Genomic DNA, 72,089 nt, shown 5'->3' on the forward strand with positions numbered 1-72,089 from the left:
TTATCCAATGATAATGTTTCTATTTCTTTGTGCAAACAAGCATTTCTATATCTGAGTGCTGTTACGTAGGCGAAATCAGGTAAAATAGGTAAGAGTGGTCCGCTTAAAGATGGCTAACGAGTCTGCCATCTCATTTGGATAAATCCCACAGTGGCCAGGTATCCATAGCAAGTGAAATTTTTTCAGGTTTGCTGGAAATAAACTTCTAATCATACTCAATATTGTCAAATTTTTTGATGTAGATAGTGCAGTGCATACTGAGAGAGAATCGGTAAGTATGACGCTTCTGATTCGCTTGCAGGAAGTTTACGAAGCGCTAGAATTATAGCAAATAATTTAGCGATGAATATAGGCGCGTAATCTGGTAATCTAACTGAGAAAGACCAGTCGAGAGAAGTACAGAAGATGCCTACTCCAGCCTTTTCGTTCAATACGGATGCATCCGTCGCAATAATGTTGTTTATGGACATATGAGTCAAGTAATCTTTTAACCGAATATTTAAATATTGAAGGGGCAGTTGTTTCGCATTAGAGGGGAAAATATCATCAAATTTAATTTCAAGTTTTGAATTAGGCGTCTTCGTTATGGCAATCTGATCAATATTTACAGTGAGAGGCTTTAGCAGCGCTTGGACGAACCTAATCTGAGGGGAGTGTAGTCTAGACCATTGTGTTCCCAAGAATGCGGTTGGTTCTTGAATAAAAACGTAAGAAGCTTGTCGCAGAGGCGAATTGTATATTAAGAAAGTTTGAGCTGTAAGTATTCTAAACCGAGTTAACAAAGGTGGAAGGCGCGCTTCCACATACAAAACATTATTTGCCACAAATTTGGGGAGTCCAAGACACAAGCGCAAAGCTTCTCTTTCTAATAATATTAATTGTCTCATCTTGTAAGCCGCGCTGCCTGAAACTAATACGCACCCGAATTCCATAATAGGCCGCACATACATCTTGTAAATCATTATCAATGAACTCCTACGCAATCCTATTTTTCTGTTTCCCAATTTGCGTAACCACCCCAAGGCACGTGACGCATTACAGCCAACCTCGTCTATATGGCTTTTCCAATTTAGCGTCCTATTATATACGATGCCTAGGTATTTCAGGAAATCGACCTGAGGAATGAGCTCGGTACGATACATCAGGGAAATGTTGACAAGATCCTTAAAAGAAAATGGCAGAAGCGCACTTTTTTTGACGTTCTATGACATATGGATATTGTCAAGCCATCCTTCTAGCATGTTCATGTAATTCTGTAATGCCTGATACAATGAGTGCAGATCACTGTTTGTTGCGAAGAAAGTAATATCATCTGCAAATACGTAAATTTGGATATCCTGATGAGTTGGAATGGAACTTAGTAATAAGTTGAATAACACCGGGGATAATACTGAGCCCTGAGGTACACCTCGTGTTTGCTTATATGGTTTAGAAGAGCAACCATCCAAGAAGCAATAAAATTCTCCGTCTTTCACAAACTCTGTAATCCATGCTGTTATATATTTCGGAAAGCGATAGTCTTGCATCTGCTGGATTAGGATAGGATACTCCACTTTGTCGTAGGCTTTAGCTAAGTCTAGACTGACTAGTGCACATTATTCGCGGCGATGCCGAGCCAGCTGTATGCAACTTTCCGAATCCACATGTGCACACCAAATGGAGTGTCCCGATCTAAAGCCAATTTGTCTGGGATTTAGTATTGTATGTTCATTGATGTAGTTTATTATACGGACATTTAAGACTCTCTCTACAAGCTTGACAAGGTTAGATGTCAATGAAATAGGCCTTATGTTATCAAGAGTAAACTCCATTCCCTGTTTCTTAAGTATCGGAATTATTTTGGAAAGCTTCCAATCTGCCGGAATCCAAGAATTTTTCAGTGAATAATTAACTATATTACGGATTTCATGTGGGGATATTTCGTATAGCACTTTAATCATTGTAGAGGTCACCCCATCAGGTCCAGGAGCAGCGGGCGGTAAGCTCTTCATCACATCCGCCAGTTCAGCTAAAGATACGTCCTGGAAATCACAATCCACCCTTAATTTCACCATGGACTTTGACATAATTGTCGTAAACCTGGTTTGCAAGCCTTTAGCAATATTTTCCAAGAAGTCAGAGAGTTCGCGAGGAGACATAATGGTGGAATGACTGCTTTCTGCCTGTGGAATCATTTTTCTGGCACGTAAAAACCTGAAAAGCATTTTCCTATTTTTTGACTTAGATAGATAATTAAATTTATTTATATTATAGCCTTCTTTTGCTTTGCGCACTAGACGCTTAAAACCAGCGGCCATGAATTTATAATCACTCAAATTTTGGGGGCATTGGTTAATTAACAGCTTTTTCCAAGCCGCTTTTCGCATTCTCTATCCCCTGATACATTCTAGATTCCACCACGGGCTAAAAGATCCCGCTGTGTTCGAGTTTACAGTAAACGTTGAATTTTTTAATGATCGTTTCAACACCGCACATAGACTCATAGCCCTAAGGTCTTCCTGCATTTCCTCGCAAAACGTTAACGTAGATTTTAAGTCTTTTTGTAATTTAGCATAATTTACGAATGAGCCAACTTTCCCTGCCAAACTAAACCTCGGGAACTTAATTTCAAAAGTAATGGGAATGTGGTCACTGTTTGTAGCACAATCTATTATATTCCACGAGGATATGCTTAAAGTAGAGCTGGAAAATGTTACATCAGTAGTCGATTTAGAGTTACCTCTTACGAATGCAGCACCGTGTGAGTTCAAGCAGAAAAAGTTATTATCAAGCATCCATTCCCACAAACGTCTTCCACATACATCACATCTAAAGCCCCAAGACACATGGTGTGAATTGAAATCACCACAAAGTACTATTTCTTTTCTGCATGAAGAGAACATAATATCAAGGCATCTCGTGTCTTTAACTCCTGCAGGAAAGTATACATTTGCAAAAGAGAAAGGCAAACAGTCTGGTAGTGTTATGTCTAACACCAGAATTTAGTTATTCGTATCCATACACTGATACGATATTTTGACTCTGTGACTAAATTTAGTTGATATCAAGAAAGCCAGACCGCCACCTCTACTCGGCCGATCCAGTCGGATTAATCGATAATTTCTTATGTAAAATTTTTTACCGTTAGCAAGCCAGGTTTCCTAAATGGCAATTATGTCGGGAGAAATTTGCGAAGAAATATGTTGTAAATCTGTAGTTGCCGACCAAATAGACCGGCAGTTCCACTTCAGAATTTTTAGGGAACCTATTTTGATGCTATACCGGCAAAAGAAGCTGCCTGATCCAGAATATCTTTTTTCAAGAAATCATTTTTTGAAAGGTTCTCAAAGAAGTTTTTCTTTGACAAGTATTTCTTGGATTTTGGGTTCTGAGAAGACTTTTTAGAAGGGGGAGATCTGTTACGTTTCAAAGTTCTTAGAGATTCTGTGTTCATATCTGTAAAGTCTCCTGAATCATCTGTCACAGGTTCTGACTCAGCCTGAACTCTATTTTTTGAAGGTCCTGCTTTCGGAGAGATAGATCTATGATTAACTGTCTGATTCTCCTCCTCTGTACCCCTTGAAATCAACAGAGCGTGCGAATCCTGATTTTGCACAGAAACTGTGCCAATGATTTGTGTCAGCTGTTGTGTTAACATATCAGCCAAGGCTTCAAAAAGAGTAGCTGCCAGACGCTGCATTGCCTTTTCAGTAGACTTTTCAATAACCTCAGTAATCGACTTTGCGAGCGATGCATTCATTGCCACCGTGTGCCGGGATGTTATGCCTGCGTAACCTTTCGATCTTTCATGCATTTCTGCTACCGCTTCCCTCCTGGAGCAATGCCTGCGTTCTATGATTTCTAGAACATTAATTTCTCTTTCTTTTGTGCCCCATTCAGCAGAGTCTGCAGGGTGCGCTCCATTACACAAGCAGCAATTCTGGTCATCAGATTTGTTGTCGCAGCTGTCATGACTCTCTCCGCACAGACGACATCTAGCCTGTGATCTGCATCCTTTCATGCTGTGGCCGAATCGCCAACATTTTGAGCATTGCAAAGGTTTCGGGGAAAGTGGTTCCACTTTGTAGATTAGTGACCATGCCTTAATTTTTGTTGGTCTGACTCTTCCTGCAAAAGTTACTATAACTGATTCAGTAGGCGATTTTGTTTTATCAGTTGTTCGGGTGCATCGAGAGACTGAAACTGCCCCAGCTACTGCAAATAAGTCAAGAATTTCTTGAGGTGCCAGACTCGTATCCACCCCACGGACTATGCCACTCGTACATGCAAGATGAGCTGGAATAAACGGGCTCACCAGCTGTGCAGCAAACTCAGAGCAATTCAGAAGCTCTCGCACGCAATCCTGATCTGCAGAGCAGCACAGGATACCCCCTCGGCCGAACTGGCGGACCTCAGTAATCTTCTGGAAAAGCGACGAGGCTTTCTGAAGCTCCACTTGTATTACCTTCGGATTCTTCATTGGAATGGAATCCCCATTTGTAGGAACCAGAGCCACAGGGACGTAGCTATCTCCACGGCGTAGCAAGGTATCGAGCGGCCAATCCTTGACCGGTAGTGAGGCCAGCCAAGGGGAGTGCCCTAGGCCAGGTGATGAGAAAGACATCAGAATATTCTGACTTGCCTGACCTCCAAAGGGCTGCCACAACGTTTCAGTTGAGAGAAACTAACAAGAAATACGAGGAATGAAAAGCAAACCAAGTTTTAGCTGAAAGGATCCTGCTGCTCGACGATGAGCCGATCTCCGATGAGCCACGTAGCAGCCTACGCTCGTGCAATCCTGGAACATCAACGAATTCGCACATTTATTTTTGCACCCTAGCCGCTACACCACCACAATGGACCACTACGGTATAAATAATGAAAGCATGAACGAGTTCCATTGGTTGAGGCCATCACTGACCGCCTCAACATTGCGAAGAAGTCCTGCTCATCCGCTCAGCTTTCTCAATTTGTTAACACTAATAATAATAATAATAATAATAATAATAATAATAATAATAATAATAATAATAATAATAATAATAATAATAATAATAATAATAATAATAATAATAATGGTATTATTATTATTATTATTATTATTATTATTATTATTATTACTATTATTATTATTATTATTATTATTATTATTATTATTATTATTATTATTATTATTATTATTATTATTATTATTATTATTATTATTATTATTATTAATATTATTATTATTATTATTATTATTATTATCTTACGCTATATACCGCTAGAGTGCCTGGATCGCTGAGTGGTTAAAACACTTCCGTTTGGATTGTGGGTGCGCAGGTTCAAATCTCGTCTCACGAAAATATTTCCCCTATAAAAATTCTCTTTATATATATATATCGCCGCTTCTCTTTACTTGTTTGCAACTTACTATGCTTGTCTCAATCTACATAGTTATCACATCCTGCGCCGCAGAAATCGACGTACGTGTTATGACAACGAAGCAGAAGATGAGTGAGACAATAAAGAAGAGTGCGAAGATCAAGGCGAAGAGAGCGCGTGCTCCCCCAATCTGGGTATGAGCCGCAGTTCCTAGAGTCTACGCTACTCTACTCTGGGAGCGGCAGGTGCGGATCAGCTGTGGCATCAGCGGTTGCTAGGCAACAACAATATAATTTGAAGATCATCCCTGCCAGCGGCAAGTCTTCGTCCGCTTTATTCTTTTCAAATCTATATCACAGTTATTACAATCCGCTTGAAAGAGTACAATTAATGCTCCCTTTACTTTCCTTCGCTTCGTTAAAGTTGTGCCTCACGAAAAAACGAGCCGTCGGAAATTCCATTCCTTTATTCGTTCCTTGCTGTTCTAGTGTTTCATTCCTGTCGAGTTTTTGTCGCGGTGCTGACTGTTAAAAAAAATTCGGCAGATCTCACATACCTGAGAATCAACGTTATACGAACCATGCGGTGGGAAGGTGACTGTGCTGCAACTTTTTTATTCAGCGACATGTCGTAAAACGACGCTAAATATATGTACAAATGTTGCACACACATACATATGTTGAAGAGTTGCAGATGTGTATATAACCGGTTGTTTGCACTTGCGCAACGATGTCAACTGGAACATGCGTATTAGGAATACCAGACGCTGTTATGATGCGCTGATGCTCGCGAAGATACTGTTCTTGTAAACTTCAGCGTATTGCACCTAACCACAATTGACGTTACCCTGACGTCACGGCTGTGTCAAAGTAGTAAATATGTAATGTTTATAAAATTAGGTAGGCAGCACTGCAACCACTATTGACATTTCACGAAGATTAACGTGTATTTAAAAAAAAAACTAGTTCCGAGACCTGGTGTCCGAGACTCTGGTAGAATGCCTGACTGCCACGCAGAATGCTTGGGTTTGATTCCAGCTGGGACCCTGAAATTTATTATTTGCATTCGTCAGAAGGGTCAACGCTGCCTATGTCAGGTTTTTCTTAACACTGAAATTTCTTTTATGCTTCGTTGGCTCGACGCCAGCGATGTCAGGTATTGCTTGACGCTCACGTGTTAAAATTGTCCATGTGTGTTCTCGTCGTTCCTCGGCAGAGACTAAGTGTCAATCACCTGTGGCATATACCCGCAAACCAGCCGCACATACCCACCCTGCCACTGTCTGGCGGGAAGTGTTTGACGACGTACGTGACGGGATTGTGACATTATTCATGTCTTGACCAGCGCGTCATATCTGTAAAACCATCTTACCCTTCCATGCTAATTTTAATTTTGGTTCACGCCAAAGTTGAGGGGTGACCACCAAACCCAAACGTACGCAGATAGATAGATAGATAGATAGATAGATAGATAGATAGATAGATAGATAGATAGATAGATAGATAGATAGATAGATAGATAGATAGATAGATAGATAGATAGATAGATAGATAGATAGATAGATAGATACTAGACTTCTATTAATCTAACACTTTCTTCAGAACAACTTTTTATTGGAGAGGTAAGCGTTTCTTGAAGAATCATGTTCATTTTAAGATAACAAATCAGAGAAATTAGACTATATCACTTTTTCATCAAACAACCTACGTAACTGATAATGTAGGAGAACTGGATATTCGCAATCTGAAGAGCTGGTGCGCTGATAAGCAGAACGATGACACTGCAATGTTCTTGTTCTTTTTTTTTCATTTGAAGGGTGCGGTAATTTTTATCGAATATCGCGCAGAACAGCGAAAAGGTACCTCTGGGCGAGAGTTCTTAGATGGGCTAGTTGACTCATTGACAGTGCGGCGAAACAGCGCAGACAACGGGATGAAGAAGATTCAGGACGTGGCGCTGTCCTGCGCTGTCACCTCAATGTTCGTCGTCCAGTCGTCTGCGCTGCTTTTGTGACAAGTAACTTCTGCGAAACACAGCTGTCACGTTATTGACGGTTGGTGCCTTAAATGACACTAATGATTGAAGTTGCTTGTAATGGCTCATCATCAGGCGAACATGACAGGAGCTACCTCGTTTACACTCGGCATCTCTAATATCTTCTTTCTAGTGCTGTAGACATAAAAAAAAAGTCTCAGCGTTGCCACATAGGTGAAACAATGAATGCGATAGCAACAAATTGGAAGGTCACGGGCAGAAAGGCAAGCGCATTGAAACGTGACCCACGTTTCTTACGCATAAATGACGCATGAAACGTACTCAAAGTACAGATGAACGCGAAGAAGCGTTTCAGTTGTTACTTCGCTGTGCCTGAAAAGCGCACTCTTTTCGAAAACGGAGGCTGTGCAACTATTGCAGTGACCTTTATGCGCTCTGTAACTACAACAGAATCGTTCCAGTGCAAGCCTTACGCCAGCCAAGACGTATGATCCCCCCCCCACGGGGGGTAAGGGTGCGCGAAAGATCGTCCACCCCCCTCGTCACAGCGGGTCAAAGTGCGCGCGATGGTTGAGAGCTGCCACGCGCTCATTGCCCCATCTTGCTGATAATGCTGAAACCACGATAGTTCCGCCCCCTCCAGGATTCCCGCAAACAGCGGTAAGTGGTAGATATAAATAGCTTGCCGTTTGAGCTTTCTAGGAGGTACCCTTCGGTAGCTCAGTGGTTAATGCCTCGCATTCACGACGCGGAGGTCCTACATTCGATTCCTTGCGCCGGAGTCCTTTCTTTCTGGATTTTTTTCTTGCGTTTTCTTATATATAGATACGTATACATATACGGTGCATGACATCGACGCCGGTGGCGAAATCCAGCCGAGAGTGTCCATATAGATTGCTATCACAATAAAAGACAGAGATAAAAAAAGACCACAAAAATTATGTTTCAATTTCTCGTTGTCTTTTTAGGCACATAACGGAAGACAGAGTATAAACAAAGAGCTACTGATAGTTCATTCTTTGCAGATTCCCTTAATTGGTTGTGGCATATTGTAGGGTAGAACCTTGAACAGAGACACACACCTCCGCTGGGGGACTGGCCAAAAAACAGAGCACTTTTAAAACGTGTGTATCAGCCGTGTTTGAGGCGTCATCATCTTGATCAGCCACTAGCCACAACAAACCTCTCTTTTGAGCGGAGCGCCAGCTCTGTGTGAGAAAGTCGTCTATGTGAGTAGGGTTGGCGAGCCTTTCTTACAATGTGGGACAAAAACAATTCAGCAAGAAATTTCAAAAGGCTTAGTTATTTCATTTTGTAGCTCCGTTATATGTTTTGTAAAAACGCGTTAAAGCTTTGATACTACAAGCTTCATTGACGTATTTTATTCTTATCCAACCCATTTGCAACCATTTTTCCTCGTTCACTCCACTTGGGACTGTAAAAAGGACTGCGACAAAACAAGGTGAAAATCCCCAAGTTCCTATATTCAATTTTTTTTCTATATCCACCTGATTTATGGGCAGTCAGCTGGAGTGGGTGTGAGCCACGGTTGTTCGCACAAGTAACGACAATAGTTGTGGCGGCCCCGAGAATGACCGAGCCCACCAGCGGCACCATCGAGCCGGGCGACGTCGTACATGCCGGCTACGCCGGGCGCGAGTCTGCCGACGAGCTTCGTTCGACCGGCGCGTCTTGTCGGGCGAGCAGCGATGCGGCGTCTGAACGCCACGAAGGGCACGACGAAGTGGTCGCCGTCGCTGATAAGTCGCACCACAACGAGCTCGGACAAAGCGGCGAGGCTCTTGTGCAGGTCACCCTCTGCCACGGGGGAGTGCGTACGTTCAACTTACTGCATCTGTTTTTCTAAGCCGGTTGTTCTTACATGCGCGAGTCTTCCCATTATTCATGGGTACAGTTGGGGGTTGGCCGTATATCCTAGAAATACTCGATAATGTCATGTACAAAGGCAAACACATTGGGCTTAGACGCTACCTACTGCTTTTGACGTGACAGCTTCGTGTTTGCCTGTGCAATTCAACGGCGAGGTATTTGCGCCTTAAACCGAGCGGCACGACTTAGACAAAAGTGTAGGAAGACGAAACCACAGCCAGAGGCGAAGTAGAATGTGCAAGAAATAAGTGCAGTGAAAATACCCGTTTCGTGTATTTTGAGCATTAAACGAACACCACATCACAAGTTGAATAAAATAGTAATAGAAAGGAACATCGTTTATGTTTTTTTTAAGGGACGAGCTCGTTTATTGGATAGAGAAAAGAAGTACCCGCGCAAAGAGACATCCACGAGCGAAACGTGTGTTCTCTCGTGAGTGTCTGTTCACGCTGGTACTTGCTTGCGACAGGAAGGAGCCGTTACTGCCTTTTTACATCAACAAATTCGCACATTTAATTTTGCACCCTATAGCCGCTGCACCACCACAGTGGACCACTACGGTATAAATAATGAAAGCATGAACGAGTTCCGTTGGTTGAGGCCATCACTGACAGCCTCAACATTGCAAAGCAGTACTGCTCATCCGCTCAGCTTTCTCAATTTGTTAACACTAATAGTTTGCCTTACTAAAGATTACCGCAGAAATAGACACTCCACCGAGTCTAGAGGCATACTTTTGTAGGGTCCTGTCTGTCAGCACGGGGCCTTGTATTTGAATTGAGAGGGAGAAATTCATCTCTTGTCACTTCGATGAAGGGCTCGTAGGGGACTACGCCTGATTTCGTGGTGTTATTGGTCGCACGCGTAAGTGGTCATTGCGAAAGGGCTTCATTTCACTTCCGCAGCACATTACCCCGATGCTTTACACCCAGTCACAATCACTTTCTAACAGCGAAGCTGTTCTTGCATAACATTTCGCTGGCGCCTGGCAGGAATGAGGCCTGGTGGAAACGCTGTGCTGTGCTGAGATAGGCGTGACAAAAACTGAAAGGTGGTGCCTCGATAAAAGAGGTGAGGGTGAGGCTCAGTGTAAAAGGGTGAACCAGAAAGAGGCTCGCAAATAGAGACAGCTTAGGGCTCGTTAAAAAGGGCTAACCAAAATAAGGCTCGCTAATAAAAGGATGTAGAGGTTCGGTGGAAAGCGCTAACCAAAAGGTCGCTCGCAAATACTGGGGGCTTGACGCTCGATCAAAAGGTCGAACTAAAAAGTAACTCGCAGATAGAGGGAGCCTAGGGCTCGGTGAAAACAGGCTAACTAAAATAAGGCCCGCTAATAGAGGAAGGTTGAAGCTCGGTGGAAAAGGACTAATGAAAGGTGCGTCCGTAAGGCGATGGTAAGGTTCGGCGGAAAGCGCGAAGAACCTGGCTATTTGTCAGACAGACAGACAGACAGACAGACAGACAGACAGACAGACAGACAGACAGACAGACAGACAGACAGACAGACAGACAGACAGACAGACAGACATAGATAGACAGATAGGTAGATAGATAGATAGAGAGATAGATAGATAGATAGATAGATAGATAGATAGATAGATAGATAACAGACAGACAGACAGACAGACAGACAGACAGACAGACAGAGGGACGCTTCGCCCCACTCATCATTCACTCCTTGGATATGAGTGAGTGAGTGAGTGAGTGAGTGAGTGAGTGAGTGAGTGAACAACTGGGCTAGCTTCCCGCCTAAGAGTCAGCCAAGTGATCATGTCTCTCAGCAGCTTGCTTGGCCTGCTGCATCACCCAGAGTTGATTATCTAGTCCTGAGCTGAGCAGCGCGGTGTGTCAACACTCACGAAGGTCCTCATAGGAGTCCGCGTCTCTCATATTGTCAATTAGTGCTGGACACTCCCAGAGAATAGGCGCTAGTGTGGCCCTATTACTACAATACTGGCACAAATCGGTCATATACAAGTCGGCGCAAATGTGTTTCATAGATATACGATTAGTGTAGGTGTCTGTTTGTAATTGCCGTCATTGAACGGGCTGGGCCCGGTTGAGCTTGGGGTGAGGCGGGGAGTATTCCCGTCGATGAAGTCTATATTGTTCGGATGCCGGCTGCGGCGGCTGCATTTCTGATGGAGGCGGAAATGTTGTAGGCCCGTGTACTCAGATTTGGGTGCACGTTAAAGAACGCAAGGTGGCCGAAATTTTCGCAGCCCTCCCCTACGGCGTCTCTCATAATCATATGGTGGTTTTGGGACTTTAAACCCCACATATCAATCAATCAAGTCTATATTGTTGGGTAATGTCGTTAAATTTGGTAAGTTCACGATAGGGTGCGTACGGGTGGTGTCAACGACGGACGTGGCCCGGAACGTGAGACCTCGAGCCACGTCGTGTGCCTCCTCGTTAAGATTGACCTCCGTGGGTCGACGGGTGTGTGGACGGGAAACCAGAGAGTGCCCGCATTTCTGCCGTTAGAGTGGATTTTGCCTTTAGTAAAGACTAAAGACTTAAAAGTGCGATAGTGACCTCCTCTGCGTATTTGCGTGATTTGTAATAATTGAAGCGCTGGTTATGCATTTGCGCGTATGGTGTACAACCGCAGAAGCAAAACGGCAATAGTTTCGATCGCGTGCTGCATCGACGACGACCGCCTCCTTATTGCGTCCATAAGTTCGGAGCATAACTTTGGCTTTACTGATTCTTCTACCTTTGTTGTGCTTAGGGTGCATGTTCTTTGAGAATGGTAATATCATGAGTTCAGTGCGGATTTCGCGTGGTGTGTCGTATTTGATCCCATGCTGTGCGTGGTAAGAAATGTCAAGACTCTTGAGAATTTGGCGACCTGCTTTCGTATCGCTCAAACGCTCGTACTGCGAGATCTGTTCCGCTTCAATTATTTTTGAAGTGTATTATGAAGGCCTAGTTTAAGAAGGAGTTCCGTGCTGGTACTGTGCACGGAAGCCCTAGACTTCTTCCTGTTTACAAACTCGTCTCATGAGCCCATTGAGTTTAGTTTTTTCTGCCGCGAACCAAAAATAGTAGGCAGTGACATAAGTAATGTGGCTGAGCACGAAGGAGTAGATAAGCTGAAAAACACTACATTCCTTCATGCCCTGCTGTTTGTTACTTATTTTTTTAATGAGTCGCATCGTTTGCTCAACCCAGGCTTTCAATTTGCCGACTGTCTCACCATTTGTGCCTTTGCTTTCAACCAGAAGTTCTAAAACCCGTAGTTTATCGACTGTCGGTATGACGCGTCCATCGGACGTCTTCAGGGTAATGCCTGTGTATACTGTTACAGTTGCCTGCCTCTGTGTGTGCGGAGGTATGAAAGCAGTTCAGACTTTTCCGCATAACAAGAAGGCCCTGTTCCGCGTAGGTATTGTTCCACTATGTTTACCGCTTCTTGCAACCGTTCTTCTATAAAGCCGTCGCTACCATCACATATCCAGAGTGTAGTAGTGTCTTTGTGATTTTTAAAAAGTTTTTTTTTACATGAGACTAGAAGAGCTCTCAGAATATAAGTGTACATTGCTAGGCTTTTGGGATGGTTGCAGGGCGCGCCACAGTGGGTAGGAATGAGTGCGTGACGACACGTGCGTGCAAGAGTTTGTTTATGGCCTGTTTAGTTTTATTACGCACAGATTATGCACCAGGCACGGATCTGGAACATGCTATGAACTTAACACATTGTGTGCACTGACAGCGCAGTCGAAAAGTACACGACTCTAACTTTTAGTCGATCGATAGTTGGACACAGAGGTAGCCGGACACATGCAGTGCCCGTTTTCGCTAGCCGTCCACGAACTGTCACTCATAATAGTAACGTGAATAGAAGTTCATCTGCAATACACATGGTGGAACCCACTCCATCATGGGCATCGCAGATGAACGCAACTAAAACACAAGTAGTAAACAATTAGTAACTGATTCAGTATTGTGGATTCAATTTCCTGCAAACATGGAATGCAAAAAATGCAATCGTAGAAGGAATGTACCGATTTGAACGACCCAATAAAATAGGGCTGGAAATGTGTAATGTTACTACAAATAAAATACAAAAAGCATTCTAACTAGCCAATTGTCGTGCTCGTCAGAGTTATCGACAGACTCTCGCTACATCGTGACCAAGAAAAAAGCCCTTTTTAATGTTTCGTCGTGAAATATACACAGTCAGAAGGGCCACATGATTTTTTGTAATATCTAGATGACTGAAACAAGGATATCACTTGCTTCGACCCTTGTCTCTTGAACAGGCGGCCGCAGAATGCAGCAGGATTACGTCAACACGTCCCCCACACAGTTCACAAAACAACTACTTTAATGAGCTTAGCCGTTCGTCAAGATGTGTCGACACAGAATTAAGGCTGCGCCTTCGGCACAGCGATCCTTACTGGCCGACTTATTTTGACTATATTATCTAATCTGGAGCAGCTCCTCTTTATTATATTCATTTTTATTACTTCCATTAGCTTTGAAATTACCGAGTGGTAGTTGACGGCTCTAACTACACCCCCCCCTTCCCAGAGTTGTTATATTCTTGCATATTCATATGTACTGTACATACCTACATAAAGAATGGAAGGGTCAGACGCCCCGTCTCCATCCTACTGCCCTACCACAAAGGAAATAAAAATTTAGCGCTTACACCCCTGTTCCATATAGGTTCCCTAGAGAAGGTGATTTGCTTTCTGGCGAGGATTCATCTACTATCTGATATTCCTCAGTTTACATTTAGGCTGAAGCTTACATAGGCCAAATCGAAGGAATCTGACGATATTTCATTTACATTGCTTGTAGGATGCAGCCAGGGTGGCGTCCACGGCTGTGAAAGCAGCAGGGAGCCTCCAGGGGTCGTCTTTCGTACCAGGAACGCCGACAGTAGAACAAGCGAATGCGGCGACGAGGTGAATGCAGTGCCCTCAAATCACGTCTCACAGCATGTTCGAGCTACCTCACGCTGTTCATCCGACAAGTCATTGCCTACTGAGCAGTCAAACGCAGAGAGGACATCTTCAAACTCGAGCACAGTCGACGCTCGCTGTCATGGTCAGCTCAGCAAAGACTGGCATAGTAAACTAAACCCTTGTAAGAGCACTCGGACTTCGAGTGACAACCATGCGTCTTTCTCCAGAGACAAGAAGAGTGCGCTTAAATTGCGAGACCCCACCATAATGCGAAACAGGATTAATGTGCTCAGGAATAGCGCCAGTGAGAGCCGTTGCGAATGCCCTGCTCGGGAGAATTCGAACTCGCCAAATCTGCGACTGATCCAGGGTGCCTTTCCGGCCTCGCACCTGTGTACGGAGGCAGAAAGGCGGCGACCTAAATATGTTCTGTCCGCAGAAGAATGCCGTGAGGCCAGGGGAATGTTCGAAAAGGACTCGACTAGGAGAAAGCGAAAACTCTCCTCCCAGGCTATCCCATTGGAAGTCAAGGAAACATTGACGGCTAGCTTAGCGTTGGAGACTCCCCGTCACGTCACGAGAGACACGGTCGCATCAAAGCCGAAGGGTGTGCTGTCCATCATTCTAGACACGGAAGATACGAAGAAGGCAAGCGCGTCGTTTGACGATGCCGGCAAGGCCATACTAGCTGAAAGTCCACCGGACAAAAGTTGTTCAGAAATGAAAAGTGAACGTGCTGCCGGTGTATCTGCTATATACCAAGGCAATGTGTCTTTCGAGCCAGTGGGAGAAAGCGATGCCAGAAATGATGTTAACGCAAAGCATGACCAGGCTGTTCACGTTGACTTTCCTAAAGCAAACGCTGGTATTCCTAGCACATGCGCTGTTAAGAGTGGTAAGTCTGCTAAAGGACTCATCTTGAGGATCCATAGCATCCCGAGCACAACACAAAACAGCGCAACTGTCTCTCAGTTCTTAAGATCTCCCGAACAGAGCAAGAGCCTGCTGCTAGACTTCGACGCTGAACGACGAAGCGCCTCGACCCAACTCGCAGCTACAGCCAGCCGTCAGATGTGTGACAAAATGGCAGTGAGCGTAATTGACGCTTCATCAAGCGACAGCGCTCAGCTATCGCCGCAGCCCGAGCTCTCCTTCCTCTTGTCAGACGTTTTATGCGGATCGGCTGATAATACGAACATGTCCTGGAGCGCTGTCAACACGCTATTTCGCGACAAGACGGCGCTGAGCCTATGGGGCTCAGCGCTGGCTGCCAAAGATGCCATAACCGTGGCTACTGGCACGGAAAGAGCGAAAGGCGCCAGTGTAGCAGGCAGGCCGACGTCTCCCGAGACGTGTGACACCCGGACGCCGAGTCCTTTCGGTCGTGCAAAGAGAACGGTCAGCTGCCCACTGTCGTTTGAGGCCGAGTCCGTGTGCTACGAGACGGGTGACCAGGAGGCATTCGAACCTCGCCAAAGCGGCTCCAACTGTTGGTGCTGCGAGAAGAACGAACGTGCTTTAGAGCACAAGCAGTCATCGGCCCACATGCCTGTCGATGAGTACCTCAGACTCAAAGAGCGCCTCGATCAGCGTCCTCACACGCCCGCTCTCTGGGAGAGCTCCAAGAGCGACCAGAGCAATTTGGAGCGGGACATGGACATGGCCACGCTGGACTGCTCGGTCGCAGGATTCCGGCAGTACAGCCGCGTCGAGCTGTTTCATCACGAGAGCTCTTCATCGGCGAAGTCTCGAGCTGTCGACTCATCGGAACAATGGCTGAACGAGAATGTATCAAAAGGTGATGACAAGCGCGCAGACGAATGCTGTGGCACGTCGACGACACTGTCGTTCATGGAAGACTACATTGTCTTATCTCTAGGAGGCGATGACAGCGAGATTGTGATAGATGATGCGAGCTATAGGGAGTCGATAACGGGAGAAACAACCCAAGAAATAGATACTCTTAACGAAGAAGCTGGAAACGCTGACGACGCTACGCCAGGACCAATTCCAACTTCTATGGATTGTTGGGAGCCCGAAGCTCCGGATCTGTCCACAAAGTGGCCAAGTCCAAGAAATACAGAAAAAGCAACATTCCAACTGAGAGAAATGGAAACCCTGTCTGTTGAAGGAGAAAACGCTACGACTGCTGTTAACGGAGACTTGAGCCTTGAGAAGGATGTGTTGGCGGAAAGTTATGTGAACACAAGATACAGCGGCATTGAACTCGCTGAGGTGATAAATGAATTCGCGACAGGTTTGAGCCTGAAGGACGTGGTGTTAATACCACGTAGACAGCCGTGTATCGGTGTGATGCCGGTGCCTCGACTTGATGACGTAGATTTCTCGGAGTTTGTCCCTGATGACGCATTGTCCGTGCAAGAATCTCTAGCCAAGATGCCTAAGATAATCTGCAAAGGCACCTTAAGGAAGTAGAAGGTGTCTCAAGGAATGCTCACTTGGGTCTCGGCAATCTGCTGCGACTAGCTCTATAATGCTCTGTTTTTGGGCTGCGAACTTCGCTTTAAATATGCAATTTCTCTCCGCTTTTATTACGCAGGCGATCGTTAGAATTTACGCCACTTCTAAATACTTTATGAGCACATCGGCGGCGCTTACCACCTCTTAGAGCAACTTCAGTAAGGCGACAAGGAACGTTTTCTCACTAGCTATGTGGGTGTGACCTAGACAACCTATGATTTCACACTTTTAGCAAACTTCAATCTTTCTAAATGCGCGTGTTAGCGAAGACTAAATTTTCGGTATACTTTCATATGCTTCGCGGTTTTACGCCACATCTATAATGCCCTGATGCACCAGCTGAAGAGCCCTAATAAGTTTGTCAGTCGATCAACACGACAGAAGTAAATAAACAAGCATATGCTGGACATCGTTGTCCAGCATATGCTGGACAACGATGTCCAGCATATGCCTCAAAATATAGCTAGAACACGTAATTCCAGCGGCCTCCCTTTGAAATGCACCTCTTGTTTTTCATATAAGGAAATAATATCCATACTTTAATGGGCACGTTGGAATGTTATGTGAGGTGTCCCAGGTAATATCACCGAAGCTTAAAGAAAAGACAAGCAAAAACTCGTAGGAAATCCGGTCATCAGGCCAATAGCCCTGTAGGGTGACCAACAACCAAGAAGCTTATTGGCAGTGTGTCTTTTTACATCGAAATACAATGTGCGTGCATCAGTGGCTTCACTATAGTCAGAAAAGCATAACCAAAATATCAATCATTACCTTGGCTGAAGTCAACTGAGATACCTTACGTGCAACTGTACGACAACCACATTAAATGCGATGGACCTACTCTACAGCTACCGCTTAAACTTTTTGCTGTCTATACAAGGTACTTTTTTTTAATATAAAAGCTTTTGGCCTATAAAAGCCCTATGAAAGTTACGCTCCTGCCGTTCTCGCACACTGGTGCTGCATTGAGGCTGATTTAGGTGTACGTTACAAAACAGCAGGCGGTCGAACGGAATCCGTAGTCCACCGCCACCCGTGCCTCTTAATCAATCGTGGTTTTGGCAAAAGAAACGCCAGTAACTATTTTTGACTAACGTACCTGACACTTCTTGGTTAATTGATGAGCACCAGTGTTTTCGAAGCACATCACAAGTTGAGATTAATTAATGTGCTGGTGAATTAGGATTTCGCTATTGTTGGGCGTAGGGCTCGGTGTTTTCAGATGAATGCGAAAATTTTCGATAAGCACTCACTGGTAAAATTCTTCACAATTGAGGTTTATCCAATAATCTCCGATTTCGAACAGGCATTTCCAAAGCTAACAAAGATCAATAAAAAAACGCACCTTCATCAGTAGCAGCAACCTCATAAAGTGCGATCGCGTCTATCAAAACAAGCTTTAATGTTGCAATACGTATGAACGTGGGTGTTTTGTATTCAGATATGTGTGCATGTATGTATATGTGTTTGCGCGTTCAGTCCTTGCAGATTTCTAAATACATTTAGTGTGTTCAAAATTTTGTCTTCAGATGTAACTTCATCTAAGATCTGGAAGCAATAATAATAATAATAATAATAATAATAATAATAATAATAATAATAATAATAATAATAAAAGGCACTTGATTTTTCATCAAGATGATAAGGGAGGCTTCGAAAAAGCGCTGGTACGCAGCTTGACGGTATCTCCTGCTTCCCGCAAAACGTACACTTGGACGAGTTTAAAGCAGTGCACATCAACAACCGAACTTGATTAAACAGGAAGTGAGAAAAAAATTAAGGGTGAAAAAGAAAGATAATCCACAACAATAAAACGTTTTCACTAGACATTGCAACAACTTATGGTGCCACATTAAACACCAAATTTCGGAAAATTTGATATTTACGAGAAATAGACACCGATAAACGCGGATATTCTGTCCTGAAATAAACTCCGAAAAACACGCTCCGAAATTCTTGAACTTTGAAAACACAGAGCCGAAGATATCACACAGCAGTGACGCCTGTTCAGAATGTGTTTAAGTACATGTAAAGGCTAAAGGCACATCTACGACATTTTGAACAGGATGGAAGCGGCGGTAGCTCGATGTTCCTCCGAATATATGGCTTATTACAGCAGTTTCGACATATATACCACCCTATACAACTGTAATCAGGAGTCTGCCTACAGATGTGTATAAAAAAGTTCCATAATGGCGTAAACAGCGCCCCCCCCCCCTTTTCTTTTTACAGCGAAAGCTGTTATTATATCACAGCAATGGTCGCGTGCACCGTATTCTCCGCCGCCGCCGATGTCCGTAATCATTATCGCACGAAATAGGAAAAAAAACTTCGTAAATGAAAACACCAGGAACGCAGCAGGATTCGAACCCGGGCTTCCTGCGTGCCGGCCCAGTATTAACCATGTCGGTGCTTGAAACTCCGTTCCAAACTTGTCTTACAGGCAGGCTTGATGTCGGAAAAGCAATAGCGTTATTATAAAGCGTTTTTAGAGCAGCAGAGGAACAACCAGGCGTCACAGAATGCGAATAGCGTAACGAGCGGGTCGTCCAATGCTCCAACCCGTTATAAAAGCTTGTCCTTGTTCATCAGCTAGCTGCGGCGCATGTCCACTTTAGGCATAATTCTTCATCGTCGTCAGCCACTGCATAAAAAAATCATCGCAAGTTTTCAGCGGACACCACGCTTCTCCTAAAAAGTAATGACGAAGAATATCATAGTGAATCCCGGCCTACTCACAAAAATATGATTATTTATGGCGTAGTAGGTTGGAGCAGCGGACGCTTGCTACGTATTGGGAGTGACCTCGGAAGCAACTTGCGGTTGTGCGAGGAATTCGGCCGTGCCGGCACGGTTTCATGTAAAGTGGTGAACAAGAGGAGAATTTTCGTTTTGCCGAGGATGAACAGGCGTTTAAGTGGCTGGTGACATTGTTTAAGGAGGGGAAGCCCGAACGCCGACAAAGGGGACCCCTCATCAGCGCGCATCTATGGCTTCAAAATGACAAAAGTGACGACAAATTTGGCTTTGACTTTGTGTGGGGCGAAGGGCAAGCTAACTTGCTTGGGGTTGGCGACATCCAAGCTAGCTGAGGGACTTACGAGTAATGTCACCGCGCCAGGCTGACTACACGGAAACAGAAGCAAGTTGTAAACAAAGGGCCTTGGAACATTGCTGTATAGTTGTCGTACAGTGTTGCTCCAAAGATGCACTGTAATGGGTGGGCTCGAAAGTGGGCGGCTACGATAGAGACTGGAATAGCCTCGCCTTTTTTTTTCGGTATAAGGATCTGATGTGCTCATTGGTCGAAATGGGGTGAGAGATTCGAACAATGGTTCCACCCCATATCACGACTGTTTATAGACGAGTTGTATGTTTGAATGTGAGGAGCACGATCCGGGAATCGGTGGCCACTGGGCAATAATTTGTATTGACCTGATCTGATTTTGCCTTTGACTTTTGCTTTCAATAAGCAGTTTTGTACTGTAAGTTCACCTGCCTTCTTGCAAGGTGTGTGCAGACGATCAGGAAGAGGCATCCCAAGGAGTGGGAAACGCCGAGCTTGCTGCTAGCCTGGCATTGATCATTTAACTAGGCTGCTTATAATAAACTAGTAGGCCTAATTAAGGACTCTATATCTTCATCTACAGCGGTGGTTAAGTGCAGCAAACATTTCGCTTCTCCCTGAAATCCCTGGATAACAACAGGATTATTGAAAAACATGCGTAAGGAAGCAAACCAATACCGCAAATCAAAAGATCGGCCATTTAACCGATTGCTTCATGTTCAATACAAGAAGCATTGTACTTTGCTAACACATCCTAAAACACCGAAGAAAACTTATGAAATTTTTATGCGTAAAACTGGGCATGATTCGCTAAAACAATCGCAGGTACTTAATACGCTTCACAATAAAAAATTCCATTAGGAAAAGCATAACACATATTGAAGGAAAAGGCCGTGTAGTAACTTATCCTACAGATATTGCATGTGCGTTAAGCAACGTTTTTGCTCCTATTCTTGATATCGCAAACGTTAACGATACTCTCACATGTCACCTGACGCCACAATAATTTTACCTTTTCCCAAGTGATCCAAGCGAAGTTGTAGAGAAGATCATGAATATGTGGAACTTTAGTCCTGGTTTAGATTATATTTGCTGTCATCATATCATACCTTGTTGACAATATAAGCGAAGCATTCTGGCACATTAGCAATTTAATTTTCAAAACATCATTGTTCTCTATCGACTTGAAGGGATCGAAAATATTCCCAGTGTATAAAAAAGGAGAGGCCACCTCATAAGCAAGCCCATATCTATTTTGCCAGTGCTTTAGTAAAGTTGTTGAAAAACTATTTGAGAAACGACCTTCTAACTATTCGGATAAATGTAAACTGTTAACACCAAGACAATTTGGCTTTCGTCGCGGATATTCGACTGGCTTAGCTTTAATTATACTGACTGACAATATCAAGTCAGAAATTAACCGGGGCAGGTACGTCGCATATGTTTTTATCGATTACTAAAAAGCGTTTGACTCTTTTAATGACACATTCTCTTTTCTAAACTCGACGCTTATGGCATAACAGGTACATCTTTGGAGCTTCTGCGCAGTTACCTTCACGAAAGTATTGACGGACTTTGCTTACGAAATCGAAAGCAAGAGGTTTGCATTTCAGGATTATTGTCTGATACAAAGATAATTATTACTAGAGTTCCACGAGGGTCTATATTCGAGCCGCTCTTATTCCTCATATACATAAATGAATTTCCGAACTGCCCGACTTACACATCATCTCTTCAGTACGCGGATGATACCACTGCTACTACGTTTGATAATGACATAAACGCACTGACAGATAAATTGAATAATGAACTAAATAGTATCAGTTGTTGATTTGAAACAATAAGTTGCTAATGAACCCACAGAAAACAAAATACATGGTTTTTAGTTCGCAAAATAAACCTCGACGTAATATAGCTCCATTGTACATAGGATGCCACTCCAAACCAGCATCTAACGAATGTCGATGCTTAGATACTAAGTCAACTTGATCCACTTATGAAAATCAACATTCCCCTCAACTTCTTAAAAAATCCCAGCATGTCCACGGAGTGAATGATGACGAGTGGGGTGAAGCGTCCGTCCGTCTATCCGTCCGTGTGTCCATCCGGCCGTGGATGCGTCCATGCGTCCGATCGCGTTCAAGAATGCAGACGGCGCGCGGGTAGCACCGACGAGGCGCGAGCCAAGGAAGCCGTGCGCAAGCGTCTTCAACGCGGCCGCCATTCTACATCGTCCATGTCCCACCAACGATCGGCCACGTACGGTGACTCTCCAGGAGACTGAGAGAGGCACTCGTTCTCCGCGTACTCAGGCACAGCGCGCGTAGCAGTCATTTGAAGCGTAGCGGTACAGCGCCATCTAGAATATTCTCACTCACCTGCAGTTTGTATGTACTTCTATGAGACAGAGCCGTCTATTACTCTGTTCAGGAGGTACTGCCTTCTTTTTTTTTCTCGTTTATTTTTCTTTAGGTTACGTGTGACGCATGACAAGGTTAGACTAAAAGTAGCTTCGCACCTAAAAATAGAATAGCATACGGCGTCAGGATGCTTTCAATGTCAAGATACTACTTTCAAAAGCACATTTTTTTGACATTATGCTATGCCTTCATCTTCAGTCCCATAAATTACTGTATAGGCTCATGGGGGCTCACATACCACTGTCATATAGACCCTTTGCAACACATCAAAATAATGCTGTTTGCATTATCACTTCAGCTCCTTCTAACGCTCATGTTACATCCATTTTCAATAAGTTAAATCTTCTCACAATAAATAAGCTTATCTCCTACAATCACGGCATCATTATTTATCGCATTTTGAAAAAAAAAACACAATTACTTTATGTCATTCAATGGGTCGAAACAGTCTTGCTTATCCAAACATTACTAGGTTGTGCTCCCAGAACAACATTTTACTTACGAAGTCTAGAAGCAACTACAGAAAAATACCTATTGGTTTTGCTAGTGTAAAAGTAGGGAATGATCTACCAGTTCATTTAAAATCTTCACCTACAGTGTCATCACACCAGCGATTATTAAAAGCTCATGTGGTTTCTTTGTGAACTTTACCGAGTCTTTGTTTTTTTGCTTGTTTTTTGGTTGAACTTTTTGGTTGTTTTTTATCATTTTTGTGAATTCAACCCTTCAGTGATTTTTTTTCACTTTCTCGTTCGTGTTATGCAATGAATTGTTGTGCTACTACGCGCTTCTTCATAACTGTGCAAAATGTGTTGCTCTTGTGTACGTTTGTTTTCTACCGACAAATGTTTAGTTTTGTTGTGTAATTAATAACCGGAGGTCCCGCTGCGGTTTCCTAAATGTGGGACCTTTTTCTGCACACGTTTTTTGTTGTGTCATACCTTGAGAAATAACAGACTTGAACTTGAAACGTAAAATTGAAGGGATCCTTATATATATATATATATATATATATATATATATATATATATATATATATATATATATATATATATATATATAAAGGGACCTACCCGCATGGGGTGGGGGGTTCTTGTAAGAGAGAGAGAGAGAGAATGCGAAAGTAAAGCAAACTTTATTTTGTAGGGGGTTGACAAAGAAGCGCCAAATGGAAGCGATATTCACGCTTGGGCACGAGTTTACATGAAGCCGGGTTTTAGGGACGACAATGGAAAGTTGAACACGCACACAATAAAAATGAGTAGAAGACGGTTAGAATATTGGTGGCAGAAAACAAGAGAGAAAAGACTAAAGTAAGCAGTCGGAAAAACAAGGACATTCTGCCGTAAAGGGCGGAGAACTTGGTTGGCTATGAATTAGTGTCGCTTTTTTCTAAAATAAAATAGATTTAATCGAAATAGACAATTACGTACTGTATTAGGCCAACTTAAAAAGAGAGGGAAAAGCGAAAAAGTTCTTTTTTTTGTGTACATATATCAAGCCTGGTGGCACACCTGTCATCACACCGTCATAAAGGGGACGCTCATGACATCCATTCATCAACCCAAGCCTACGCACCACGACGTCGCTACAAGAGCGTCAGTGCCTCGACGGCGCCTATGCCCCTGTTTACAAACATGAAACAGGTCTATGGAGTCGCTGTATATGTTCTAAAGTAGTGTACACGACAACTCTAATGCTCCCTAAGGCTGACATCGTGGAATGGCAGGCGTTGATGTGAAGGGTAAGCGACCTGCCCCCATTCTTATAATTTTTTTTTGAAATTGAGATTGAGCGAGCACCTTGCGCCCAGCTGCCTAATAGCTGGCGACATCGCCATATGCCACGCAGCGAATAACGGCACTCAATAACGGCAGCGTTGGCGGGGGCACCGGATAGGACGTCCATTTATTTTTCTGGATAATTGTTTCCCATGGATAAACTTTGACTACCGTGGCTCCTTCTGGGCCGCAACTTTTTAAACGGCTCCCATGACGAACAAAATGCGAAGACTAAACTGAGAATCCTGAACTCCATGAAACGTGCAGCGGTATCGATTCTGTGCAAACGGGAAGCCCACACCTAATGTTGAAAGGAAAGTTTTTTTTTTTCTTTTTGTAGTCTGGGTAAAAGTTTCTCGTCTCTGCAGGCTGCACCGCTTGCGAAACGTGCGAAGAGTGGCGACCCTAATTAGTCGCTAATTAAGGTCGTAGCTACCTTTTAAACTCGGGTACACCCTCGTTAATGGCGCGTGCGGCCGCGTGAGCAGATTACGCGGGCGGCCGCCTCCGACGTGCATATCTCTCTGAAATGTTCTCGCTGATATTTTTGCAAAGAGGATTCTTTTTTTTTTCCTTTATGCTTCGAGGGACCGCGCTTTACATGTTAACGACTGTGTGTTCCGTGGGTGTCTGTGTTCCGGCGACGTAAAAATTTAAGCAGACACTGGCGTTTCCCTTTTCGTAGTAGGCAAGTATTTAAGCACTAGTAACATGTGAGAGAGCCTGAAAGCGTGCATTTGCGAAAGCAACGACATTCTAAGCCATGTTCCATCTAGACACGAATGCTGGTCCTGTCTGAATGATGCTTCAGTTTCACTATTGAAACGTGCCCTGATTTGAATAGTCAAGTACTTAGTAAGTAGCTTTAATGAGCCTAATTTGACTGCAAAAACCACAGTACGAACCTATATGCTTCTTTTAAGTAAGGTAGCTCCCATTTAGAAAAAATAACCGGGTAGTGTAAGATGAAGCAAGATAACCGCATAATGAAAAACCTATTACAAAGAAATTACACCCGTTTCGCCCAATGAAAGTGACACCAGCTCTTTGAAAATTTCACTGCAAGTTAATAAACAGCGTGTTTGTTGTACATTGCTTTGCCAATCTTTTTTTTTTTTTTACTAAGCGTGGCCGCTGATCGTCCTGGAAGTTATCTTCAAAAGTTTGCGAAGCTATGCGAGGTGAGTGACTTTCCCGCGACCTGGCGGCTTTAATTAAAAGCCGTAATTTCGTGAGCCCCCTCACCCACGTGACCCTCATCAGATCCTCGAACAATTATAAGCCGCGGAGCCTTGGCGCGCAGCCGCGCCCATGTGACGACCAGTCATCACAACGCCTGCTTGTCAGCCCCCGTTTCTTCGCACTCGAAGCGTCGCGTCCGCACCCTATACGGATCACACCGTGGCTGACTGCGTGTATGCAGGAATTCAACCCCGTGATGGCATCGTTGCTCAGTGGCAGCAGCGCAATGTCATCGGTTAAAGAGAGCGACAGTCGAAGGGGCAAGCGATGGAGCAAAGGCGTCCGAGCCACTAATCGTTGACCTCTTATGCCGTTAGGTGGTCATTCCTGTTCCCTGGTATTGTTGCGTAATCACACCACTGCGTGCTACAATCGCTCACTCACCAGGCTTACAGTGTGGCATGTGAACCACCACCGTGGTCTATAGTGGTTACAGGGTGCACGCCTGCTGACCCGCACGTCGTGGGATTGAATTCTGGCCGTGACGGCCACATTTTCTATGAATGTGAATATGCTCGAAGCCCGTGTACTTAGGTTTAGGCGCACATTAACATGTCCCAGGTGTCGGTCGAAATTTCCGAAGCCCTCCACTGCGGATTTTCTCCTAATTATATCGTGATATTGGGACATTATAAACCTCAAAAATTATTATTATTATTATTATTATTATTATTATTATTATTATTATTATTATTATTATTATTATTATTATACAGGTCAGACTTGTTTCTTTATGTATAGACTGCATTGCATTGCGAGCTCCAAATTATTTATTAACTTCTTGCCTGACTAGGCAAAAGTTAGCTGACCATTATTTTGTGGCCTGTCGCCTATGTCAACAATTGCCTATGCCGAGCGATGAGAACACAGAAGGAAATAATAATAGTAATGAATGGAACATAAAGATATTTAAGAGCAAAGTATTCGATCAGTTTACAGCACAATGTGACTGGATGCAATTAACTGTAGGATCGAACTATTCTACAGTCTACGAAACATTTTGTGATCAGCTACTAAAGTTTGAACGTTCAAGTTCATATGTAAAAACTAAAAAAGATATAGGAAAAATTGTTCGTGGTTCACTGCAGGTATTATGAGCGCTATTTGTCATAAAGACTGGCTATGGAAACGTAGCACACGGGCACCGAAAAATCAGGATTTAAAAATTGAATACAAGATTGTAAGGAATGGGGGTTGTCGCTCTATTAAGGTCAGCAAAAAAGCGGTATTTTGTGGAACGATTCAACCAAGCATACAAAAATCCGGCAAAGAAATGGGCTTTCATAGATAATCTGCGAGGCAAAAAGAACACGCCCACTGATCTGCTCAATAGTTTTCCGAGAAACCAGGGATAGGGGTTGATAAGTTCAACCACTTCTTTACGCGTTTTTCCAATAATGCGCATGCGCGTAAACGCACGTGCACGCTTAAACAATCTGTTCCTGCATCTGCTTATTTACCCACGCTCTCCAAGAAAGATCTCAGGAGAATAATTTTCAGTTTTCTTCCAAATAAGCAACCAGGAATTGATGGGGTATCTGTGACCACGCTTCCACAGAATGTTGAAGCATTAGCAGATGTACTTCTCTTCATGTTGAATGTATTTTAACCAGTGCATCGATTCCCGAGAAATTAAAAATGACAATACTTAAGCCATTGTTTAAATCAGGAAAAAAGGTAATACAGAAAATTACAGACCAATTTCTGTCTTGCCTATACTCTCCCGGATACTAGAAGAATTTTTTGCTTCATTGTATGACGTCCTTCTTACTGAAATTCTCGCTACTAACACCCCTGCAATATCGTTTCATTGCTAATCGCAGTACTAGAACATTATTAGAAGAGTTTAGTGATGAAATATATTCGGCTTTAGACAAGAACTTGTTCTGTTGTGTTCTGTTTTTAGACTTCGCAAAAGCGTTTGAAACAGTGAACCCTTCCATTTTGTAAGAAAAGCTATTTCCTTTTGGCATTAGGGGGCCTTTTTATGATGTACTCTATAATTACAAGACAGGTCGCAGGTCGTTATGGGATGTAGGGAAGTTGTTAGCAATAGAAAGTATACCACTGCTGGTGTGCCACAAGGAGCGGTGTTGTCACCATTGTTTTTTAATTTAGTTATGAATGACTTACAAGACAAATAATGGATTTACCATTTTTTTTTTCACACCGAGCATTGCAACCCATGCAAATGTTCTGCAGTGGAAAATGTCGAAACATTCAAATACCTAGATGTAATTTTTCATAGTGGTATGTCTTGGCAACATCACATGGCATTTATTTGTTCCAAACTGAGAAGTATGGCGTGTCTGCCTTTCAAAATAAAAAGCTTGGTGCCTCTACGAGTGAAAAAAAAATGATAGTTCATTCGCTAGCATATAGTGTGGTGGAATATGGTATTACAGTTTTTGAATGTTGCTCAGAACGCTGGAAAACACGCATTGACAGTTTACTTCGAAATATTTAAAAAGTGTTGCTTACGGTAGTAAGGTAGATGCCAGTACTATTTTACGGGATTTGGGCTTTTTGTGTATTCCAGGATTTGTTTACTAAAACTGTTGTGCTTAGATCCAATTGGTGGGATGACTTCAAAGTGTCATATGTAACGCGTCGACCTCTGAGAGAAAAAAAAAGAGTTTTATAGAACCCCAGTTTTCTACAAGATATGGAGAAGCATGTAGAAGGGTATATATTCCATAAAGTTTTAATGAACTACCTGAAGAGTTTTTTTCAGCGAGTTCTAAAAATCAATTAAAGAAATCACTTGCTGAGCTGTAAAATCGCATGGTCTACTTGTGTGTCACGTATGCTCTAAGTCCCTCCTTTGTTCTTTTTTTATTTGCTGCCTGTATAAAAGCAAAGGTGTCAATCACTAGTCTGTTCTTTGGCAAAGAAGCAGCAACAGTTTTTGTCACCTTGTATCCATATCGCTGTAACCGGCTCTGCCAGGCCTAGTAGCACAAGCATAAGGGACTTAGACCGGCCCTTTTCTTTGTATCTCTTATGGATGTGTACAATAAAGTATTATTTATATTATTATTATTATTATTATTATTATTATTATTATTATTATTATTATTAATATTATTATTATTACGTAGTGGAACGAAGCATTCGATAGGCATACGGTAGAGCCTATATGCTGCTACCTTGCAGCGGGTACATCATGCTGAGGCAAAGTGATGAATGCTGTAGCACGGTCGCTGGATAAAAGTTTTTTAACCAGCAGCCGTGACGTATGTACAGTACATGCTTTTCAGCACGTTGCTGGTCCGATTTCGGCCTGCGTAGTGAATGAACTTGGCGCTCATCGCCCTTTGTGCTTCCCTGGTTTACGGAGATATTTCTTTCACGGAACACCGAACCGCGGGAGGAGATTTATTTTCGGCCGCCAGCACCACGTTTTCCGCCTAGAAGTGTGATCTCTGAGAAGCGACCCAGTTCGAAACTATTGACGACAATAATGGCTGCCCAGGCATTATTTGCAAAAAGTGTAGGTGAGCAAATATTGAAAGAAAAGGAATATCGAATGGAATAATGCCCCATTCGACTTTGTCTTCCAATCGAACAGTAACTGTTAAAGAGTGCCAATATTTTTTGAATGGTCAACAAATAACTGAAATATCCAAGGCGTCCACACAAATGCAAATTTTATGAAACTGTACGATCATTTCCATCCTTAAACGTGAACATATTCGACAGAGATCTGTCTGGCTGAGTAGCCACACAAAAAAGCAGTTCTTAGAGTCTTGGAATATTCAAACAACGCCTAGAATTATTAATCACTCAACTGGTACCTTACCGAGTGTATACGTGCGCGGTCTACGGAAACAGTGGGAAAAACACCGCAGACAGAAGAACGGCGGGAAGAAGGACGGTGAAGAGGAAGACACCACCTAAAAAAAGTCACTAGCTTCGGAGCCGGCCGAATAGTCACCCCTGAAGGAAGGACCAAATCAGTCCCGAAACGTTGGGTCAGTTTGTATACTTTTTGTTGCAACTAAAGTGTAGCCCTTATCAGTTTTTAGTTCAGCTATAGCTAAAGCTTCTATCCATTCTTTAGCTTACCTTGTTTGCTTTTCCCTCTTTTCTTACTGTCTTTACATTGCTCCGTACAACAAAAATAAATGCCCATTCTACCAGCTTGTCAGTTTGTGCTTACTTCGCTTGCGCCAAGCCACAAGCATCGACTTGCGATGCAACAGTGGCGACGATAAAGGAAAAAAAAAGAACAAGAACGCCTGGGTTCAAGCAAGACGGCACCTACGTGAGCTCATGAGGCTTCGAAATAACGATGGCTCACCAGAAACTGCATGACTTCAGTGACGAGAACAACAACTGGAAGGTGTATGACACCAAGGCAGTTTATGCAGTCATTCAGGCAACAGGGATGGCATAGTCAGCCAAGAAACGTGCTTGTTGATGGTAGCCTGAAGTACTCGCACTGTCTAGATGTTATCTGGAAGAGTAGCGCCCAAGAAGCCCAATTCGTTGGAGTACAAGGCGGTCGTAGAAGACTTGGACGAGTTTCAATTGTAACGCCGTTTCAAGAATCGTTCCGTCGAGCCGCAGAAGCAGGATACATGGAGGAGGGTGCAGGCGGTCGCCACGCGTCTAGACTATTTCTCGACTGAACGTCACCAGTTCTGCGATGACCACGGGCTTATTACAGGCACATTTTTGTCACTTATGGTCAGCCATCCACACTGTGAATTTTACAGTGTTCATTGAATACGTTGGGCAATGTAAGAACGAACATCGAAGTGTTTTGCTTGTTCAAGAAGTACGCAACAGGCGTTCAGACATTGATGTGCCTGGTATAAAACACTGAGGTATTACATAGCAGTGACAATTTACACTTTCTTTTTTTAGAAGTAAACGTAGGCAAGTACTTAATTTTTGATCAGAAAGACGCCGTTATGCTACATGTGCGACCCTTTGAATTGGATGCAGTAGAGAGTGCAGTAAATGAACACTACAATGATATTGCCATTGTCCTACCAGAACATAATCGAAATTCAGATGACAAAAAAGGAGATGATGACAATTCACAGTGAAAGACGTGGGGAGTTCATGTAGGCCAATAGAAGCCTTCTACATTATAGCGGCAAAATTACTTCTCACGTACTTTAATTATTTCAAAGACATGACCAAGTAACTCTGATATCGACAGTGTAACTGCGCTTCGGTTGACCGCCTCATAAATATATGCTGGCGGGGGTTATCTCTCATCTTCCTGGATCGTCGCCTTACGTGGAGGAGTGCGCTTGCCAGATTTTGCTTGGTTGGCGCATGGATGGACGCATGCATGGGCGGACGGAAGCACGGATGGACGCTCCGCCCTACTAATCATAATATACTCCGGGGATACGCTGTGAAACGTTTTCTCGAGGTTCAGCGCATGCTTCTTGCCCACTGCACTGCATCAACAACGCTGCACTCTGAGCAGTGAAATCCACGAACAACTGATGTTTCCGCAAGATGCCCACGCGTAGCGCGAACCATGGCAATACGGGGCTTAAAGTGATTGCCGATGTTTTTGTTCCTTATCAGATTTAATATCTACGGTTGAACGTATCATTTGTGTCAGTTTAATACAGTGAAATAAAGCACTGACGTGCGTCTTATACGCATACCAGTCTATATTGCCGACACGGGTGAAAGTGGGTGGTTGGGACTTAATTTCCTGTGACGCATCATCGGCGCTGCCATCGTCTTCGGTCGTCGCTCTTACAGTGGAGACCGGCCCGAACTTCTATACACAGATGTACAGCGAATTCGCCATGACTCTCACAGTTCGCCATACTAACAGCAACTACACGATTTCAACAAATAAACCCGGCATTGCCTGCCGGAGAGCACAGTCAGCTGTCCTTACAGTTTCACGCGTGATGTCATGGAGCTTCTACCAACAGGCGGCGAGACTCGTGATGGCGACCACGGCACCTGTGGCTCGTTTTCGATAAAATAAAGTTATCTGCATTAGTTTATGGAAATTTTCGACTTGATTTTCGAGTTCAACACACAAAATTACGTATAATGACACCTTAACCTCGATTTTTTTAAAAGTGCTTTAGTGTTTCTTTAAAGACCAACCTCAGACCCGCCACAGTGGTCAGGTGATTGTGTTGGTATAGTGCTGATCCACAAGTCGCGGGTTCGAATACCGGCCGCAGTTGCTCCATTTTCACTGCAGGCGGAAACGCTGGAGGCCTGTGCACTTGAGTGTATGTTAAAGAACACCAGTTGGTCTAAATTTCCGGCGCCCTCCAATACGACGCCCCTCATAACGTGGTTTCGGGATGCGAAACACCATATATTATAAAGACCGTCCTCAGACCGGTCCCTGTGCAGGAACGGTAATCCTCATAGCGACCTCCACTATATACGATGCGGTAAGAGGCATGGTGGGGATCGATTGATGATTTGATTGATATGTGGGGTTTAACGTCCCAAAACCACCATATGATTATGAGAGACGCCGTAGTGGACGGCTCCGGAAATTTCGACCACCTGGGGTTCTTTAACGTGCACCCAAATCTGAGCACACGGGCCTACATCATTTCCGCCTCCATCGGGATTTGATCCCGCGACCTGCGGGTCAGCAGCCGAGTACCTTAGCCACTAGACCACCGTGGTGGGACAAAAAAAAAAAACACTCCGGCGCGCGGGATCGAACGTGGGACCTCTGCCACGTAAAACGAGGCGTTAACCACTGAGGCAACCTGGAGCACGAAACGCAGCCGAGTACCTTACCCACTAGACCACCGCGGCGGGGCCATAATGGGGAAAGGTGAAAAGGGATATCGGAGAGTAGGAACTCCGAACAAGTGAAATACGCGTACTGTTCGGCAGCCTTCAACGAGTGTTGTTTGAAATATTTTATATAAACAAGTAACTGTAACCGTAATTCTCGTTAGAGTTACCGTGAAACAGTAAAACTGCTGTAGTTACGAGTTCATCTAACTTGAAGGGCCCCAAAACCACCCAGTGGTTGAAATTAAGGTGCCGTAAGGACGTTGTGCTCGACTGTACAACGACCACGGAGCCATGAGAATATTTCGAAATGGTGCTGTAATAGCGGAGTTAGACGCTTATAACATTGAAACACGGCGATCACGGCGATCACTCTCTTTCACTCTTTCCTTCGCTGCCCTTTGCTGGTATCCTCTCCCAAAGCCGCTTTGCACTTTCGGCAAGCGCCCCTCCCAACTTCGCGCGGCATACGTCATCGTCGACCGGATGCTCAAAACACCCATCTACTTCCGGTTTCCGTGACTCCGTCCCTCTGTGGACTCCGTAAACCTCGTGCTTGTTGGCGAACCGCTGCTGCCGTGCCGGCCCGTGCTTATAAGAATCGTGCAGGTAGGGACCCTGTGTTACGGGCTGCAATAGCTGATTCGCAGGCACGCGTACGCAGGCGGGTAACACGAAGAACAACAAGTAGCGCAGACAGCTGCTTGCAGACTAGCCGGAAGTCGTAGGTTCTTACTCGACTAATCACAGCATATTCGAACTGTGCGTCACGCGGAGGCCCGAAAGGCTCGGAGAAAAGGAGTAATTGTTCCTTGAAATTTGTGGCGTGTGGATCGTACCACTAGTACTGCCACGTGTAGAATCGTTTATCAAGAGGGCATTTTGCACACGATGCGCTTGTTTACTTCAAATGTTTGAAAAAATATCAGAGGTGCTTTCGGAGCTTTTAAAAAATAACTATAGTTACAGTTGCAAGTTACCGAAAAAAAATCGCCAGGCCTGGGCAGAACACGTACCTTGCACAGTCACAGCGAAAGTTAGAGCGCCCTTTCCAAAGCTCATTGTGAACTATTTTGGGGCACCAAATACGAGTACTACACCTGCAAGGTACCCACTATGCTACAAACGACCGTACTTTCATAAAGCTGGGAAGCACCCACAGCGCCATTATTCGTCATTATGCTCATAGGCGAGGTAAGCGCTACGCATATTTAAGGCATTATGTGAACTTTGTGCTCTGTATGATGATGACGAAGAGTTATGGCTAAGGCTTTCGTCATGGGTAGGAAGTATTCAGCGAACCATGTCACAAACGAACACTCAAGAAAGCGCGCGCCACCAAATTCTAGCGACGGTGACAATACCAGGCGCTAGATTGCAATGTCGCGGCAGAAACCGGCGAATTCAAGAAAAAGAGTATCAAAAAGACACCACCCGCACGCCTTCTTTCCACCTAGAAGGCACTGCCACCAGCCGACCAACCTCCTCGCATCCGTCACCGAGTGACCTCCAGAATAATCGAGAACGAAAGCTCGAGTTACTCCCTAGTTGCGTCACGTGCCGCGGATCGTTCTCGAAAAGGCTCACCCGTTCCCCGGCTTTGCTGTGCAACGCGCCGAATAACCTTTTGGAACCCAGGGCGAAACGTATTTAGGTGAGCAGCAGTTGGGGGTGAGCAGGAGATCAAGAAAGTTTTGCCCCAGCGTGGGTATAGAGCAAGAGATGAAAGTTTTTCTGCCGTCCGGCGAAGGCTTGTTTCTTCAGTGACGAAGCAAGATATGAAGAGCTTTTCGACATGCGGGTGAAGGCTTGTGCTACAAGCAGAAGAAAAGTGTGGGGTTACGGCCAGTGGGCGAAGACGCGTTCTGCTGTCGCAGCGCATGAGAGGCCGACGCGTTACCGGCGAGGTTTCCTGGAAGAGAGACTTCGGGAGCAGCGGAACGACAGCAGCACTGGACTTTGAGAGAGTGGTTCCTCGAAGAGAATCATTCAAACTTTGTTTCCAGAACTTTCGTCTGAATAAGTTTGACAAACTTTTTAGTCTTTAAGTGTCTTGGTTGGTGCATGAGATTGCATTGTAGCGCGTGTCGTTGTTTGTGCCCGTTGTTTTGAGTATAGACCTTGCTGTGTTGCGTAGCCTGTTGATCTGAGTATCTTGCGATTGATGATATATTGTATTGGACTATTGCCCAGTGTGCGTATCTGCGTATTCTTTAATATGCCGTATTTGAGAATATATTTTGTTCATGAACTCTCGGCTCTGACTCGTTCTTTGGACCACAGCCGGCGTTCGCTGGCGCGTCAAATAAGACCACATCTAAATTGTCCTTGCTTTCGTGGTGCAGTTCGGGGGGCTGATGCGTCGGCCCTTGAACTTAGCCAACCGATTGCCTCCCTAATTAACGGGACCAGTGACAAACGTATCATTGCAAAAATCGCATTGTGCATGGCACGTCCGGTTGTTTCACTCTTTAGGCTATATTGCATACGTCACCACGATTCCTTGTAGGATGTTTTAGCGAAGGATTTTAAGCACCATCGTGGTTCTGGGCGGTAGGACATAATCTACAGCCACGTAGAGCACTCGGGTTCAAATCCGTTTTGTTGCCTATATATATCTTTAGATGCGAAACAGCTGATGATGACAGATTTCAATCATGCGGTGTGCAGCGTCACCACCAACAGCTGGCCCAAGCACTGCCAGAACGCGCTCACACGCTAGCGCGTTCCGGCCTGTGTTAGAGGCGGAGTGTAAGACGCTGTGGCATCTCCCCTTACACTCTCTCCTCCATCACGATGGCGTCGGAGAATGAGATCCTAGTCAAAACGCGCTGGCACGCGCTAGCGCGTTCGTCCCTGTGTAACCCAATGGGCCACGAAATACCTGGTGGACATCCACCAGTATGCCAGTTTTGTACAGGCATATGTCCGATGGAGATCCCCATGCATAAATCCGGCAGCTGCACCACGGTTGTCTGTAGGACCCTTATGCGTGAAAAAAAATTGTCGATCTGTCAAACATTCGATGGATGACAAAAACCGTACGTTCGGACGTATCTGCAGTTAGCCATTTCAGTACGTACACCGGACGTACTTGGGAATATCGTTGAAATTACTCGACGTTCATCGGACATAGATTACCTTATATGAGGCTTCACAATAAAGAGCTTTAATGCTGAGGTTCCAAGCGGCTTGCGTACGCGAGTCCTTGTTCTCCGTTTTATACTACAAAGGTGCGGCGGTGAGTACAAAGGAACGCGACAGCGTGCGCACGCACTCAATTTGAAAGTATAGCGGCACTGACACTGTCTAACACAATATTCGTCCACGTGATTAATTCAGGGTGCCACGTACGCACTACGTTTACGCAAACCTCAATTGATTGCGCATGACAAGAGCGAACGCTCTAATTTAGCACGCAAATAAGATCGCGCCTTTATAATGAACGTACTCCTTGGCACAGAAGCGTAGCCAGGGGTTGGCGCACACCCGGCCCGTCTGCCTTTGAAATATTTTTTGTCATGGCATAGATAGCGCCAAATGACCCTTTCCATGCCCCCCCCCCCCTTTTCCACCTGAAAAAAATCCTGCCTGCACCCCTGCCAGGTTTAATACTGCGGTAGCATCAACTTGACTGGATTTTCTGACAACGTATTACGCTGCAATCAAGATATAAAGCAAATAAGGACACGGAAGATAATGCGGCGTGCAGCAGTCTATATTTATTTTAAAAACTTCAAATGACTTTCAAAACTGGTATAAGCTTTCACGTGAAATTCCATGAACAATGGCAATCATATTGTTACGTAAAAATGACACGAGGCGTGTCTATTTAAAATCTATATTCAAACTGATACGTATGGCGTCGACTAAGATAGAAGCAGCACGCACAACCGACAGACCACTTCCTCGTTGTCGTCTTCTGACCGCTGATACGTCAGCTACGTAGCATTACCCCCCGGCGGTAAAAGCGCCGTCTCGGTGCACATTAACTACGGTCTTCAGTAGGCAGGTGGTAAGGTTTTAGCCTGCTGACGTGCACAACATCCCTGGGTGTGGTTGCAGGCAGGCTTGTGGTCTCAGATGCAGGGATTATCTGATAGGTGACGTCGGTTACCTGGCGGATGATACGGTAAGGACCCATGTAGCGAGACAATAACTTTTCTGATAAGCCAACTCGACTAATCGGGCACCACAGGAGAACAAGAGAACCGGGTGAGAAGTGAACGTCAGCATGCCGGCTGTCGTAGATGGCTTTCTGGGTGGCTTGCGAAGCCGAAAGTCTAGAGCGGGCGATCTGACGTGCGTGGTCGGCACGAGCAATAGCGTCGCGTGCATAGTCGGTTGACGGCGTTGTAGTGGTTGGAAGTAAGGTGTCGAGTGGTAACGTCGGATCACGGCCATAAAGCAAATAAAAGGGTGAATAACCAGTGGTGAATAACCAGTGGGGAATAACCAGTACGCGAAGGTCACGTGAGGTAACGCCAGGTCCCAGTCATGGTGGTCAGAGGACACATACATCGCGAGCATGTCCGTTAGGGTCCGATTTAGCCGTTCGGTAAGGCCATTTGTTTGGGGATGGTAGGAAGTGATCAGCTTGTGGTGCGTCGAGGAAGAGCGCAGAAGATCGTCGAGCACACGGGACAAAAATTCGCGGCCACAATCCGTGAGTAATTGGCGAGCAACGCCATGGTGTAGGATGACGTCGTGGAGCAAAAAGTCCGCAACGTCAGTAGCAGTGCTGGTGGGGAGCGCTCGAGTGATGGCGTACCTAGTCGCGTAGCCTATAGCAACGGCGACCCACTTGTTGCCCGATTTCGACTCGGGAAAATGACCGAGAAGATCTATACCAACACGGAAGAAAGGTTCGGTTGGGATGGAGATCGGTTGAAGAAGTCCAGCCGGAACGCAGTGGGTCGCTTCCTACGTTGGTATTTATCGCAGGAGGACACGTAACGGCGAACGGACCGGGCGAGACCACGCCAAAAGAAGCGGCGACGCACGCGGTCGTACGTCCGAGATACACCCAGATGACCAGCAGGTGGTTCGTCGTGAAGCTCGTGCAGCACGGTTGAACGCAAATTTTTCGGCACGACAAGAAGGAACTCAGGGCCATCTGGCTGGAGGCTACGACGGTACAGCGTGCCATTCAGGAGGACGTACATGCGAAGTGACGTGTTGTTCGGAGCAGATTCGAGACGGTCAATAAGTTGTCGCAGAGAAGCATCACGACGTTGTTCATCACGTATCTGAAGAAACTGGGACATTGACATGACGCTGAGGCTAGGCTCGATGTCTGGTTCGTCGGGCTGATCAACAGGGTAGCGGGATAAGCAATCGGCGCCCAGATGGTGTCACAGAACGAGCGCTCAAAAAAGGGCGCGCCGCCAAATTCTCGCGACGAACCGCCGGGGTGACGCCGCGAGGTCAACGAAAAAGAAAGAAAAAGAAAACAAACATCTAAAGGCTCCCCGGGCGCGCGAGCCTCTCCTCTTGGAAGCGTGGCTTCGCCGACGAACCTCCTCACCCCACAACGGCGGCCGAGCAAGCACTGGATTTTCTAGAAGGAAAGGGGCGTGGTCATACCGAGTTGAGTCATCCGCCGCGGAGGGCATCCCAACCGTCTCGCCCTCTCCCCAGCCTTCGCTGCGTATCGCGCCGACGAAATGACGAGAACCTTCTGGAATCTCGCGCGGAAGGTATTTAATCGAGCAGCCGAGACGAGAGAGCAGGCGAAGACGGAAGTTGGCGCAAGAGCGCGTAGGGTATCCCGCCGTGTAGTCGGCGAAGGTTTTGTCCGTAGGGACAAAGCAGGAGAAGAAGCGGGGTTTCCTGGAAGAGAAACTTCGAAGGAGAAGACGGAAGTTAGCGCCAGAGCGCGTAGGGATTCCGCCGTGTAGTCGGTGAAGGTTTTGTCCGTAGCGACAAAGCAGGAGAAGAAGAAGAGGATTTCCACCTGAGGGGTGAAGGCTCGAGCTACAGGGAAGAGCGTGTGTCTACCGCTATCGAGCGAAGACGCGTGGCAACAGCTGCGTGTGCGAAGCCGACGTGTTTCCGGCGAGGAAGTTTGAAGCTTGGAGAGAGGCCAACTGAAGACGCGAGGTTTCCTGGAAGAGAAACTTCAAGGGGCAGCGGAACCACAACAACGCTGGACTTTGAGTGAGTGATTCTCGGAAGAGTATCATCCAGACTTTTGTTCCAAGAACTTTGGACTGAATAGGTTTCCTATTTCTTTAGTTTTTAAGTGTCTTGGTTGTTCGATGCATGCGACTGCATTGTAGTGCGTATTGTTGTCTGTGTCCGTTGTTTCGAGTGTGGCTGATTGTACTGTGTAGTACGTTGTTTGATTGGTGACATATTGTATGCAACTATTGTGGAGTGTGCATTCTTGTGTATTGTTTTCGATCTGCCATTATTGAGAATATAATTTTGTTTGTTTATCAACTCTCGACTTTGACTTGTTCTTTGGGCCACAGCCGGCGTCTGCTGGCGCGCCAATAAGGACCAATTCTAAATTGTCCACGCTTTCATGGTGCGGTTCGGGGGGCCGATACTTCGGCTCTTGGAATTAGCCCGGCGATCGCCTCCCTAATTAACGGGACCTGTGTGACAATTAATCTGGCGTCCGCGACGAGGACCTTTTGGTGCACAGTGTGTCCAAAGTAGTGAGAAAGAGCCTCGAGTTGTTTATAGTGCTATCGGAACGATTTTGTGTGTTGTTCAGTGTTCTCGTTAACGAGTGCAGGAGAGTGTTCCGATAGACTGATTTAGGCAGATACTTTTTGCACGCGGCAAGGTTTCATTTGCGAGTTGCGAGACACAATGGATCTCGAAAAGTTAGTCGCTCTTGGTGAGAAGATGGGTCTTTCTGGCGCCGAACTACGGAAGTGGGTCACCCAGAAGGAAAAAGAAGAAAAAGAGAGGGCCAAAGAAGAAAAGGCAGCTGAGCTGGAAAAAGAAAGGCTGGCGGTCGAAAGAGCCAAAGCGGAAAAAGAAGCTGAGTTGGAACGAGAGGGGTTGGCAGCTGAGAGAGCCAGGGAAGAAAAAGCAGCTGAGTTGGAACGAGAGAGGTTGGCAGCTGAGAGAGCCAAGGAAGAAAAAAACAGCTGAGTTGGAACGAGAGAGGTTGGCAGCTGAAAGGGCGAGAGAAGAAAGAGAGCAGCAATTGAAGTTGGAGCTGGAGAGAGAAAGACTGGCAGCTGAGAGGGCGAAAGAAGAAAGAGAAGAAAGGGAACGGCAGCGACAGCACGAGATAGAACTCGAGCGGCTCCGTTTGCAACAGCGAAGTGAAACTCCGGTCCAAGCTAGAGTTGAAAGCAGCGAACGGGAGGACCACGGATTCCGCTTGAACCCAAGCAAGCTGCTCGTAGCGTTTGATGAAAGGAAGGACGACCTTGACGCGTACCTTCACAGATTTGAGACGATTGCAAGGAGCCAGAATTGGCCGGAACACCAATGGGCAACTGCTTTGAGTACTTGCTTGAGTGGTGAAGCGCTCAGTGTGTACGGTAGGTTGATGCCGACCGATGCAGCCAACTATGCCAAGGTGAAAGCTGCTTTGCTGAAGCGATTTAGATTTACTGTGGAAGGATTCCGGGACAGATTTCGGACAGGAAAGGCAGCTGATGGTGAAACGGCTACGCAGTACGCCGCCCGACTTAACCATTATTTCGACAGATGGATTGAACTCTCGGGGACAGCGCAGGAGTACGATGAGCTTAGAGAGCTCCTAATTAGAGAACAATTTCTTACTAGTTGCCACCCAAGCTTGTCGCTGTACTTGAAAGAGAGAAGAGCTAAGTCACTTGAAGACATGCTTGAATTGGCTGATCAATTCTTGGAAGCGCAAGGAACTAATTTGGCCAAGGTCAAGAAAGATTGTCCCGATGATTCGAAGAAATTGGTTCCCGAAGAAAAGAAGTGTGCACCAGAGAGCAAACCGCGATGTTTTCTGTGCAACCGAGTGGGTCATCGCGCGAAAAACTGTCGAACGATCTTTACGAGCCCTACGGCAGTAAAATGTTTTAAGTGTGGTCAGACTGGGCACAAAGCAGACGCATGTCGAAACGGAGCGAGTCAAACTCACCAGGTATCCTGTGTGCTAGCAGCACCGAAATCCGATGATAATGCCGTCACCGACGGATTTGTAGAGTTGAAAAATGGGGAGAAAATTCCTATTGTGGGTGCTGTAATGTCAAAACAGCCAACCGGTGTTGCGAAAGGAATGCCAACGCTGCCTGGAAAAGTTGCGGGCAAAAAGATTACGGTGTTAAGAGATACCGGCAGCTCCACTGTTATCGTGCGGAGAAACTTGGTACGGGAAAGTGAGTTAACGGGCAAAACGAAACCGGTTTGCCTAATTGACCATACGGTTCGGATGCTTCCCGAAGCAGAGATTGAGGTTGAAACCCCATACTTCAGCGGGAAGGTTACAGCTCTATGCATGACGACCCCCTGTACGACCTCGTCATCGGAAACATCGACGGGGCGCGAGGGCCGAATGATCTAGAATGTTTGGGAGAAGACCCTAAGATAGAGCCCTCGCCAACCCAGCGACCGCGAGATACAGTGGAGGAGCAGCCCGTGACGGATCTCACTAGAGCCCAAGGCGAAGCCGCGGCGCAAGAGGCAGTGAGTGAGAAGATGATCGTGTTAAATGAGTTCACGGGCCGAGCAACTGGACTTACGTCGGCACGACCTCAACCGACCGACAGTGTAAAGGAGACGGAGTTGGCCAGCCGGGCAAAATGTAGAGACATGATCAAGCTGGTAAATAAACAGACAGGACCCGTCGAATGTTATGACCCGTTAACGGTGTCGGAAGTGACAACGATGGCTGAGACGACACCTCAAATATCGTCGTTGGAAAGGGCTCGCCGAAAAAGAACGTGGAAACACAAGAAGAGATCGAGCGAGCACCGCAAGAAAGGGCGCAAGCGCCGCTCGGAATGCACCGGATAGGTGTCGAAGTCGAATCTGAATGTGTTTGGCAGTGCTGAGTGCCATATGTTGTGTTAATGTTGTGTTATCCTGTGTCACAAGCGTCGAAGTGTTTGTGCTGTGATGTATAGTGTTGTATAATTGTTGTAAAGACAGAACCTTGTATGTTTGTATTGTTTGGAATGTGTGATGAAGCGTTGTACTCATGTACCTGCGGTTATATTTCATGTGTGTGAGATTGAATTGTAATGTCCAATCGTATTGAGTGATATATTGTAAATGTGACGTGTCATGAGCGACGGACTATGTTACAGTCTTTGAGAGTGTAGGGACTGTTCGCGCTCGTTTGTGTGGTTTTGAATATTATGAGATAATATTCTTAAAGTGGGGGGCAGTGTCACAGAACGAGCGCTCAAAAAAGGGCACGCCGCCAAATTCTCGCGACGAACCGCCGGAGTGACGCCGCGAGGTCAACGAAAAAGAAAGAAAAAGAAAACAAACATCTAAAGGCTCCCCGGGCGCGCGAGCCTCTCCTCTCGGAAGCGTGGCTTCGCCGACGAACCTCCTCCCCCCACAACGGCGGCCGAGCAAGCACTGGATTTTTCTAGAAGGAAAGGGGCGTGGTCATACCGAGTTGAGTCATCCGCCGCGGAGGGCATCCCAACCGTCTCGCCCTCTCCCCAGCCTTCGCTGCGTATCGCGCCGACGAAATGACGAGAACCTTCTGGAATCTCGCGCGGAAGGTATTTAATCGAGCAGCCGAGACGAGAGAGCAGGAGAAGACGGAAGTTGGCGCAAGAGCGCGTAGGGTATCCCGCCGTGTAGTCGGCGAAGGTTTTGTCCATAGGGACAAAGCAGGAGAAGAAGCGGGGTTTCCTGGAAGAGAAACTTCGAAGGAGAAGACGGAAGTTAGCGCCAGAGCGCGTAGGGATTCCGCCGTGTAGTCGGCGAAGGTTTTGTCCGTTGCGACAAAGCAGGAGAAGAAGAAGAGGATTTCCACCTGAGGGGTGAAGGCTCGAGCTACAGGCAAGAGCGTGTGTCTACCGCTATCGAGCGAAGACGCGTGGCAACAGCTGCGTGTGCGAAGCGGACGTGTTTCCGGCGAAGAAGTTTGAAGCTTGGAGAGAGGCCAACTGAAGACGCGAGGTTTCCTGGAAGAGAAACTTCAAGGGGCAGCGGAACCACAACAACGCTGGACTTTGAGTGAGTGATTCTCGGAAGAGTATCATCCAGACTTTTGTTCCAAGAACTTTGGACTGAATAGGTTTCCTATCTCTTTAGTCTTTAAGTGCCTTGGTTGTTCGATGCATGCGACTGCATTGTAGTGCGTATTGTTGTCTGTGTCCGTTGTTTCGAGTGTGGCTGATTGTACTGTGTAGTACGTTGTTTGATTGGTGACATATTGTATGCAACTATTGTGGAGTGTGCATTCTTGTGTATTGTTTTCGATCTGCCATTATTGAGAATATAATTTTGTTTGTTTATCAACTCTCGGCTTTGACTTGTTCTTTGGGCCACAGCTGGCGTCTGCTGGCGCGCCAATAGGGACCAATTCTAAATTGTCCACGCTTTCGTGGTGCGGTTCGGGGGGCCAATACTTCGGCTCTTGGAATTAGCCCGGCGATCGCCTCCCTAATTAACGGGACCTGTGTGACAGATGGAGATGTCCAGACTTATAAGCAACCGAGTAGGAATACTCCTGTAGGCGTAATGCCGAACGACCAAGTCGTCCAGTGGGGTCCTTCAGAGAAGAAAGCCAACACAGCGCGTGATGATCTGTGATGACACGGAAAGGGCGGCCATACAAGTAAGGACGGAATTTTGAAACCGCCCAAACAAGAGCAAGACATTCCCGTTGTGTTATAGAATAATTGCGTTCAGACTTACAAAGCAGACGGCTTGCGTACGCGATTACACGGTCGTCGCTCCGCTGAATTTGCGCCAAAACTGCACCAATTTCGTGACCACTCGCGTCTGTTCGCACTTCTGTGGGAGCATCAGGGTCGAAATGTGCAAGAATAGGAGGTGTCGTTAGAGCGGTGATTAGCTGAGAGAAGGCGTCAGCTTGAAAAGGGCCCCAAGAAAATTGGACGTCTTGTTTGAGAAGGTCGGTGAGTGGCCGTGCGAGTGCCGCAAAATTTTTAACGAACCGGCGAAAGTAGGAGCAGAGGCCCACAAAACTGCGAACATCATGGACAGAGCGTGGGACTGGGAAGTTTGTTACAGCGCGTACTTTCGCCGGGTCTTGCCGTACGCCGGCAGCGTCAACAAGGTGACCCAATACGGTAATCTGACGAAGACCGAAGTGGCACTTGGAGGAATTGAGCTGCAGGCTGGCCCGTCGAAATATGGATAGAATGGTCGAAAGACGTTCAAGGTGGGTTGCAAAGGTAGGGGAGAAAATGATCACGTCGTCCAGGTAACGCAAACATGTCGACCATTTAAATCCTTGTAGGAGCGTGTCCATCATTCTCTCGACGGTCGCTGAAGCGTGGCAGAGCCCGAATGGCATGACCTTGAATTGGTAAAGACCGTCAGGGGTAACGAAGGCGGTCTTTTCTCGGTCCATGTCATCTACAGCAATTTGCCAGTAGCCAGATCGGAGGTCGAGAGATGAAAAGAAGGTGGCGCCATGGAGGCAATCAAGGGCATCGTCAATGCGTGGTAGAGGGTACACGTCTTTTTTGGTAATTTTGTTGAGGTGGCAATAATCAACGCAGAAACGCCATGAGCCGTCTTTCTTTTTTACTAATACCACGGGAGATGCCCAAGGGCTCGTTCATGGTTCGATTACGTTTTTCGTAAGCATTTTGGCCACTTCTTTCTGAATCACTTCTCGCTCGGACGCTGACACGCGGTACGGCCGACGGTGAATGGGCGCAGAGTCACCAGTGTTGATTCGGTGAGTGACAATTTTAGTCTGGCCCAAGGGACGATCGTCGGTGTCAAAAATGTCACTGTATGAGGCCAAAACTTGGCAGAGGGCGTCGGCCTGGTGAGGCAACAGCTCCGATCCAATCATGTTTCGAAAAATACCATCGTCTGATCTGGGTGACCATGAGACTGCGCTTCGATCAAGAGCAGATACAGCGACAACACTGACATCGTCTTCTGTTATGGCAGTTAGCTGTGCTAGAGACATCTGGCAGGGCAACACTTGAGGGGTGAAACCAAAGTTAAGGAGCGGAAGTAACACACAGTTATCCGCTATGGTCGCGATGGTATAGGGCACAGTAACACTGCGCGTCAGCCGAACGTCAGTAATTGGCGTAACGATATAATCACCGTCAGGAACGGGAGGAGTCGATCACAAATACACGGACGTGACGGCTCGAGGTGGCAGGCAAACGAAAGTGGTTGGGCTGAAGCGGCTGGTGGGCTTTGCAGAGTAGTCGGCAAAGATTGGTAGATCGAGGCTGAGGGTACCAGACGAACAATCAATTAAGGCCGAGTGTGCCGAAAGGAAATCAAGGCCAAGTATGAGGTCATGAGGGCAGCAGGCTAGCACGGCAAAAAGGACCACGGCGTGACGACCAGCAATGCTGACACGAGCAGTGCACATTCCGATTACTGGTACAGTACCGCCATCGGCAACACGTATTGCCTGCGTCGTAGATGACGTCATAATCTTTTGTGAGCGGCAGCGTAGAGAAGCGCTCATAATAAACAGGTGCGCACCTGTGTCAATGAGGGCGGTCACAGGAACATGGTCGACTTGTACTTCAAGCAGGCTATGGTGCGTGGGAAGCGTCAGTAGAGGATTTTCGGCCATCATTGGTATTGCAGCTTCACCTCTATAAGCTGCAATATCTAGTTTTCCTGCTGCGGTCGTCCATAAAAGCTCGGCGAGGAAAAGCGCCGAGGTGGCGGAGAGCGGGATTGGCGACGTAGCGGCGACGGGGAGCGAGAGCTGCGGCGACCGGACGAAGGGGCGTCAGGGTAGCGGCGACCGGGCAAAGGGGCGTCAGTGGAAGGCTCGTAAGATGACGACGAATAGAAATTGAAGGGTGCGGCGACTGAACGTCGAGGGGTCGTCGGATGCATGAGCGCCGAGGTAGAGAAAGTCTGACGTGGTTGGTTTGACCAACGGCGGCGGCAATAGCGAGAAACGTGCCCAGGCTGATGGCAGGAAAAACAAATAGGCCGGTCGTCGGGTGTTCACCATTCCGAAGGGTTACGGAAGGGCATTGTTGGAGGTGAACGACGAGCGTGTCCTCGGGAGTAGGACGGGACTTCAGGGCGACTCAAGGGACATGCTGATGGAAGTCCGAGGTTCGCAAACTCCTGCCTCACCACAGCTTGTATTAACGCCACTGACGGCTGTTGTTGGTCAGAGGCGAGCATTGCGAAAACGGGTGGCTGAAGAGGAGCCGGACAGGCGGCTTCGATTTCCCGACGAACGATGCGTGTGACGTTGTCATACGTGGGGGACTGGCGGCAGCTTCACACGATGAGGTCGCGGTCGTGTTGGGCAGCCGGGTGAATCGCTGAGTAATACGGTGGCTCTTGGCTTCTTCGAACCGCCGGCACTCTTTAATGATGGCGTCGACGGTGGCAACGTTGTTGTAAACTAGAAGATTAAATGCGTCGTCTGCTATGCCTTTCAGCACATGGGCCACTTTCTCAGACTCACTCATGTGCTCGTCAACCTGGCGGCATAGGGCGATCACGTCGTGAATGTACGCGACGTACGACTCCGTCGACGTCTGTGCACGAGCCGCCAGTTGTTTCCGCGCTGCGATCTGCCGCCCAACGGTGTCGCCAAAAAGGTCGCGGATCTTCTCTTTAAAGGAGTCCCAGCTCGTAATCTCCGCTTCGTACGTCTCAAACCACACTCGCGGTGGGCCATCGAGGTAAAAAAGCACATTGGCAAGCATAAGAGACGGGTCCCACCTATAGCTTGCGCTGACCCGTTCGTACCGGTTGATCCATTTGTCGACGTCAACGCCATCCTGACCGGAAAATACACCGGAATCACAAGCAGGAGGTAGAACGACGTATGTAGAAGTCGCGGTAGGGGCAGGTGGCGAAGACAATGGTTGTTCAACCTGTGACATGGTTGGACCTACGATGATGCGGCCGTTGCGGAGCTTCGTGATGAAGACGGGGAAGTGCCCAGCACCTCCACCACAAAGATGTTACGTAAAAATGACACGAGTCGTGTCTATTTAAAATCTATATTCAAACTGATGCGTATGGCGTCGACTAAGATGGAAGCAGCACGCACAACCGACAGACCACTTCCTCGTTGTCGTCTTCTGACCACTGATACGTCAGCTACGTAGCAATATAATGTATTTCGGGTCCCGTCAAAGAAAGTGCACTGGCGGTTGCGTTAACAGGCGCAGTCCAAGGCCCGATGTCTTGCACTAACAGCAATAAAGAAAAGCTGCATACAATAATAAGTAAGTTCGAACACATAAGAAAGATTTTCAATTACAGATCTGATAAAATGCTGTCATGTATTTGTAAATAACAATCAATCTTAGCTGCCCTCAGGCGAGGTGTGTATACCCAGTGAGCCACAAATATTTTGTAGATATTTGTGGCATGTTTCTCGTGGACATTGCAAATGTCTCTCAGATAATCAAAGAAATCCAAATTATGAATATTAGATGTACCCACGACTATGAAAAGCTCGGCCGAGTAAGGTTGCAGGTACGTTGCACACGTACACTGAATAGACATTCAATAAATATACATAGACATTGTCATTCAGTAAATAAAAGATCTATTCACACACTTCGCACACTTACCACATGAAGTTGGTGTATTAGACCTGCGGTCCCATGGCAATCTTGCTCATTACCGCTCAGCTGTACTATATAGAAAGCATCAAGAGGGGGCTCCGGAAATTTTGACCACCCCGGTTTCTTTAACGTGCACCCAAATCTAAGCACACGAGCCTACAACATTTCCGCTTACATCGAAAAAGCAGCTGCTGAAGCCAGAATTCGCGCCCGCGACCTGCGGATCAGTGGCCTAGAGCCCTATAGCCACTAGACCACCGCGGCAGGGCGAGGCTGGTTAGATTGCTGCAAGACGACAAATGTGATGTCAGCCTCACGGTGTGGTGCTTTCTATAATTATAGCACACCAGCTAAGATCCAGACTGCAGTGGGAGCGAAGGTCTCTAGCACACAAAACTATACATGCGTGCAGCAAGCCTGAAGGAACTGCGGGGCTAGGAAATAGTCTGCTTTGTTTCTCCTGAGCTTCATTTCCTCCTCTGTTTTTTTTCCAGCTTTTTCTATCTTTATTTCTCTATTTATTATTATTTCACTAGCCCTTCGCGAAGCATGTTAGGTCGGGACGAACTCCGAGGCCAATTGCTGCTGCTATTTCCGCACGATGGCAGGGGCCAGCCTCCGCCGCGGCTGTGGTCACTGTTGCCGATCAGTGGCGTCAGCTGCGCTGCCGCTGGGAGGTGGCACTCACCAGCGACGAGCTGGCCGACCAGCTTTGGGCCGTCCGGCAAGCTGAAGATGCCGCCCGGATCCAAGGACTTCGACCGGTCACCTGAGGCACCGTCATCATAATCAACGGAGAATGGGAAGAGGCAGGGGTTAAGCCCATCTTGCCCTACTTCACCTGGTAAAAACTGCCGGACTTTAAATAAAGTTTATTCATTCATTCGTTGCCCCGCCGCGGTGGTCTAGTGGCTAAGGTACTCGGCTGCTGACCCGCAGGTCGCGGATTCGAATCCCGGCTGCGGCGGCTGCATTTCCGATGGAAGCGGAAATGTTGTAGGCCCGTGTGCTCAGATTTGGATGCACGTTAAAGAACCCCAGGTGGTCGAAATTTCCGGAGCCCTCCACTACGGCGTCTCTCATAATCAAATGGTGGTTTCGGGACGTTAAACTCCACATATCAATCAATTATTCATTCATTCTTTATTTAATTCATTCTAATTTCTCCTTTTTTCATCTCTATTTTCACTTGCTTCATCTTTTCTATTTTACATGTGGTTTAGCTTGCGTTATGCCAAGCGACGACAGCCCAAGCCCCTATAAAGTGTTTCACACTTAAAAGCACCATCGGGCTGCATGATTTCGCGCTGTCATGTATGGCAGCATTAACGCGACGCATGTATATTTTTGCATGTTGTTACATGTCCATTCATGTTGGAGCTCTTTCTTGATTTTACGCGCCAGTATATATTGATCATTCTAAACGTCAACTAAAGTGGTTTTAAAAAACAAAAAGTTGTGTGATGCATTTGATGTCGTGGGCACGTATAAGCGACATCATTTGCGACGTCTAGTTTTTGTCTAAGAGAGAAGTGCATACAACGTTAACAATACGTAGGCTCTCTAGATTGTTAGGATGGTACATTATGGAGATGTCGATTAGATGTCGATATACGTAGACGTATGGATCTTATTTCTATGTTGACAGGATATCAGTGGTTCACTGTGATATATATAATAGAAACGTTTAACTTCGTTGGCAGTGGCCGGCATAGTTGTAAGCATGCTTGTCTACAAGTATGTAGGCTTGTCGTTCTCACGCACACAAGCATGAGCGGTAACCCGCAAAAGAGCGAGATTATCCAAAATAGGTCGAGTCAGTCTATAGCTTACGATTCGCATCGGCGTGTGCTCTATAGTTACGCGTTCGACCAAGGTTCAACCACCAGCAAACAACTCTCATACTTACTGTTTTAATTACAATTTTAAAGCGTTCCGGTAACGAAATGACGAAAAGTCAGGGGCACTTAATTGGACTTACCAAAAGAAGTACGTTATCCGAATGGGCGACGTTTCAGCTGCATCCTATATCGGCGACAAAGGTGGCAAGCAGATCCAGCCATTGAATCGAAATGAACCACCATTGAAAACACACAGCACAACTTGTTTCACGAAACACTGATGTAAAATATTCGTAAAACAGAATGCGGACTGTTGTTTGACTCCCGATAAGAGCTGCAGCAATCCGCCGAGGAAAGCTGAACACACCAAGAGATGACCGCCGGCCTGCCGATCGAGCCACCACGCATCGTTGCGGGGAAAGGACAAGTTTCACGGCCACTCGATAAAAAACACGGTCGTGCAAGTTCTAACATGGGTGACAATATACTGCGTCAACGCTTACCCGAAACCACGGAGTGCCTGAAGCTAATGCGAGCTGGCATGCGCGTCAATAAGCGCCTGCGTTTTGCTCACGTGTCGCACCCGTTATTGTATCGGCCGCAGTTGCGTGAGCTTGTTGCTGTAAGCATCGTTATACGAGCGCCTTATCTTGAAAACAATATGCCACACGCACGTACAGTGCTCAACTCACCTGTCTATGGACGTCTGACACTGCTCAGGCGGCGCTGCGAAAAACGCCGCCACCAGCGCTTCTATCGCCGCGCCGGCCATAAATGGGTAGTGCACAGAGAGCCATCCGCCAGCGAACGTGCATATATAGGCCTTCCTCTTTCGTTGGTCTTGAGGCGCGGTTTCCTGAAAATCAAGGACCTGGCCGGCTTCTTCCTTCAATCCAACCTCGCTTCAAAAAAGTAGGAAGCTCATCAAAACGAAATGCGATGCGGGCACAATGCAAAAGATGTTTCATTTATTTCGGCGTGCTGGAACTGGCAATTTAAATGCAAGCGAGCATTGCATGACATCGAGTGGAGTCAAGCACTCTGACGTGCCCTCTGTAACGCCTGAATGCGTTAAACTTGGGCATATACATGACGCTAAAGCGATGAAGTGCATACACGAGCAATATATCTTACGATCAGTGGTACGACGCTCGCTATATGAGGCACGAATGGCCCTGGTGATTTTGGCTTTCCAGTTGCATTCTCCATCGATTTCTCGCTACCTGTGCTTTGAATTGTTTTATTACGCATGCTCGAATGCTCTGTTGACGGTTGTCTTCCGTTTGTATATACTGCAAATTTGGATATAAGCGTGTCACTTTCTCAGTGTGCAACTAAAGGCAAAACTGATGCCTCCGAGATAGCTCCGGTAATATAAGAGACCAGGAGCAAAAAAAAAAAAAAACACATACACACAAACACACCTTACGTGGTCACGATCTTTTTGAGGTTTATCTGTATGACGCACGTGTTCGCATTTTCTAGTTAAAGCCGGGTCTTAGAGCCTTCAAAGTCCTACGTGTGTAATGCTGTGTGGTGGCGACAACTTCAGCTTATCGGTGGTCGCGACGTGTGTGACGCCCGAACCGCCGGGCGTCACCTGTATACTGTTGTACGTCACGCACCGTGGTCTGATGGTCTGTTGAGCTTCATAAAGAAAGTTACCACGGTTCTCCGTCAAGGCTATTCAAAACAATGACAGGAGACCTACATTATCACAGTTACTTAAGCGAACAGCTGTGGAGAATGCGAGAAATTCACTAACCGAACACGTTCGCAACGGCCTGTATTTAGCGCTCTCGCCATTCTGCTTTGCAAAAGCTGCGGAAATCAGTAAAACTGAAGTAATTTACATCCGTGGCAATTCAGAACGCAACAGAAGCGTAGAATTGGGTCTTTTTTTTTTTCAGAGCACGTAGCTGTTGCGTCTGCCCTTGTTTTCGCCGTCGTTCAGGCGAGTAAACCAGCAAGCACTTCCCGGCGGTTCGGTGACGCGTACGACTATAGCGGCGAGAAATTCGTAGCTATTTTTTTAGTGTTTAATGCACAAATGCATCTAATATTACGCTCAATGGTTGTTTCGTGCATTGTAGTAGCACCTCGTTGCGCAACTAACTGTGCAAGAAATCCGGGCTTTGCACTACTCAAAACTGCGTCGACAGGTGGCGCTGCGTGTCCGTGCGACATCTGCGATTGCTAATACGCCACATCCGAGCACGCGTGGCGCCTGTGATGTGCGTGCCTTGCAATAGTGATCCCGGTTTATCACCGCGAATGCGACAACCGCTTTGGCCATCGAAAGCAATTCGAACGATTAAGCGAAAGAACAAAAATTCAGAAAAAACGCCGAAGTAAAACCGTTGTCGCTGTGATATGATATCACGAAGCGTGAATATAAAAGGCGCCTACCCGAGAAATTACTAGTTTCTTCTTTTTTTCTTTCATTTTGGTTCTATGACGTTGACAGCGCTTCGACGGCCAAAGCAGTCATCACAGCCGCGGAGATGAAAAAGGGTAGAAACTGCAGGGCAGGCACGTGCATCATTGGCGCCACGCATGCTCAGATGCAGCGTATTTGCGACTGCAGATGTCACTCGTGCTGTTCCGCGCGTGACGCTCCGTAGTTACAGACGTGAATTGAGTACTGCACAGCCATCCATTTTTTTAACCGAAACGCGCTAGCGTTGACAGCGCGGTATAAATGAGAGCCTTATTAACTGAGCACAGCGGCGAAATTATACAATGATAATCGCGCATGCAAGCTATTAACAGCCTTCAGGAGTCGTCTCCTTGGCTGTTCTGGGATTCGGACAACGGGATGCCCGGAATAGGGAATTAATGACTCGGCAGTCAACGTTTGCGCGTTCATGTTAAAAAAAAAAGGAGGCAGCTGTACACTCCTGCTTGCGGTGTCAAGTATTCTGGAGAGATTGTTAGTAATTGTGTCATTTGTTAGTAAAACCCACGGTCACCACTCTTCGACACAACATTCTCAGAATCATTGAGGTGGACGTTTAACGCTGTCTCTCAATAGTGCCTAAATAACGTCTTGAAGTACACGTTATGAGCATGTTTGGCAGATCAGGTTATGTTGCAGTTGTTAAAATGCGAATAAAGTGCAAGCGAGCACATTCAAGGCGGTATTCTTCCCTTTTGAAAATGTCTGTTTTAGGTCTTCTCTTAGACCATTATCTATATAACTGGTTGTAGCCATTTCTAAAAGCCTTTAAGGTTTTGTTTCTTGGGATGTCTCGTGAATGTCCATTAGTTGTCTAAATTATTACGTCCATATGAACTCCTTTGTAGACATCTTTCGGGTGTTCTAGGCAAACAACAAAACGGACGTAAAGAACAATCGAAATGCAACGGCCCTAGGTCATCCCTTAGATAACCGGCACCAGACATGGACGTTCAGCTGTAATTCGGATGTCCACCGAGTTTTTGTGGCCGATTGGGAAGTGGCTGTGTATAAGAGGCTGTGGCCCGTCCCCCTTACACTTTCTCAGCAATCCCGTGACGGCGTCGGGAAACGATGTTCTGCAGACACCCGATGAATCCACGTGCTCCCGCGTGGCATTACGATGAAACCACGTCGCACGCTCCAAGAAGAGTTCGGGACGAGTAACAGCAACTGGTGCGTAGTGAGCTCCACTTACAAGGACGCAGTAACATAGGTCAAGGTGCCCGTCATGGACGAGACGGACCCATGCGCTGCTTCGCATGCTATATTCATGGTTTGCTTGTGATTTTTCTCAATTCTCACGATTTTTCCCAATCCTCACACTCATTATGAAAACAAGAGGTAGCAGCGGTGTGTATAACTACGGTGCCTAGAAATCCGTTCTCGTTTGTGATCTCATAACAGCTTATTTTTGCTGTAATAAAGGGCCCCGAACACAGTTACTCTCGCGAGAGTCATGGCCGATAGCATAGAGTGGCTGCTTACCAAGGATTGAATAGCACGCACCAGCGGTGGGCTGCCACTCAGGTTGTTGCTATCGCTTCATCTTGAAAACCGACGGTGTCAGAGAAGGTTGGTTGATGCTAATGCTAATTGATGGTGATTTAAGAGCAGCCGACGTTTCTCGTTTTGTTTATTTCACTTTTTTTTCTTATTTCGCGCGATAGCGGTTACGGACACCAGCAGCGGCGGACAACTACGTAACTGCTGTTGCGATCTGATAACAGCTTTTGCTGAAAAAGATTAACTAGTTACCCGTACTACGTTACTAGATAGATTCTGGTCAAGACTGCTTTGTTCACACTTTTTGAGAAGTTTTCTGCACGCGATTCTTCTGTTAATCTTTTCTAAATGCTCTATATGTGGAGCTTTTTTTTTTCTGAAAAGAGCCAAATGGAGAAACCAAAACTAGGCTAAACTTCACGGAAACATAAAAGGCCCCCAAGTATCAAATAAGCTTTTTCTTTCTTTTGTCTTCATGCACTCATAGCTCATCCAGAGACGCATCGTCAACTTGTGTTTTAACAATTCTCTGACCAAATCATGTTACCACAAAATGGCATCCACTTTTGAGACTCAAAGCAAGTGTCTCAACGAAGCAGGGTATCTAGTTCTGTTACAAGATGTCTGTTGCCTAATGCATTCTGAAAGATTCACGTAAAGAAAACAGGTGAGAATATTTAGAGTGTTCGCACTTCAGGGTAAGTATGATCTCGTGTATATGCACTATTTCCTATTACTTGAAGAAAGTGGCTCAGCGGGCTAACATACGGGTTGTTTTCTCAGCCTCCAAAGGACTAGGGCAGCTTTGCAAGTTGACGTGTCCAAATAATGTCGCTTACTCAGCCTGTGATAAGAAACACCAGGTTAAATTTGTTGACCATGAGTGCTTTGTGGTCTACAAGTTTTCATTATTGCGCAGGAAGTACTATTTAGTGTGGACTAAGCGGTGTCTGAATAACATACTGCATGAACACATCTACAACTCGTTCGTGCTTCAACTGCGGCGACATCGGTCACCTGTCCCGTGATTGTAGCAAGCCGAAAACGCCAGCAACGATCAGAGCGGATGAGAAACGAGCGAAGAGGGACAATAGCAGCCACGAAACAGGGACTACGTTACCTAGGCAAGCGAACTGTTTTTTGCATTCGACGGGCGGCACATTACCAATAGTGTCCGGTACTGCTAACAACCGACCCGTCCGCGTGTGCATTGACAGTGGCGCCAACTTATCCATCATGAGTGCCAATGCCTTGATGGACGACATTCCCACGCACGCATGGATATCGCGCGAGAACATTGAAGTTCTCAACCGCAGCATATGCCCAACTCTCGCTGCAACGCTTGATGTGACACTGGGCACCACGAATGTGCGACTCGAAGACGTCGTGGTAACGGAACTGCCCAGCGGCATCGACCTGATTCTGGGATCAGACTGGCGACGAGTTGCGAACGTCGACGTAACGTTTCACACGTCAAACAATGTGACCATCGTTCCAGTCGAGCCCTCCGGAAAATTTTCGTCCGAAGTGCCACCCCCGAAACAAGGCACACCACACCGCACCGGGGAAATGCTTATTACGACGTTCTGCCGGGAATCGGACGAGAGTGTTTCCAAAGACGAAGGGTACGTGCGCCTCAACACGAAATGTCCCGCACCCGACGAAGACTTTACGAGTCTAGTCGAAGACGCCACACGGAAGATAATGAAGGATGCCACCAAGGCAGAGAGGGAACAACTTCACGCAATTCTGTTAAGGCATCACCAAGCGTTCACTTCCAAAGGCGACACTTTGGGCGTGTGTCCTCACACCGAACACAGCATCGAACTCAGAGACAATATACCAGTGTCATCGAGGCTGTACAGGTGCTCACCGGCTGATCGCAAGTTCATCCGAGAACAGGTGAATGACTACCTCTCCAAGGGCATCATAAGGCCGAGCGAAAGCGAGTACGGTGCCCCAACGATAGTCGTCGACCAACCGCACCACCCGACGACTCCACGAAGAATGGTACACGACTATCGCAAGCTCAACGAGAAAACCATCAACCCTTCTTATCCAATGCCCGTCATGGAAGACGTTATTGATGATGTCATGCACGACGGATCGGCTTACTTCACTGTGTTGGACGTGAAGACGGCATTTCTGACTATACGAATGAAGCCGAACGACGTACACAAGACCGCATTCGTCACTCCAGACGGAAAGTACGAATACCTTCAAATGGCCTTTGGGTTTTGCAAGGCCCCTCAGACCATGCAAAGAGTCATGCGTCGCACGTTCGATGGCTTACCTAGGACAGCTACGTACATGGACGATGTCGGGCAGGGAGCCACAACAGTGAGGGAGGCTTTGGATTTGCTGAACGAAGCACTCAGGAGAGTCGTGATCAACGGCTTGAAGATGGATCTCCGGAAATGCCAGTTGATTCAAGACAAAGTATCTTTACTGAGTTACGTGATCTTCGCCGAAAGACGAACACTGGACGAATCCAGAGTTGCCGCTGTCGAGAAGTTCGAGCCGCATCGCAACGCAAAGAAGCTGTACTCCTTCCTGCCGTTCGCTAACCACTACCGAAAGTTCATACCAGAGTTTGCAAAGGTCACACACAAGCTACAGCACCTTTTGGCGAAGGACGTTCCTTTCGTATGGACTGACGCTCATGAAGCAACCGTCAACGCCATAAAACACGCCTTGAAGAACCCGCCGATTTTGGCGAGCTTCCACCCAGACTGCCCGACTAACGTTCACGTCGACGCTTCGCAAACCGGGCTGGGTGCGGTGCTTTCTCAAACTCAAGACGGAAAGGAGCGAATCATAGAGTACGCAAGCAGATCACTAAACGAGCACGATCGTGGTCTAGACTCTAATATGCTCGAGTGCATGGCGCTCCACTGGGCGATCACTGAGAAGTTTTCGGTCTACCTGGGAGGAGGCCCTCGTTTTACAGTGTTCACGGACAACTTCAGCTTGTCATACCTCGTCCAGAAGGAACCAGCAACCGCAGATATATATCGTGGAATAAAGCATGAATGGGAGTGCATTGAGGTATGTGCGAATAAACTTGAGTATAAGCTTCAGCCAATATAAGGCAGGTAGTAATGTTGAAGATGGTAGTAGTACCATAAGTCGGTAATAAAAGGTGGAGGTCAGTCAGAATCACTCAAGGAATATATTTTGTGCACATTCACTTGAACTCAGAATTTCCATTATTTTCCTTAATCGGACTCACTCGAACTCATACCCAAGGGCTAATCTGAATGATTCGACTCATGGGTGAGTTTGCCAACCTATAATGCCATTTTGTTGTGCTAGGTTGCAATTACTGGTGAGCCTTTTTATGAGATGCTGTGACAGGTAACCTTTTGCACTGAGCGCTTCTCCCCTTTTTTTGTTGCCTTGATTATAGAGAACAGAGTGCTGTGCCCATCCTTTTCCGAACATGCTTCATGCAATCCGGCTTCCTGAGCGGTACAAATCTATAAGTCTCTTCATTGCACAGGGCCGCAGAGGTGCGGCAGTCACTATCACAAGTTATATTTGTGTCACGAAGATCATATCTCTCAAGGAAATGTCCGAAAAGCAGCAGTGCAGCTTAAACTTCCATGCTTCCCACAGCCAAGTCAGTGTTTCTTAATGTCTTCCTTCACTTTTCATGTGTATGGTGACTGACCGCTCGCCCTTGTGAGCATGCGAGACAGAACTTAGACCTTTGCCGTCAAGCATGAGACCAGCGTAAAATTCAATTACACAGGTATTAACAGAAAGAGATAAATGATAAGCTTGATATGAAATATTTTAACCATTCAGTGATAATTAAAATAGAAGGAATTGTAGGACAGCTTGTCTTTTAGTGTGCCACTATCCCGGCATATATGCACAAAACTACTTGACCAGCGATTGATTTTATAATTCTGAAAAGCTAAATTCACAAAGAGAAACAGTAGTTTTGGCTAACATAGAACACCAACCATGTATTATTCTTCCAATGACCTGTTTTCACTAAAAACATTCAATGTCGGCACATTAGCGTGCAAAACAGTCGCACCCATTTGTAAAAATACTGGCTTTAACAATGAATTGGCTATGGCTATGATAAGCTGTTGCACCACCAAATTTGTATGTTTTTATGGTGAAATAATGCACTTACAGCAATGCCTTCATGCCCCATTATCGGTTATTACAATGAATTCTGGCTTTTAGCTGTTCACGCTGAAAGACCATGAAATGCAAAATCCTTGATAGAAAGAAGAAAACAAGAAATTCAAACTACAGAATTCCTGCCCCCCTCCCCGCCCAGTGCTTCTTCGCACTTGCAGTATGCTTCACCACACAGTGTTACGGCACTGCAGCAAAGCTGTCTTTTAAAATCTGTTACAGAGCAGGAGTCTCAATGGCTTCTGTCAATGCATTTTTGGACATGCAATTTGAGTAAAAAATAGAGACTCGAAGGAGTTTTAGTGTTTAAAACTTTAGGCGTCATACATTGGCTCTGCTGGGCTTAAGGAGAGTCCATGAAAGCGTCAAAATTACCAAGCACGTCCACAAAAATTAGCATCTTTGTCATCCTTGTCACTGATATCTCCATCTGATATTATAGTTTCCCCATAACAGCGCCTACCATTCCCCATTTAGTTTTTTTTTGTTTCGTGCAATGCATGGACAGCAGTTATAAGTTATATCGAAATTTTTGTGACACTTCAGTATTGTTAAACGTGGATTCAACTGTAGTATTAGGGACACATAGGGAGCTCTCATTATGGTCCCAGGAAGTTTTTGTGCTGTGTATAATGGGGTGAGTGAATGAAGAGGACATGTTCACTAATGGTAGTTCAGGTTCACACACTGGTAACCTTCCCCATATTGTTCAAGTCCGGTAGCAACATAATGTGAAAAATAATGGACCTATATTAAAATAATAATGAACCTATATTGAAATAATAATGTGACCTATATTAGTAGACTGCACAAAAAAAGAAAAAAAAGAGATAAATGATCAGGTTGATACAAAAAGTTTCAAAAATTTAGTTATATTAGTTAGGAGATGTTGTATTTTGATGAGCCACTCTCTTGGAACATATCCATGAAGCAACTAGCCCTGCAATTGATTTTATTCATCTGAAAAGATTCATTCATGAAGAAAAATAGTATTTATGATTAACATAAAGTTTTGAGAAAAGAGAAGAGAAAGAACCTCTAGAATACTGGCAATGCATGCACTAAAAGTGCTAATAAATCTTGATTGGCTCCTCTGTTCTGGCTCAGTTACTATGTGCTCTTTTACAACAATGCTGTATTGAATTCTTCAAAACTAGGGTACCATATTCTGATAGTCAGCACAGCTTGTTCTTGTCACAATTTCTAGTGCATACTATAGCTTACATAGAGCAATAAAAGTGCAGTAATTATTTTCTCAAGTGCGGAAAAAAAAAGAGAACGAACCTACACATTTCTTTGTTTCTAGAAAAAAGGGCACTGACTTCAATTGTTACGTTGACATGTGGTGAGAAATGCATCAGCCAAACTGGCAGATGTATAAATGATCATTTGAGAAAATGTTGACAAAATGTTGCATGATAGACAAATGGGCACTTTTCAATACACTATAATGACCTTGGTTACTCACCCGTATTTTCAAATTGGCGTAACCAGCCACCACAAAGATAGAGGCACGAAAGAGACAACAGAGGCTCAATCTGTAGTCAAAAAAAGGTGCAATGTGTGTCAGCACCGCATCAATTTCTTACTTACAAATAGAAATTTTCCTTAGCTCGATGATGTAAGACCATATGTCCCTTGCCTCAAGGTGGCATGCATAAGTGAGTGCAGGATGCTGAAGTACACTTCAGTTGATAGAGTGCCTTCATTTGTTGTTTACCCGTGTCTCGCTGTGTCCTTGTTTTTCAAGCATGCACAAAAATACGGTATAATAAATGCATGATTTCCTTGGAGAATGTCCTTCACTCATGTTTAGTTTCATGTCCAAGCCTTCATGTCTAAGGAGCTTGTAATGTACCAAGCCACACATCGCTTGCTACGCAGCAATTTCTTGCTGAGAACAGCACTCTGGTTGTCCATAAAAGATTGCGCTCTCGGCATCTCACTGGACTTTTTTCACTGCTTCTTCTCCTTAAATCGGGTTTCGAGGGGACATGCGTTGCGACTGTAGAAGACATCTAAAGCTATCATGGCAAGTGAAGGATTCCAAAAGAAGCCCTCCATTACACCTACATAAATATGCAGACAACCATTGTACTTCAAATGTGACTAGGTAAGCATTGCCACAGGTAATAAACACTAGCATGCTGAACCATCATTCCAAGCACCTCTTCATTGCTGCTTGTATGAACACCTCAGAAACGCAACCTCTCAATAGTAAACCAAGTGGTTCTTCATTTCAGAACAGAGTGAAATAACAGAGTTTGTGCATTTGTGTGGAGTGCACACAAAATTAACGTTATTAGATGTGGAGCATCTCTTGCTCGTGGGTATGTCACACGTCTATAGCCCGCACTCTCACTACGCATGCGCGACTCTCCTCGTTCCCTCTCTCCAACAGCTGTGCATTACTCTCTCCACTTCTCTCCTACCACCTGCTTGTGCTCGCTCCCTTATTGCGCATGGGCATCCCTTCCCTTTTCTCTTCTTCTATGCTCCCCCTCTGCTGCCTCGCAACACCGACGCAGGGAGCATCTGCTAACCTACGCTCGATCACTCCTCTTCTTTAGGCATTCCGCCACGTGGCGTGTCGCAAAGCTGAAGCAGGCAGCGTCTTCTAGCAAGTGTCTTGAATGATAAAATCAACTGCTCGTGCTGCACAACCCCAATGCTTTGCATCACCCTATGATTCTCTTCCAGGAGGTGATGTCTTTATCTTGTATTATATATATACTAATTAGCACATTCAGTGTTCTTTGTTAAGTGTATGGTCAGCTCAAAAGCATGTATGAATGATGAATGACTGCTTCCACTTGCCTGACAATCTATTCTGACAATAACAAATCAGGGTAACAGCATGCCCCCCCACACACACAAAATGTAGCATGTGATAAAAGAGCATGTTAATGCAGGTCCTTGTATGATGTACACACTTAATTATTTAATTAATTATTCATTGAATTATTCATTTCTAGAAACTTCAGCCCATCATGGGGTACGGCAGGAGTGGTGATACGACATGTCAATTTCAGACAAAGACTCGGTAATTGGTAAAGCACGAACAACCCCTGCCGATGCATTCCGACATTCAATTGTTGAATAAAAGTAGCTGTCTTTCTACAAATCAGTTCTGGATTTAAGTGGCAAAAAATTAGTACTATGCAAGTTATGAGTACAGGAGTGTTAAGAAAACTTAAAGTATTGATTTAAGTGGGTTCAGCATGGGGAGTTAATTAAGGGATGCAGGAACAACAAGCTTTCGTTATGACATCACATGGCTGGAGTAGCCAATTTGAGACAAGAGAGACAAGAAAAAGGTGAAAAGTTCCTATCATAACGACAGCACATAAAATGAACAACTTTTTTTTGAATGAACTCAATATCCTTAGTATTGCATTTATAAAATAAGTTTCAAACTACATCCACATTCAAGCCCTGGACAGATTAGTGTTTTGTATGTGACCAATTTGCTTTCTCGAGGGGTACTCAAAGGGTGCTCTAGAGACAACAAGGCACTTGCATTCACTGTTTACATGCCCTGTGGCAAGCAGTCTACCCTCCCCAGAAAAAGAACTTCATGGGCCACCTTAGAGAGCGATGCATCCTTATCAAAGAGGTGCAAATTACTGACTAGATATTTTAACCTCACATGTACGACCAGGAACTACAGCAATCTTTTGCATAACAACCATGGCACTTCGACAGTGCATTTGCTTGGATGAGTGTTCCCTTCTATCGATCTCCCTTCCACAAACACTTCACTTACGATATTCCACAATTCAAAATGCTTGCTTCTTAAATTTTTAGGACTATTAGAATTCCATTCGAAATTTCAATGCTTGCTATTGTGGTCTGGTGGTTATAGTGCTCAACAGCGGACCCAAAAGTCATGAAATTGAATCCATGCTGAGGACGCCACATTTCGATGGAGGCAGTTCTAGCGTCCCCTGTGCTCAGATTGAGGTGCACGTTAAAGAAACCCAAGAGGTCTGGAGCCCTCTACTATTATATCCTTCAGAATCGTATGATAGTTTTGAGATGTAGAATCCCAACAATTATTATTAAATGTGTTAAACTCGATATCCAGAAATGATGACCACACTAAAATTATTTCATTAAATCAGGAAGTTGGTATCAATATTGGGAAGTGATGACCTTGCTCAAATTAGTTCATTGAATCGGAAAGTTTGTGGAATCGAGAAAGGCATTGTTTGGTTCTTTGAGACCTAGTAACTCAGCGACACGCAAAAGCTCCGGTGGCATAGTTATTTGGGTGGGAGCATTAGTCGATGCAATGGAAAACAATGTGAAGAGTTTTTGCTGCCAACCCGTGCTAGCCTATACGTAAAAAAAAAAGTCATGGCATATCCACCAAGTGAGTGATGAGTGAGCGAAGCAGTGGCATTGTTCAGTGTTATCACTGATCGCCCAGGACACCGTCCACTCACGCATTTAAATTAGTTAAAAAGCAGGCTACAGTTGCATACAGTAATTATTAGTCATAAGTGGTATGTTGTGTTGAGTTGTGAATTTTGTTCTGCCTTCATTATTACTGCCTTGCAGTATCGGATTTAGCCTGAAGTTGGCAAGGATGAGGTCTGTGTACGTTTTCATGGCAATTGTTTTACAGCGAAAGCTGTTATGAGACCACTACACAGTTCGTGCCATAGTTGTCCGCCACTGCTGCTGCCGGTGTCCGTAACCACTATAGCACAAAATAAAAAAAAGCTCATTAAATAAAAAACACCAAAGACATCATGGGATTCAAACCCGGGTCCCCTGCGTGCTAGCCCAGCATTTTACCACCGAGCCACGCCATTGCTTGGAACTTTTTTGCAAACTGGCCTTAGGCAGGCTTGATGTCGGGAAAAGAATTGTGCTAATGTGAGTCATAAAGTGCTTTAGATCAGCAAAAGAACAACCAGGTGTCACACAATGCGAACTGTAAAACGAGTAAGTCGTCGAATGCTCCCACCCTTTATAAAAGCTTGTCCTTGTTCAATTATTAACTGTGGCACTTAACCACTATGGGAGATTGTGGGGATCACAAAATCTTTCGGCATAATTCTCCACCGTAGTCAGCCACAGCACCAAAAAAAAAAAATGCACATAGTTCCTTGCAAGTGTGCCCCAGGTACCACGCTTCTCCGAAAAATAACGAAGGATGGCATAGTGAATGCATCCATACTAAACAATTATTTAAAGCGTCGTAAATACCCTGCAAGTGAGCTCGCAGCAGCAACCCAAACAGTGTTAAAAAAAGCTCTAAAAGGCCACTGGCATAGTGAATGCATCCACACTAAACAATTATTTAAGGCGTCGTGAATACTCTGCAAGTGAGCTAACAGCAGCGACCCAAACAGTGTTAAAAAAAGGCTCTAAAAGGCCACTCTTAAAGCTTTCGCTGTGATTGTGCAGCGTGTTCCGAGCAGGCCGGGCGGTTTTTAGTCATACAAAATGCACTATATAGTATACCGAGACGTCATATACTGCCCAGGTCAGTTTTGGTGGTGATCATCATCATCATCTTCATCAGTGTCATGGCGTATAGTGGGCACCTTGTATGTAATGTGCCATGACAACAGAAAGAAAATGCGTGGTCTGGAACACGCTTGTTCTTGATCATTATCATCTTCATTGTCAGCGGTGACTATGGCGTGACAACGCTAACGAACAAGCCTTGACCATGAAGAGCTTCGCTCCTTAATCCTGTGAGAATAGCCCGAGGACGGCACCCTGCCACTGGTCGTGGGTACTCCCATGATTGTGCAGCGCAGGCCAAGTAGATGGTCACGTGAATTTATAACAGGCTACCAATTATAAAAATTGAAGTGAATAAGTGTAGTGAGCATGTGAGCAGACCAAGAGCAAAAGTAGCAAGGAAATGATCAGTGCTACTGGCCGCATAAGCAGTGAAATAACGAAAGTAATCTCTGTCACTCCTAGTGTCATTCATTTCATTTTATTACCTTTAAGACCCAAGACCCCGTTAAGAGGTAGTACATAAAGGGTGGTCAATATATTAGTACAATACAAGCAGGTGTTATGGTGCGATGCATGTTGGCAACGTGATTGAAAATTCTGTATGACTTCTTACGTCTGCAGGGTGGTAAGGCAAGTCTATCCAGTTTCTGGCAGCTCGAGGAAAAAATTATGCTTAAAATGTTACTGTTACTGTTTGTGGACAGGTTACTTGCAGTTAATGGCTGATTCGCAGTGACATGCCTGACGATAATGGCGTGAGGTACTGTGGGTGGTTCATCGAGCTCTAAAGCACGTCATGTAAGAGTGTTACCGACTGCCGAGTCTATTGTTCCATGCATGGGAAAGGGATGCGACTTCATTAAAATAAAGCTAGCACTGTGACTAGGCTGCCAAGAGATGTTTTAAAGGGACTGTCTACCACTTGAAAGGTTTTTTCTGATTGTGGCTCAAATGAGAAGATCGCTCATCACATCGGCAACAACAAGCATGCTTTTGTCCTGTATTGAAGGAATGATAACTTCAACTTGATGTTGAACGTCGACAAAAAATTACTGCTACCATCACCCAACAGCGATGCAGTCAATCTACTGGTAGGACAAGAAATCCTTGCTGACTTATTTTGCATAAAAACAAACCTGTACAACCTGAAATTGTATTTTACGCACTTGAGGCAGCTTAAGGCTGCCCTTGAGTTTAACTTTTTTTTTTCTCAAGTGTTCACAGAGGAGCCTGCTGGCACTGCCGGTGGTGTGTTTGCTTGCCTGCATGCCTGCCTGGAAATGGTGAAGAAATGCGAGCATGGCATCCACCACCGCTCATAAGAGCAGCAATAAAGTGTCTCAACAACTGTTATTCCGGAATTAAGTGACCACCACGCTGTAGTCGCATCTATAAAAACTAAAATTCATCACGTGAAGCACAGCGGTATTCTTCTTTCTATAGTATTCTTGTTTGACCGAGGCGATTATTCTAGCATAAATGAAAAACTGTATAGTTATCTACCGGTCTTCGAATGCCTAGCGGATGATAAGGATGTCCATGAATTGTGGCGTTTGTTCAAAAATAAGCTACTTGAACTCGTTGAGGCACATGTGCCAAGTGCGGATTCCTCCAAAATGAAAAAACAAAGAAAGCCATGGATGACGTCATGTCTGTTGTGGCTAACCAATAAGAGAAAGTGGTTATTCACTAAATTCAAACGAACTAAACGAACTAGCCATTATCAAAAGTTATTTAAGATTATGCAAGAATACAAAAAACGTATAAAGAATGCCAGAGGCATATATTTTGAAAAATTGAACGACATGCTGAGAGCAAACCTTAAGCATTTCTGGCAATATATCAAGAGTTGCGGTTCTGAGAGTGTTGGTATAAATGAAATTGTTTATAATAACAAAACTATCACAGATGATGGAGAGAAGGTGAATTGTTTGAACAACTATTTTAAATCTATCTTTTTGCCAATACAGGACTTTGCCTATTCGTTCGACGCCAGTAGCATACCTCCAATGAACCCAATTGAGTTCAGCGTAAGTGGCATTGAAAGCTATTAAAGCAAACAGACGAAACGAAAGCAACTGGCCCAGATGCGATTTCTCCGCGTATTCTCCGCCGAACCAATCTCTCTTTACTTGCACATAATTTATAAACAATCTTTGAAAGCAGGCCTCCTACCAGTTGATTGGAAAACTGCCCATGTTGTTCCAATCCACAAGGGGGGATCGAAAAAGGATGCTGGGAATTACAGACTAATCTCTTTAACATCAATAGTGTGCAAGGTAATGGAACACATTCTCTACTCTGGAATAATGAAATACCTCACTGAAAACAATATATTAACTAATGTTCAACATGGGTTCCGAAAGGGGTTGTCGTGCACCACACAACTAGTTGAATTTTACCATGATCTGGTATTCACCATTGATTCAGGGGGGCAAACTGACCGCATCTTCTTAGATTTCCGAAAGGCATTCGACACGGTAACACATTCACTCCTTTGCAACAAATTTAAATTACTAAATATAGATTCTGCTGTCCTAAATTGGATTGAAAATTATTTGTGCCAGCGCCGGCAATGCGTCATCTTAAACGGCAAAAGCTTTGATTATGTTGATGTGACATCGGGAGTTCCACAGGGTTCAGTTTTAGGGGCACTTTTATTTTTAGTTTACATAAATGATATTTCAGCAGGTATTTCATCATATATTAGATTGTTTGCAGACGACTGTGTTGTGTATAGACAAGAAAAGAATGACAGAGACCTTACCCAACTGCAAACTGATTTGGAAGGTGTTCAAGATTGCTGCTCTACGTGGAAAATGAACCTAAATAATAAAAAGTGCGTCCATGTCTCCTTTACAAAGAAGCGGAAACCTATGAAAACAGAGTATACTTTAAACAATGAATGTCTAAAAAGAGCAGATAGTTATAAATACCTAGGGGTAGTCTTGTCATCCGACTGCTCGTGAAATGCGCATGTAGATGATGTGGTTTGTAAAGCTGGAAAGGCGCTAAACTTTATCCAACGTAATTTAAAAACTTCGGAACTGAACTTAAAAAAGACAGCCTATTTAACATGCAAACTACCTATACTGGAATACGCTTGTGCCGTGTGTGATCCTTCGCAAGCCACATTGATTGATGAAATTGAAAAAGTTCAAAACAGGGGTGGCCAGGTTCGCCTTGGGACAGCACAAGAGAGGGGAGAGCTGCACTCAGATGAAAAATGAGCTTGGGTGGGAACTGCTTTCCTCGGGTCGGCAAAAGCTGCAACTGAAGTTCTTTTTTCAGATATATAATGATAAAACAGGAATGAATAAAGATGAATACTTTAAGGAGCCTCATTACCGTTCATCAAGAACTGACCATGTTTTTAAAAATAAGAGAATTACGCACCAGGACGAACCTGTTCGCAAATTCATTTTTTGTTAGAACTGTTAAAGAGTGGAATGGATTGTCTGCCATGCAAGTGTACTGTAAGAACGAAGAATTGTTTATGTCGTTTCTGTAACTACCTGTTCGCGAATTCATTTTTTGTTAGAAGTGTTAAAGAGTGGAATGGATTTTCTGCCATGCAAGTGTGCTGTAAGAATGAAGAATTGTTTATGTCGTTTCTGTAACCCCGCTGCTGTAACGCATTTGGGCAAAGCGGGGTAACCTCTGAATAAAGAATAAAGTCTGCATGCCTTAAATGAGCACTAAGGGACTTGTTTTATTGATAAACAAAGCTTGATGAAGCCTGCAAGAACCACACATGGTTTCAGTTTTTGGCTTTCACTCACAGTACAATTGCCATCGCCTCCACCAACCAGTGTCGTGGGCATCCATCCCAGCGATGGAAGGAGACTGAATGCAGATCGAAAAATTCAGTTTTAAAAATTTCTACACACTTTCCAGAGAAACCACTGAAAAATTAGACACTTCAGATGGTACTCCTTTTATTGTGATCCAAAAGGGGAAAGCACTGAAGGACGGTAGACAGCCCCTTTTATGTGGCAGTGTTAGAGTAGTCACTTGAATAAAAACCCATCTTAGCCAAAGTTAAAAATAAGACATAACTTTTTTGCTCTGTTATACTATATATTCACTTTATTTGAAAGGACACTAAAGAGAAATAACAATTTATGGCACAGTGAAAGCTCAATGTAGGACGTCTAAAACGGTAATATTATGAACAGCAGTGCCCTACTTACCCTGAAATTAAGCTAAATGTATCACATGATACGCGCCCATGGGTGGTGCATTTCCGAAATGATGCGGATGACGTGAGAGCATCGGACTACAATTAATCACTAGTAATCCAACTAGCTGCAATAACAAAAGAACCTTCTGTGCATCATGAGACGTAATAAAACGCTGCATGTCCATTTCTGCTTGATTTGCAGAAAAAAGAACCGGCTGGCGTAACTATGGAGAAAGGCATGAGTGGTTCAAAAGTTTCCTTTTTTCCTGATTAGGCTCGATAGGTGGTGCCGCCTAACGGCACCCAGTTGAACCAAGCAAGCAGAAAATTGTTGAATGGCCATTGTTGCTGTGGTGGCTGCCGCTACTTTCACTCTGCTGATACAAGTGTCGGCCGCCACGGAGTGAATACAGACAACATTGGGTACTAAAACAGTGACAACAGAGAGACCGTTTCCAGGTGGGCGATTTGAATTGTGCTAAGGCGATGCAGACCACTAAAACGTTATTTCAAAATAAGCACTTCTTTGTAACAAAACTGGTGCTACGAGGTATCTAGACTGCTGTTTCTACAATTAACGTGTGCTTAATAGTTGCTTGTAGTGCCCCTTTAAATCAGGTTTTGTGCCTAAGTTAATTTATTAACCTAGGTTGATGAAAACATTGAACTCTATGGGCTGCATAGCAACCGTGACACATCAAATGATTTGGTAGAGTGCTCATGCTGGTGAATGAAATTTTTTTCACATTAGTAACTTGGTAAAATTGTGTTTTGTTAGATTGAGTGTTAATTGTATTATCAAAATTTTAATAATTGTACATGCATAGAAATCAAAAAGATAGAAAACAGGAAACAGAAATATTCAAAACTACCGTTGCACAGTAGGAATTGGTGGCCTCCTCTGAGTCTTTTTTAATCAGCACTTAAACACCACACACCTATAAGAGTGCAGTCATAAGGCTGGGAACTCAATGCCCTACCTCTTGCTGTGTAGCAGAACGCTATATTTACAGAGGGCTGGTGTAGTATGGTGCATCAGACCCGATGCACGGATAACACAGGGCACGGCGCTAAACTCCAGATTACTGCATGTTGCATTGGAGAATTCTTTAAAGTAGAACTTATAAACCCAAATTTTCAGCAACAGAGTCAGATGCAAAAAAAAAGGCGCCAAACAATGCACAAAAACAAGCCCTCGAAAGAACGCTGGTCACATGCCAAGGATTTTGTGTGCACAATTTTCTCATGATAGATGCATTTTTGATTTTGAGCTTGTCGGCGATCAGCCACTACTGATATGACACTCTACAGTCCTATTGAGATGAACTCTCATTTTAATTGTTGCCTCTGGATATGAATACATGAACATCTTATTTCCTGCAGAAACTTAAGTGTTGCACAGCCAAGCATGTGAATGGAGGTACAAGTATCGGTTTAGAGTTAGGAAACATTTAAATGGAAGAACGGAACAATGTAATAAAATGAAACATATGTATTGCTAGTGGGATGTGCGCGTAATAAACTGTTGTCAATAGTTGGCGCTGTGTTGTCTTGAATGCACCCTTTTTTGTCTATGTCCTTCGTCTGCCCTACCATCTATTATCATGCTACCATTCCAACAAGCCCAAATCGCCACCCTCATTGGTTTAATATGTATTACATAAGGCATGCACATATAAAGCTGCTCGAAGGACAATAACTCCCAAATTATAAATTGCCCCGGATGTGCGAAGCATACAAAATGAATTACTTGCAACGCGGTATGTCTATTACAGACTGTTTCCGCTCTCATTAGCAACAGCTTTTGTTATTGCCATTGTCGAACAGGAAACAGCAGTCTATATGAATCAGGTGCTGGTTGAAGATAGGAGCAGGGGCAGAATTAAGCTTGTGGGAATAATTGAGCACTTCAAATATTTGAATGAATTTGAACTCGCTACAATTGGAATTTAAATTATTGGAAATTTCAAAGTATTTACATTGAACGAAATGGCGTTTATGTATTAATCTGCATGCAACCCACATGTTTCATTTCATTTCATTTGTTCAACCTTAAGGGCCAGAAGGCATTACATAAGGGGGGGGGGTCGTACATCGAGGTTGTAAGTTTCTAAGCAATGTAACAATATAAGGGTATACACTGATTACAATGAATAAGCAAATAAAGAACACAAGTGGAAATAACACGCATAACAAAACATAAAAAAATATGATAGGCGATAAATAAATTCTGGGAGTACAGTAAACAACTATAAACGCAAGAGCTAATGTGCTGTTAGGACATCGCATTTGGATTTCGGAAAATATTTAGTTTTTTCGCGAAGTGTTGAGCGGTCCCTGCAAGAAACAATATTATCTGGCAGCGCATTCCAGAGTGTTACGGCATGGGGGGAAAATAAGCTGCCCATCACCGTCATCCGGCATTTTATGGTCATCAGAGGGTGCATATGGGACAGGCCTGATGACATTCTTAATGGGCGTTTTAGGAGAGGGTGTCCCAACCTGCTAAAGTAAAAGAATGTGTGAAGGAGGCAGATACGAGAGGTTATGCGACGTGAAGCGATATGAATAGTTTGTAAAGATAACATGTAAAGATAGTTTAACCGTAGTGAAGGGGTGCTATGCCAACAAAACACTTTAAAAAAATCTGCACTGCCGCAAGCCCCACTTCAAGGTTGAATGAACATAATGCTCACATCGATTTTTCCTTTCTTATGTTTGAAAATGTACTCTAAGTTTAGAAAATTTGAAAACATATTTTACTGCTTATTACTTGCATTCCACCGAAGGTCAAGTCTGGCTATACTGTTCAAATTCGACAGAAATTACTTGAACCAAATCACTACGTTCACTTCAAACCAAATCTTTACTATTTGCACAAGCATAGCCAACACAGAAGGAATGATGATCATGGCCTATCTATATCTAGAAAGCCAACATATTGCTTGAGATGCGTTGCTCTGTCATCAAAGACAAGGTGTGGTGGCATCAGATGAAAAGGACGTTCAAGATAATGAGTGAAGGCACGGTGCTGTAACTAGACAATAAATTTATGTCTATGCAGCTACCAAAAAACAGACATCTTCTTTGATTGAACAAGATGGAAGGGCTCATTATAGTACACATGCACTAGTAGCTGCTTATACCCTCTTGTACTCGTTCCTATAAGATATGATCCTCCAAGTGTTCTTCTAGATTGGTGACAGATTGGTTTATAGAAAGAGCTGATTGTACAAAATGTGTCCACAGGCTTTTGTTGGGTCAGACAAGGTTATATGCTTTTCATAAGCACTGTACAGTTGTCAGCAAACTCAACACGAATGCTCCAATGCGTGCACCTAACTGCAAAGTGCTGGGTGCTGTTGCGAAAATAATGCCTCGGTATGCTTCGATAGTATGTGGGCATGCATGCATAACATCTTGGCAAGAGAGCCCAAAGCTATGCAGCACTAGCGTTCGTGTCAACCTTGCTGGCAACTGTACATCCAGTGACACCACTCTGTCTCTTTCGTTGGAGAAAGGCACCACATCGAACCAACTGGCCTGACAGTACACACTTGCTATGATTGCCACTATTAAGGGTCCTTCAAAACTTATATACTGGTCTTGAAAATCCCGTATAACGTGTTGGGAGAACTTCACGAGCAGTTGCTGCACTGCAGTGTGGTGCGGCGTGTTGCTGCCCGCATTTGTTTACTCTCAGCAAGCCTCTATGACGACCTCCTCTACAAAGGGCGACCTGCTCATACCGGCTCTCTCTACAGTGGCACGTGACCCAACTTTTTGGTATCACGTGTCCACCTAGTTACCAAAAGTGCCGCAAGAGGTCGCCTCAACTTACCCCCACAGCAGCCAACAGGACAACTTGAAAAGACACAACTCCTTTGGAACAGCTATCACGTTGCGAGCGTACGGTGGTATTTTCTTATAATGCGTTCACAATAAATGCACTTCAAATGTTGCTCTCTTTCCCTAAGGAGCACAGATGCAGCTGAGAATGTCAATTAGGCTCGCTGATGTTTTGTGATTACCTCAGCCTAGTGCGGCCCAGTGCTGCGGTCCTAACAGCTACTGAACACTGTTGTTTTGTCTATGGGCCTTAAAAAACATTGTATGTTGCCGCTCTGTGTCGCACATCACGCATCCTTCATCATGATACCTTCAATAATAAAGCTGTCAATGTAACTAGAATGGCAATGAAAGCGCCACGGTACAAAATAAGCGATTACCACAAGGACTCACCCTTATTAAGACATTGATTGCACTTTGTACTTGTGACATGACATTTCGATTGCTACATAGCTAGACATCTTGCATGCATCATAACAGAAGTAGAAATATCTAACGACTATTGCAGACGTGCGATTCACTCCATCCATTTGCATGGCATTCAGAGAGTTGCAGAAGCTGCAGTGTTAACATATACATATCATGTTACAACTCAACCATCATCAGAGTCCTGGTTTTAGAGTCGAAGCTTCTTATCGCAATTATTACTACAAGTGGTGATATCACAACTATAACTGCTTCAGGCATACCTTTAAAATAAAGTAAACTACATTTATTCATGCCATAATAGACCCTTTCATGCACCTATATATATGCGGACCAAGATGGTTATCTTGCAGCGCATTTAGCTTGTTACGAGCACTGACGCTTAATCATTTGTCCCAATGAAAGCGAACTTATGTTACCTTGGGCAAATGAAACACATGACATTTAATCAGGCTAGGTCTTTCGTCAAAAATATTTTTTGCTGCACTTCAATTCAACTGCTGTGTCTGTAATAACTAGAGACCGGATTATAGGCGAATGCCTATTCTGTTTTTCATGCTCCTATCGTGCTATTTTGATATATGAGCACAAATCAGAGGTTAAGATGGACTTTTATAGTGTTTTTAGAGTGCGTATAAATGCCTATTTTTGATGTTTGTGCCTAAACTTCCATAAGTGCCTATAATTGGCTATTTTTGATATCAGTGCCTATATGAACACTATGTAACCGCAAATTTTGCTTTTGAGTACAGTTAGACATTGGTATTCACATTACCGGGCAAGATTAGGCTTTTGGAGCTCTATGGGCAGCAACCTATAGTCCATCTCGGAAGTCTCTTTCAGCGCTGTCAAGGTTACAAGACCCATTAGCGAACAGGAAGGTCCATTAGCCTCTCCACGTGTATTCATCTGTGTTGCGTCGTCTGTTTGGTAGCTCCTTAGTGTCTGCTCGCACATGTAGGGAACAGGAGATGCTTCTGTGTAGCCGCACGATGATGAAAAACGAATGCGAAACCGTAGAGGGTCATCAGGCAAAAGTATAGAATGCAAGTAAAAAAAAATCTGATGTCCTCGTGATTTTTGTTTTGTTTGTCATTCACTTCTAGAAGAGTGCTTTACAGGACACATGATAAATTTTAGTTAGACACTGGAAGTTGTTGCGTACAAAATAAAAATATTTGTACTTTAGGAACTTGTACCACACCGGACACTCTTATAACTTGAACGTTATTGTCACACGTGCTACGCTATCATGTTGTGTATTAAGCATGTTTTTCTGCGCAATAAACTAGTTGCGAGGGCAGCGGTTGTCTGCGTTCTATTCCTTTCGTGCCTTGTCTTTGTGTGCTGCTTTGCAAGCAAACATGGAACTATCACCAACTCTGCCAACTTTTAATGTTGCTGAACTTCTTTCTATTCAAGCAATCGATCGCACAAATTATGTACGTCACCAGGATTAATTGTCGACGCGTCACATACTACTTTGACGTAGGCAGGATTAGTGTTGTGGCAGAAACTTTTTCTCAAGGGGGTGGAGAGGGGGCAATCCCTTGACCTTAATTGGGGTAGGTCACGCAAATGATCATATTGCGCTATGTGT

The 72,089-nt window shown here is 45.0% G+C and overlaps 1 protein-coding gene across 1 annotated transcript; it reads left to right on the forward strand.

Annotated features, from left to right (window-relative positions):
* The first annotated feature begins 8,886 nt into the window (after nt 1–8,886).
* LOC142786389 (uncharacterized) lies at nt 8,887–18,287 on the forward strand. The gene is made up of 2 exons (XM_075884058.1): nt 8,887–9,173; nt 14,041–18,287. The coding sequence occupies exons 1-2, from the start codon at nt 8,930–8,932 to the stop codon at nt 16,581–16,583; spliced, it is 2,787 nt and encodes a 928-aa protein (XP_075740173.1). The 5' UTR covers nt 8,887–8,929; the 3' UTR covers nt 16,584–18,287.
* The last annotated feature ends 53,802 nt before the right edge of the window (nt 18,288–72,089 follow it).

Source organism: Rhipicephalus microplus, unplaced genomic scaffold, assembly GCF_043290135.1.
Source record: "Rhipicephalus microplus isolate Deutch F79 unplaced genomic scaffold, USDA_Rmic scaffold_23, whole genome shotgun sequence".
In the NCBI taxonomy this organism is placed as follows: domain Eukaryota; kingdom Metazoa; phylum Arthropoda; class Arachnida; order Ixodida; family Ixodidae; genus Rhipicephalus; species Rhipicephalus microplus.

Coding starts and splice junctions, on each gene's coding strand:
- LOC142786389 (XM_075884058.1), top strand. CDS start 8,930: ATGACCGAGCCCACCAGCGGCACCATCGAGCCGGGCGACGTCGTACAT. Junction 9,174..14,040: donor CCTCTGCCACGGGGGAGTGC/GTACGTTCAACT, acceptor CATTGCTTGTAG/GATGCAGCCAGGGTGGCGTC.